The 72,089-nt window shown below is 41.2% G+C and overlaps 2 protein-coding genes across 6 annotated transcripts; one reads left to right on the top strand and one right to left on the bottom strand.

The window, feature by feature from the left end:
• The first annotated feature begins 32,951 nt into the window (after positions 1-32,951).
• On the top strand, positions 32,952-44,683 carry rgma (repulsive guidance molecule BMP co-receptor a). Its single transcript, XM_062461643.1, has 4 exons — positions 32,952-33,531; positions 35,889-36,004; positions 38,841-39,358; positions 41,331-44,683. The coding sequence occupies exons 1-4, from the start codon at positions 33,518-33,520 to the stop codon at positions 42,036-42,038; spliced, it is 1,356 nt and encodes a 451-aa protein (XP_062317627.1). The 5' UTR covers positions 32,952-33,517; the 3' UTR covers positions 42,039-44,683.
• Positions 44,684-45,282: 599 nt separating this feature from the next.
• chd2 (chromodomain helicase DNA binding protein 2) lies at positions 45,283-71,872 on the bottom strand. 5 transcript variants are annotated; one of them, XM_062461648.1, is made up of 39 exons: positions 64,575-64,736; positions 64,210-64,264; positions 63,787-63,895; positions 60,672-60,906; positions 60,356-60,442; positions 58,301-58,362; positions 57,583-57,696; positions 56,776-56,952; positions 56,410-56,549; positions 56,004-56,229; positions 55,812-55,912; positions 55,591-55,632; positions 55,294-55,475; positions 55,027-55,151; positions 54,696-54,912; positions 54,510-54,599; positions 54,182-54,372; positions 53,886-54,074; positions 53,574-53,736; positions 53,203-53,355; positions 52,626-52,697; positions 52,345-52,494; positions 52,090-52,238; positions 51,904-52,000; positions 51,697-51,789; positions 51,414-51,587; positions 50,677-50,888; positions 50,436-50,575; positions 50,193-50,331; positions 49,947-50,097; positions 49,723-49,845; positions 49,474-49,596; positions 49,199-49,339; positions 48,825-48,938; positions 48,440-48,618; positions 48,241-48,340; positions 47,918-48,119; positions 47,567-47,816; positions 45,283-47,251 (listed from the first exon to the last, which is right to left on the bottom strand). In XM_062461648.1, the coding sequence occupies exons 3-39, from the start codon at positions 63,846-63,848 to the stop codon at positions 46,960-46,962; spliced, it is 5,457 nt and encodes a 1,818-aa protein (XP_062317632.1). In that variant the 5' UTR covers positions 63,849-63,895; positions 64,210-64,264; positions 64,575-64,736; the 3' UTR covers positions 45,283-46,959. The 5 variants fall into 5 exon arrangements, 4 of the variants coding, with proteins under 4 accessions (XP_062317632.1, XP_062317631.1, XP_062317633.1 ...); XM_062461647.1 differs by having other exon boundaries at positions 64,210-64,736; XM_062461649.1 differs by lacking the exon at positions 64,210-64,264.
• Between the last annotated feature and the right edge of the window lie 217 nt (positions 71,873-72,089).

Raw genomic sequence — 72,089 nt, 5'->3', positions numbered from 1 at the left:
TTCCCAACCCTGGCCCCATCAATGGAGTGACATTAACACCACTTTAGATATCTTTAGGGCAATCTTTCTTTTTCAGAGGCAATGAGATTACATGTCTCTCCATTGACGTGGTGTTATGGAGTATGTAAGCGATATATTTTAATAGGATTAAGGCATGTTGTATGAGTGCTGGGCTGCCAAGTTCATGAGCTGTTGAGGACCGGCTTGGTTCTCACCATCCAAGTTGGCTCATCCACTCACAAAGTCTAAGAATAGGACCTCCAGGATCATCTCAGCCTCTCTGGAGATGCAGAGAAGGGTGATGCAATCCATTCACAATGTCCAACGAATAAGAGTGTTATAATGAACAACGAATGGAGTGTTGGAAGTATAATGAATAACTTGTGCCATTCAGTACATTTGTAATGTCACGTTTCACAGTCACATTGATAATTAGTGTGTGAAATTGAAATATATGATTATATAAAATGCCTCTGCTTGAAGCACACAGTATTAAGGCTGACAGGGAACAGAAGAGGGGAAAGTCGGTTATCTTGAAAAAGGGAGATTTAGGGAAAAGCGAGTCAGCAAAGCTCCTATCTATTACAGCTGATGTGTGTGAAGTTTTCACACTACACCGCTCCAGCAAACAGACTATAGGATTTGTTAGTCTATTAGGAGGGATATATTTAGCATGTTGTACGTATGCAAATGAGATGTATAGTAGCTGATTGTATCATCTGGGAAGTGAAACCCATGATCTGGTTATGAGAAGCCCTGAAGCTTTGTAACTGTCATTCTAAAATTCAATATAGTATATTCAATGTGAGTTACAGGAGAGAGTGTTGGCCAGGAGACTGACCCTCGGTCAAGTGGCCCAGTCTGATGACTTAATAAGGGTCACTGTCTGAGAGCAGACTGCAAAGGCTCCACCTCATTATCATGTCTGTTCCATTGCTAATATGAAGCATTTGGTGCAAATTCTTAGTATAAATCAAAGTATAAATCATGTACCTGGCATTATAGTGATTATGGTACTGTATCATTCTCATGCATTAGTACTGCCTCATTTGTCACTTGCTAATACAACACTACTGTGTGTTCTGTCCTACACAGCCTCTGTGGGTGGAATTTGTAATTCTATCAAACACACTGCATCTCCTCAAAATTACACAAAAGCCACAGCTGTGTCCATACCTCAATGTGTCATCATAATACAAAGGTACTATGAATGTGTGAATGCAGAAATCAGGCTGCTTGCTTAGTGCACTTGGACAAACTCATCGTTGTAATAGTTTGATATGATACACCCCTTTTGCTCACCACTAATGAAATGTTGACTTCGAGCAACGTAAAGCTTGACGATACAACTCATGTTATTCACATACAGCACGGAAGGCCAGCCGTTGCTGCAGTATCGAAGCTATTGTCCATGAAGAAAACATCCGAGCTTGCTGCAATGTGAGTTCACTGCTCACAAAGAGGTCTCGGCGATTACATGCAGTCACTCTCACTGTCATACGTACTCTCTGTTGCCCTTTTCAGCCTGTGTACTGAGCTCATATACCCTGCACTGGGGGAAAGGTGATAGCTGACAGTGGGAAATAATCTGCTCTATTGATCATGCTGTCAGTGTCTGACTTCAGACAGCAAGAAGGCAGAGAAACAACAGGCATTATGCCATCACATTGGAACAGAGATGGAAACAAGGACTTGTAATGTTGAACACTTGCATTGACTATCGCTCTGTTTGCCGTGCAGTATGAATTGGGGGGTCCCTTGCTGTATGCTGTTACCTGTTTGGAGAGGGGCTGGCCAGGGATCAGTTACTCATACTGGCGTCTCTGGTTCTGGAGATCAGAGGGTGAATCCCGAGGGGAGTGTGATGCAGACTGGTGCTTTGGTTAGGGGGGGAGGGAGAGGGGAGAGAATATCTGTGAGAGACAGAACTCTGTATTCGGTGGCATTGTCAAGCCCCTCTTCCATCAATTTTGGGGAAAGAGAGCTGGTTATTACCCACAAGCCCATGCGTCATTGAATATTTATCATGTATCTGATTTGGGGGTGAGATTCCTGAGCTGTGGCAGTTCCCCTGAGGCAGGGAATCCAACACCATGAAATAGAAAACCTGCAATGTGGCTGTCATCCACTGCCCTCTGGACATGGTTAATTAATTACCTGGTGGCCACCACACTGTACTCGTTTAGAAAGCTGCCTTATATCTTTACACTGACACATCCACTTGCACTCATCCTCAAGCATTTGGATAGTCACGACTGAGTTTTTATCAATCTACTTTTTAAGTAGATTGATAAAAGAAAAACGCATCATAAAAAAGTGTATCTCTATCAAGAGAGGGGCAAGCAGATAGCATTACGTCATCTCCTGTTCTCAAACTGACAGCCTATCCATCTATCACTCTATCCACCCCTGAGGCAAGGACTACCAGTAATGGCTTACTGGACTGCTATAGATGTTTGGTGATGTGTAGGGTGGGATGTACAGCATTTGTGTTCAGTATTACCTTCATCCAGGCCATATGTGAAAAGTACTGAAAAATTAGGGTCTTTATTTGTGCTTGATGCTCCTTAGACTTAGCATTTAAGTCAGAAACGGTTTGGTGTGGAGGAGATCGATTTTCTACAACAGGAACATTAGTGATTCTCGAGCCAAGGGTATTAAACTCAAATCATTGTGTTCTATTGTTTGGCATGTCATATTGATTATCTCCTGGGTTTCACTGGAGAGAGTGAAATATTGTAGCCTCAACAGCCTTGCACACAGAGAATGAGATCCATTCAAAAACAAATAGGTTGTGTAGTTGCTTCAAAATATCAGGCTAGATGAAATCTGTTTTCATGGTTGCTGTAGCATGGGCAGAAATATGTGGGACCAAAAGAGGTAATTTTGTCTTTTCACACACAAATCATCTGAGCAAATAAAAGCTGCATGTGCCAGACAGCCACAGTTGTCCATAAAACCTCTATACTTGACACAGAATGGAGGTGATGTTGCTGAAAATATACACTGGGCACAATGAAAATGAAGTCATCTAATCTGAGTGAAGAGTAGTCATATTACTATTTGGGGAGTGAAAGGGAGCAACAGGGCTTCTGCTTCCCTGCTATGCTTGACTAGCCCAGGGCAGCCTTGTGGTCTTCCTCACACTGTGAGGAGAAGACAGACAGACCAGCAGAACTGTAATATTAATACAATCCTCAAACTTCTGCTGATTGACTTGGAGCTTTGACGGTTGAAACTACTCAATTATTGATCGGATCCCTCAAATCCCTCATTATTTCTTGGTACCTGCTATAGGCAGCCCCTGAGGATACTGATGTGGACTGTTTAGAGATGTGACTGTCTGGCTTTGCTCTCATACTGAGACGCGCCTCACATGATAAAGATAAACCTCTCGCTTAGCTTAAATCTTTATTGTAATTCAGGAGTCACACTTGCTGTTGTCCTGCTTCCCCTGCAGAAGCCACAATTGTTCAAGAAGATGTTACCTTTGAGGTTGTCACAATATTAGTTCGGATACAGTTTAGAAAATGTAAATGACTACTGATGATGGTCTGAACTCTACAAACCATTGACCCACTGCTGTACGCATGAAAAGACTGATATAAAACCAGATGAATCCATTTATTTGGTGTAATTAAATGGATATGGTAATTAAATTGCATGCCCTATAATTATGCAAATGTGACAATAGCAAGCAGGAGTTTTGTCTTTTGTTGTCGCTACATCCCGAATGTAATTGTCTTCATGAATCAGTGCATTCTAATTGCAGACAATATAATTGGAACATAATGTCACAGACCTGTCATACTCTATGAGACTTCTGGGGGCAGCTGATAAGTCTAGCCAGCGTATCTTCTTTGTTTGGGATAATAATGTGGCATGGAGGAGGATTTTCTACATCAGACATCATTTCACACAGCAGTAAACAGATGCCTTTTTGGCAAATATGTGGTGTCTAAAGAATGCACATTGTAATAGCAAAATTCTGCTGAAATCAAGCCATTCCCTTGTGTTTGCAAAATAACAGACAGTATCAGCATCACATTTTGACTCACTATCCACTTGCCGTGGATTAAATGTCATAAGAAAGCACATTCTCAGATTCTCAGGGGGCTAGTGAAAGACAAACAAGCCCTGTGTTGTTCACAATGCACCAGTTAAACAATATATTTTAATGTATTTCAATGCTGCATGAAAAACCTGATGTTGTCTACCAGGTTTCTTCCTCTGCATGACTGAGATCCAGTCCACTCCCCCTGTAGAGCGTCCTAAATGACAGGCCCACTGTGCCCTGCCAACCTCTCTCTCTCAGCTCCACAGGGTCTCTCACAAAGCTAATGGTCACACCAGGCTTGTCAGCACTCTCCAAAGCCCATCCTTTGTACACACCCTGCTCCAGTCTCACCCCTGCTGCCTTGCACCTTACTACAAATGTCAGAGAATATTGATTTGGCCCACAGTGACAAAGACCTGACTGAGACAGCTCCCTTTGTACCTTCATAATGAAAAGACTGACCTTCATACAGACTGTAGTGCCATGAGCTATCAATATTTCATATCTTCCTTTAATACATTTTACACTGAATGCTGTTCATGTGACAAGATTCCTGATAGATTTTTAACTGGCGTTTCTAAAAGTCAACCAATGTCATATGATCATTTTTGCCATGCTCTGGTGAGTAAACATTTTGTTAATTTTATCCTGAGCAAGCAGTTGTTTTTACTTGCTCATAATATTTACTATGTAAGCCTGCTGAGTTTGGTATGAGACCTATGGCAAAGAACAAGTAGTGGTAAAACATGTTGTATGCTAATGCTAATCTTTTTTTTTTAAGTTGCCGGAGGTGTTTTCATGAACCTAACAAGTCTCTTTAATATTCTAAAGGCTATATGATTTACGTACTTATGTGGTTCGTTACAGTTCAGGTTAATAGCTCTGATTGCAACATGATAAAATGATTAAAGGAGCATCACATCAGAGATTGAGCACATACAAATGTACACACACTGAAGTGAATACACAAGAATTCTTTGCTGTTCTTTGTGGACAATAATCCATTTAACTATTGTCATTTTAAAACAATGGGATGTAGACCTGTTTTACCAAATTAAGTATCAATCTGAATAAATGGCAATTGTTGCAAAGAAATGTTGTGGTTAAAATCATTCTTTTTTTTGTTTTGCATGACTGATATCTAATTATTTCCATTTGAGAAAGAGACAAAACTCATTAGGATTCAGTTAAATGGAAATATGGTTCATTGGGAAGCCATGGCTGCAGTTATCTGATGACCTTAACTGTTATTTCTTTAAAAAGGGATGATTGTTTTTTACTCTTCATTTTGAAAGAGCTCATTCCATATGCAGAACTTTTCTTTCATTTTAAAAGAAAAAGAACTGTCAAGAAGCTTTCTTACACCCTGGGGTGAAAGGATAAAGACTCCTATTATTGAATTGACATGCAAAATGGCTACTGTGCCATTGTGTTTAATTCATTTGTTCCTCTGGTAGCTATGATGAAGAAAGTGTTTTGTCCGTCTCTTCATAAACGGAGTGACTAAGTTCAGTTGAGTTCTGGATTTTACTAAGTATTTATCAATCTGCAGATTGGGAGAGAAAACCAGTCTTCTGACCATAAATGACAACACAACCCCAAGCTTAGGTCTCAACCAGGTCTCTCTCCGCTCCGAAAGCCGAAGGACCATCTTTAATAGGGCACAAGAATGTAAACATAGATTGTGACAGTCAGGCAGGAATGACGTTACAACAGTCTCAGAGATAAAGATTCACTGCTCCCAACACATGACAACTCTCACACTAGAGAGTTCATAGTTGGAGCTCTCCTTGTAGTCATGACAAGGACCGTTTAGCCAGTACTTTCTCCTGACCCCGAACATCTATTAACCTGACACATAGACATAATATACTGTTATTAATAGCAAGCTTACATGATAAACGTACTAACTAGTATCCAATGACTAGTTATATTGATTAGTGATTAGTGTAAGCACACAGGAAATCCCAATTTCTTCAACATTGGGTACAAAGAACCAGTCATCTAGATCCTTCAGTTGTGAGGGTTATAGATGCCATGGAGCAGTTTACGTTCAGAATTTTTACTTACAGTATGTCCACCCATAAAAAAGCTGTTTTTTACCCAGTATATTTTAGGTGGGTTTTTCAACCTAGTCAGACCCACCATTCATGCTAAAGATACGTTTATCACACAATAGGCCGCTGCTCTTTGACATTAAAGCATGATTTGGACGCTGTCGAACTACCTGATCCTGCTAATTTCATAATGTGAACTTTTTGACCCGAGAACATAGCTAATGACCATGGGTGGAGCCATTCACTCAAATGTGGAACTAGGAATTTTGGGTGATTTGAAAGGAAAGATGTGATTCTATACTGTGCTAAGGAATATGTTGCTCTGATAACAATGTTTTTCCATGTCTGCTTTGGAGCATAACCCCTAATGGAGGTCCTCTACCTTTGCCTGTGTGTCCTGCTCCCTCTTTCTCAACCCAGGATGCTCTGGGGACCGTTTGTCGGTAATGCTAGATGCATCTGTTGCAACTCAGCCACTTGTAATGTCACCCCTTGAAGACCTTTGCTGAAAACAGAAGATGTTTTGCTGGAGGGAAACAGATAAAAGTTTCAACAGTTTTTGCTCATGTCAGGGTGTCCTGTGTTGCTAATGAATAGGCTGGTACACTTGCTGAGATGAGTTTAAAGTACAACCCAGTTTATGACTTGAACATGAATCAAGACAAAGAAATTAATGCGCTCAAAGCTAATTTTGCTTAAAATTTCTACATGTAAAACTAATTAGAATTAGAATGGCCTGATAACAGATGAGTTTGTGTATGTCAATTCTCACCAGATGTTGACAACCCAAATTCAATTGCGTAGTCAATGTTTGTACCCTTTGGCGCCTGATCAAATTTTCTGCTTTTTGAAAGAATCAGTTTGTCCCCTGAGGGTTGCACAGACTAGATAGTGACAGACAGATTGTAACTGATGTTTGATTATACAGTAGATGCAGGGCTGGGAAATGGTGTCTGTACTGAGGGATGGGAAACCCTATTTTTGAAGGAGTGTTGATTATAGCCAATAAATTATCACCTTCTGAGTGACATTTAATAACCCATAATTTTTCTAATTAACAGAAAATAAATAATGATGGTGTGTCCTACAAAGGTTGCCGAACTACCATGCCTACATTTTCCTCTATCCTATTACAATACCTAACTGGTAGATTTGAGCTAATCCCTTGTTTGATTTATTTAAAGATTTACAGATGGACAGGAAAACGTTGCATGAGTTTATGCAGAGTTCTTCAATAAATGATTAATGCCTATGTGTATCTGTTAAACTGTATATCTTTAAATATGTTAAATAATTGTGTGCTGTGTTGCTTTTTATTCAATGACGGATTCTGGCACAAAATGTCCCAAATGTGTGTTTTAGCTAGTTGGGAAAGAGAAGGAGAGGGGAGATGAACGTTACCATTTTTACAGGTTCCATCCTCACCACATGATACTAAAACCTAGGGGAAACAAATAGAGTTCCTGATGATAAATATATTATTAATTCATGATTTATTTTATATTCATATTAATTGATAATAGTGTGGATTAGGACTCTAATTACTAACACATTAATCTTTGGACTCTTTCAAACTCAAATTAGCCTGAATAATAACTGTACATCTGCCAAATGGTACCGTAAGTATTGACAGCAATAGTGGTTTGCCAAGATATTGTATACAGTATGTGTATAGGAACACTAGCTATTGAGGAATCCCTCTAGTTTTAGAGTGTGGCCTGATGCAGGAGTTAAGTGTCAATCCAACAGCTAATAAATAATTAGCTTTTGTTGTAAAAATCAATTGCACATTAAATAAATGGTGTTGTTAAACATAATGTTGGCCTTAGTTCCAATTTGATGAGAGGCAACCACTGCTGGTGGATCCATTGATCTTTGTAATTGTCCTTGAGAAACAGACTGGAAATAGATATTGTTCACAAGAAACCTTCTATGTTGATGAAGAATATATTACATTTACTAAAAAGCAAAATCTAACTTTTTATTTTGAAGAAGAAGAAGAAGAAGAAGAGGAGGAAGAAACATCTGAAGAAAATTGTATTATTTACAGTAGATGGTACTGGCACAGAATGGTAAACACTCTGCCTTGTCTTAAAACCATGAAACAAAAACACTTTGTCACAGACATGGAAACTCAGAGAAACATCAGCAACGTGACAGAATTGTTTACATTACATTTTACATGAACCCACTGAGACTATATCTCTATATAATATGACCCTATAGAGTTAGAAAGAAAGAGTTATAAAGTAGAACTAATCCAGGTACCATACAATACGAAATGATTCACCCAGCCAAGGCAGTGCATCTGTAGTATATTCAGTTTCTCCCACAACCTGTGTGTTCTGGCTGCCAAATCTGATACTAAGCAAGGCAGACAGTGGTAGGAGTCAGCGAGGAGGTAGAAACATACTCATTACTAATTGTCAGAGTTCATCGGGCCTACCAGTCACTCTGGGCTAGCAGAGCTATGTTGGTAGACAGGTTGTAATGGAGTTGCCTGTCTCACTGTCACTGCAGCCTAACCAACTGAGAGTGTGTTTTGCTCTCCAGTCAAACTGGATTCAGTTCCTGAGAACTAGTTGTTCTGGGGCCAGGGTGGCCTGTCATCTCTCTTCTACCCACTCCACAGCAGCAGCAGTACATCTCCATCAGTCAGGCTCACAGACTGACATCTCAGGGGTGCAACCTCCCTTCCAGTCTGGTGGTCTAGGAAAATTCAATGGAATAGAAAGAAAATGGCATAGGTCATGTAAAAGCTAATAGGAATGTTTAATGAGACGATTAGTGGTTACCTTGTCACCAATATCATGGCATGGTTCTGTAACATGGAAGACCCTTACCAATAGTTAACACAGTTCTAGTGGCAGCAGTTTAGTGTGCATATGTATTCAAGCATGTAGAAATCCAAGCAGATGTCGGAGAGTCAGAGGAGGAGCAGTGGAGTGTGGCTCCGACCTGAGAGAACAGGATGTGTCTTGGTGCTCTGCCCTGGAAGCAGCCTGCAGCCCGAGGTTTTGGACTGCTGTGGTTAGCTTAGTTCTGCTAGGCTCCAGGTCAGAGCACCACTGTGCAGTAATTACCTCTGGCAGGACCTCCGACTACAAGATTAGGTGAATTGTGACCAAGAGGCCTGTATAATTGCCCCTGATTACCAGTTGCCTGCATAGCATAGAGAAAGGTCAACTGGTTGCCAGTTCAGACACCCTTTTGGCCAGAAATCCCCCATCTTCTCTTCCTCCGTTCATACCTCCCCCTGCTACACCCTTCTATTAAGAAGGGTCTGCCTGCATTCATTCTCTTTCTCTCTCTTTCACACTTTTTCAATGGAGAGAATTCTGAAAACATTGGGGGTCAAAGCATTTCCCCCTTGGCATGGTGGTCTGTTTTTTTTTCTCTATTAAGAAAAAGCATGGGACTTTTATCGCCTTTGACTGAAAATAGGTGACCTTGTTTGGTATGACAAAAAAAGATGCATCGCAATAGGTATTGTGAGAAAGTAATTGCCTCCTTCCATTTTCTTATTTTTGCATCTTGTTAAGCTTCGTAAGTGCTTTGAAAAATCCCCCACAGCCCCTTCAGAGGTTCTTTCTCAACACAGGAATGTTCCTCCCTTTTTGCTGCTTTTGTTTGTCTATAAAAAGGAGCTACTTGTGGAGAACTAATTAGTTGCATTATGTCCATATGTACTTACATTCACATTCTCAGGTAAATGTATAAATCTTTTTTGCTATTCCCTAGAGACAAGTCTGCATCATTCTTTTTTTTCTTTCAGTCAGATTAGATTATCAGCACAACATTGCAGTAAAAACTGAATTTGGATTCTGTGAACCATTGTGGATGAGTGCACTGAAAGAATTTGTGAAACTAATTAGAAGGAAGTTGTCAGTATAGGGTTTGGTTGAGTATGTTTAAAACGAACAAACCTAATCAACCTTCCATGAAATGTGAATGTTACTCTCTACTTTGAGCACCCTGCTCAAAGTAGAGAGAAACATGGAGCAGAAAACATTTACTGCAGCAGCAGCAGCAGGCACAGTCTGTATTTGTAAGAAAGAGTGGGGGTGGGGCCATCTGTCTGTTCATCTGTCCGTCTCTTCTTCTGTCTGTCCGTTGTTCTGTCTGTCCATCTGTGTAAGCCTGACCTTTAATGGTGTGCATCTGCATATTCAGTTTTATTAAAACTTCAACTAAAAACTTTTTTTCTCTCACAAAGACAGGAAATTAAGAAGAAATGTCATTTGATATATTCTGCCTTCATGTAATTGTTGCGATTAATCTTTTAATCAGTCTAATCTGGTTCTACTTTGGTTCAGACCATATCTACAAAATAATAAATAAAAAAAGAAAAGAAAGAGTTCATCCGTATTTTCAGTTTTGCTTTGTCTCCAGTAACTATGTTTTCAACTTGCCAAAGCCTGAGTGGTTGTAAAGCTTGATGATTTGTGTGAAAATGTCATTTTAAATGGTGTCAGCAGAGTACTATCACAACATGTGTGTTATTGCCCGGGCATGGCCGCCCCACCTCCTGAGCTCCTTGGCTTTGCAGATAAAGCATAATGGGAGTGACCCTCTGTGACTGTTTGTTCTCCAATTTGTTCTGCAGTTTTTCTGGCTTCTGCAAGGTGCCTTTGGCTAAGAGCAGAGCTGCATCCCATGCCTGCTGAATTGCTTAACTGGGTGAGAAATGAAGATTTATCTTCACATCTGCGAGGCGCTCTTGGTCTTTAGCCTAACCATGTATCTTAACTTCCCCACACACTTAGTGGATAGGAGCCCATATCGTTCTAAAGAAAAAGAAACAACCTTCAGTGTTTTTTTGCACTTTGCTAATTATAGCAGAAACAAATTGATGTACATCTTTTTTCCATTTATCAGTATCAGAGTTTTGAGTTTTGTTTTCAAAACGTATATACTCTACAGTTCATTGATTTGAATAAGTATACATTAATGTGTACAAATATTCATGGCATTTCATTAATGTTCAAATATAAGGCCGCTTACACATATTTACCCAGGCAGTAGTCCCACAATCCAAACTCAAATGGCCACACAACCTTCATTTCCTGCCAGGACCCAGCCAAGCTCTCCCTCAACTGACCTCTCACACAGTGAACCCTATGAATGGACAATTGTGCCCTTCAGTGGGGCCCCATGACCATCGCAAAGCCTGCAGCTGGAGCACATAGCAGGCCTTTCCCGGCCCGAGGGCAGGCTAACAGCTGAGAAAGATCTCTTAGCTGCCTAGGGGATTTGGAAATGCTGGGGGAATCACAGATGTGCAGGCCAGAAAAGACAGCCATGCTGTCCAAGATTCCTCTGGCTTGTACCTGTTTATCAGATGCCCAAGAGAAAGCCTCTCCAACAGGTGCTCGGGGTGGGGGGGGGGGAGGTATGTAGATCACAGGCCATGACTGTCTAAGGAGGATCCCCGAAGTAGCATTGCAGTATTATTCATCAAACACAGGAAGAAGGGGATTAAGGCACTTACTGAGATGTCCACTGGTACTTCTTACATGGTGTCAAATATAATGAGTCATCTAAAAGCCCTGTTGAAAAAAAACTACGGAAACAAGGGTTGCTTTGGAAGAGATTGTGAATCAGCTTTAGGTCAGATTCAAAAAGCCAGAGTCATTTGGTGGTGAAGGTGTTACACAGACATAAATATCTGGTATATGAGTAAAAGCCTCACACCTTGTGAAATTAGTAAACAGAACAGGAGTGTATGTAGGCCAAGGGTTGGGCAACGATATGTTTTCCTTCCTCGTCTAACACTCAACTGTGATAACTGGCAGTCCATAATTCATGATGAAAGGACATGGTGTTGAAAGCTTATATAGAGGGCATAGTGAATGGACAGGACAACAGTCAGAGGAGAGGCTATTCTTTCATGAAGAGGATTAACCCATTAATAGTTGAAAAGTCATGACAAGGTCCCCTCTTCCAATGTCACCAAGATAAAGGTTCTGCGATGAGGGCCGAAGGAGCAATTCCACATCTGTGTACAATGATCACATTACTAATGCTGTGTGTGTGTTTGTGTGTGTTTGTCTGCACCCCAATCTCACAGGCATTATATCCCTATTTAACTGTCCTACAACCCATGATTACATTAATCGCCAATGCTCACATGTTGCATGTCTACATCTCACAAAGGTCAGGTTGCATTCTGCTGAGAAACAAACTTGGGTTGTTGGCTTCAATGGTGAAATACTAATAGAAAAAAATCACCTTGTCATACAAAATGGGGACACATTACCATTCAGAGTAATGTGTTTTGTATGAATGAAATGTCTGTCCGAATACTTTGTACCACACAATGTATTTACTGAGGCCAAGACGGAAAAAGTGCTTCCATTTTTCATCCCTTCCACTCTAAGCAGTGTAAACAGTACGGCTGTGAGCAAACAATGTGTGAACCGGATTGCTGATATCCAACTGATAGCGTCCGTGTGTGATTCCTGATATCGTGGCTGTGAAGTTCTCTTCCATTTCCACTGTGTTTGCCTGCCTTGAGACAATGGAATCACAGCACTGTGCATCGCCAGTATTAGTTATTCCTAACTTATCTCATTGAGAGTCGCCAGTCTTTGTGTACTGGCTAGCACTCCACTGACCATACTCCTTGTGTGTTTTTCCTCTCAGTGAAACTAGCCTTTTGTTTCCTTGTCAGACAACGAGAGTATAGATAGACAGCCTGGGTAAAAAATCTGGGGATTTGTAACTTAAGGAGGGGTTCTCCATGGGTCATTTCCATTGGGTTAGGGAAAGCAGTACATCTATGATAATTAATTGATAGAAGGAACTGATTAGGTGGTCAGGTGGTCATGTACCAAAGAGACATGTAAGGAATGGAAAATGGCCAAGGCAAGAAGACATCCTGAACTAACACAGGTTTGATCAAGGTCAATTGTCTTACCTTACACGTTAGTTTGTGTAATGCTTCTTGGTTGGTCTGAATAGACCTGATTTTCTTTTGTAAAGCACATTTCTTTACACAATGGCGATGGACTGAATGTGAACTTTGGTGGGTTTTGTTTAATGAGATGTTGACATTTACACTGTTGCAACAATAAATCACTGATACAATTCTTTGTGAAAAGCTGTCAGCTTGTCCTTTTCAATGTAAATTACCCCATCAATAAGTAGACATACCTTGATATGTGCTTAATAATAGTCAAATAGATGAGTTACCATGGAAAGCATATGTTGCAGGCCAACTTATTGATGTCACTCATGGATGTTCAGGATCCACTCCTGAGTGAAATCTTTGCTTCTTATCACTCTATCTCCCCCCACCAGGGAGACATGTGATACTGTTCATGTTATGAAGCCAGGGCGACCGCCTAGAAAAGCTCTTCACCTGCTCATGTTTATGCACAAGGAAGTCTGAGTGAGAGTGAATCCATTAAGCCTATCAGTATACTCACTGGGCAAGATAAGCACTATTAAAATGCTGCCATCATTTCTCGGCTTCCCATTCCTTCGAAACTCTTTCAATATCCTGGCCAAGAAGCCATTCCCCCTGTAGAGCAGTCCAAACCCTCCCGACCACACCAACTCTGTCATTCCAAATGAGCTTTCATTTGCATAATAGCATCTGCTGTTGCTTAGCCATTTCTTTTAATCAACCCCAGAGCCACTGGTAATTAGGACCAGGCTGCTAATGGATTCTGATGGACAGTCTGGCATCCAGTGCTTTGGTGCTAATCACTTGATGCCAGTCTTACTGTTGTACCCAGGTAACTTCTAGCATGAAGCCAGTGGGAGCACAGTAGATGTGATATTATAGGACGTGATTGGAGTACAGTAGATGTGTCTCGTTGAGATAAGAATGCTGAACATCTCATTAAGCTTAGTGGCCACAGCGAAATAGCTGTGGCAAAATCAGTTACTTTTAAATGGGATCATCTTGACACAGTACGGCTCACTAATACTTTCAAAGCAGCAGTATTTAGGTGCATTCAAAGCACGTTTAAGTTCAGGATCTGTGATCAACAAGGGCTCTCGAGGTCTCCACTGTCTAATAGATGTTGTCATGGTGTTCTATAAGAGGGCTCTCATAATGGCCCTTGAATATCTAATTGCATCACCTATCTAAGCCTCAATATCACTAAGTCTATACGCAGCACGATAATCTTCATTATAAATGCAGCGCCAAGTTTCAGCACTTGAGCTCCAAGATTTGACATCAAGCTAATCTTCCTCTGGAGCAGACCAACATTAAGAACAGACAAACAGTGTTGTTTAGAGGGAATTTAACCAAATTGGCATTCACTGCTGTTCTCTCATTGCCCATGCCTGCAGGCTTTGTTTTTCCACTCCACATGCAGCGACTGACGTTCAGAGAGATAATAAGAGGAATAATATCAAGCAGGACGGAGAAGCACAAGGGGAGACTCAACGCTTCTGCAGAGAGAAAAAAAAAGGTTGTTAAAATTCATAGGGTGAGAAAAAAAACAATCAACTGCAGAATACATTTCACAGTGTCAACTGTTTCAACGACACTGAAGGTCAGATGGTTTGCATGTACCAATGTTTTGTCACCAGAGCTAGTGAGACAATGTTACTTTGGAAACAGTGTGGACTATAGGCACTTCCATGACAAGCGTAAGGATGTTGTCCTTGTTTGGATCTCTCCTAGACAGCTGTCTGTGTGGGAAATGGTGAGCATCTGTAGCATCTATCTCTGGTGCAGTGAGTTTGATTGGAGCCAATTCATCCACTCTAGTCAGTGACCTAGTTATCCACAGCCTACTCTCAAGATTGCCAAGCATTCAATGCCTCAGTGATCCTCTCCAGGCGCTAGCTCTGACCTTTGATGCACAGAACTTGGTAATCATGTACCCACTGGAGAAGAGAGCTGTCTACAACCTCATGTGTCATTTGACTGTGATTGATAAACCTCATATCTTACAAAAGTCAAGTAAAGATTCAAGGTATTGCTTGTAATCTCAGGTTCGTATTTCATTAGGACAACCAATGGCAGATTCGCAAATAACTGACTTTGTTTAGTTGATTGGGGAAGTAGTTACTGTGACAACCAGAAGGGCACCCATACCCAGGCAAACTAGTTAATTCTCCTATATTCCTAAATTACTCCACAATCCACAGCAAACAAACACGCCCACACACACATATAGGTAACCACAACAAGCATGTGAACACACACACACAGTACTTGAAACCTATCAATTGCTCATTCCATTCTTTATCTTTATTTACTTTCCCTCTCTTTTACCAACCCCCAACTCACAACACACACGTACCCCACCCCCCAACCCTTGCTCTCCAGGGACACACTGTTTCAACATGGGCTGGGTGGCCCAGCGTACACGCCTGTGAGCCCCTCCCTGCAGCTGTGCACCTGGAGCAGCTTCCATTCCTGCATGGCAGTGAACCTCCACACCTGTTCACACCTGAGGCCCGCGCCTCCACACCTCCAGCCTCTCACCCACTTTTGTTGTATCCGTCAACTCGGTAGAGTAGCATAAACCCCGGTGAGCAGGTTGTAAAAAGAATCAACCCTGCGGTTGTGCTGTCACGAGGAATGGACTGTGTCCGTGCTTGTGGTTGCTTGTGTTGGTGTGGTGACAAAAATAGAAGTTGGTGTTCGATGCTGCACACTAATGTTACTGCAAAATACCAATATGACTAAATACTACTATTAATGTATGCAGGAATTTGTATTTTTTCCCCATCAGCATAATCACATTCAGCACGTTTAGCCAGGTTCTGGGTAACATGGCTACATTTATGTTTATTTTGGGGTTTATACAATTAGTTTGATATGATTGAGGTTCCAAGAACAGTTCACAGAGCTACAACTGGCTTGTTGTCTTCTGTCATCATTGATGGCAGTGTGGATCCTCTAATTTAACTTTTCATCATACCTCTGTTGATATTGGAAAGAAGTTCTCAATTGAACAGCCATTCTATAGGTTCTTAAATGTAATCTCAGTTTTCGGGATGAGGTATCTCTTTAATATCAAGACCTTATCGGAAAATCTTCAATGTGGTTTATTTTGAGTTTACCTTCTGAGCACCTGTCACGGACATCACATATGGGTGACGTAACACATGGTAAACATAGAACAAACGGCATTTACTAATGACACGACTCATGTAGATAGCATGGACCTGGGAGGTCTTGGAAGACCCTGGCCCTCCTGCTCTACCCCCCATGGTGGGTCCAGCTACCGCCTGTTGACAGGTATCGCACCATACCATCTGTTGCTCTCTCTCACTGGAGCTCTAACTCCGCTCACACATCTAATTGATTTAACAGGGGATGTCTCTGCATCTGTGGGGGGACGGGGGTGCTGAATTCCACACAAACAGCAAATTCTCTATGTTTTTTTCCCACAAAAATGTTTGCTCCATTATCTTGTTGAGCTCAGCTTGTTATAATTATCTGGGAGAACACCATTGCTCGAGAAACAAATTATAGAGCATTACAGAGCCATAAAGGAATGTTCCAACTAAGATGGATGTCCTCGATTTGAGTGTGTCAGCCATGTGCAGCTACGGGGAATGGTTGTATCTCTCCAATTTGGCATGACTCCTGAAGAGGTAAATCCAGAATAAGGGCCCTCTCTTTTCTGCTCAGCCCCTTGAAATAATAAACTTTCTCACACTGGCCTATTCCTGAGAGCACAATGTGCCGTATTAGCCAGGCCTGTCACTAGGAGAGCCCAATTAGAGGCCTATCCTGGCTGGGCCAGCCCCCAGGGTCTGCATCCTGCGTTGTGTTTGGGTAAGCCCGTTGCCTAGCACTGCCATATTCATTGCAGTTTTTAGAAAGACTTCAGCTTCTAAGACCCTGCTCTTCAATACCTACATTCGTGTTTGTTGTCTTTGTCTTGATATGTTGGTAGTTTGAGATTCAGGGGTGGTTCATGTTATCCTCTTCCTCATTCAGGAGCCTCACAGACAGGTGTTTTGATGTGTAATTGTTTGAAGTCAACTAAAAACCCCAGCTTAAACGTGTGATTTTTACTTCTGAATCTTTTCAGGTCCCTATTTTTTCCCAGTCTGCCTCCTGATGTATACTGGTCTCCTCATGCAGTGTGTGGGTATCAGACATGCACCTGATTGCTACCATGCTTGGCATCTGCCTTAGCAGGGGCCTGTTGTTTTAGAAGGAAATGTATCGGTGCAATAAGAAGTTGGAGGTATTCTGAGTGGTAGGTGGCATGTGGACTCGGTAAACAGTCACAATGAGACTGAAAAGAGAGGGCAGAAGAAAAGCCCTGACCTCTGGCAGTCTACTGAGGATGTGTTAGCCTTCCCCGGGCCCCAGCTAGCCTAGAGTGCGGAGGCTCCCCTGAGTATTTGAAAGCCTTTTGAGAGAAGCATCTTTAAAATGGCGCACGGCACGGCTCATGCTAAAAGGAATGTCACCCAGGAAACCAAATCAATGTTGAATGGTCACTAGGCTGTCGCTAGCCTCACCTTTTTCTCTGGCAGAGTTGGAGTCTCATCTGCAACCAAGTCCAGCCTTCTAGCAAAGATTGTTTTCATACAGTCAGTCAAATGTTGCACAATGATATACCAAAGCAACCAAGTCAAAACAGCTCATGGTACATCCATTCTGATAATGTAGGGCAAATAGATTTTAAATATATATTGTATACAATGACATATTATGTTAAAAACAATTACATACTATAAACACACACACATTGACCAAATGCCATGTGTTCATCCTAGCATAATGTGAAAATCCAATTGTTATTCTTGGCTCTACTCCACCAAGGATAACATTTCTTTATTTCAACATCTGCTTAACAGTCATGTCAGCTGGAAAAGTGAATTATCTCTAATTCCTCCAAATCTGCCAGTGCCCATGCATAATACTGACTTCAAATCAGGGGATATGAGAAAAATGCACAACCAAAGAGCATCGCCAGAATGTAGTTTCATTGCAACTGGCCCATAATTTGTGTCTGGTCTGGAATGAAACAAAGCTAATTCATTTGACCTAATCATGGTCAGGCAGGATGTGTTTATAGTGTGTAGAAAATAAACAGAAATAACAGATGGACACAGAGACAGGGGATCATTTCACCAAACTTAAACAATACATGCAACAGCTACATGGTTTCAAGAATATGTTCTTTTCGGACAATAAAACTGTTAAACAGCAATTGTTTCCAATAAAACTTCATAGATTTGCATTGGAGAGTAGAATTATACAATACAGCAAAGTTTTTTTCAACTGTGTATTGCCAGATTCATAGGCTTGGGAGCTCACTGTTGTGTTTGTGATTCTTATCAGGAGTGACAAGTCTTTGTCATGGCAATCTTTATGCTTCATCATTTCTACATGGTGATCTAACACAGACCAAAAAGAAAGTGATTGAAAATCACCAAAATAAGCAGGAGAGCTGGAGGATATGGGTATAAGTCCTTAGCTGCCGTTATCTGTTGTCAGGACTGCCTCTGAAAAGATACTATCTAGCTACAGCAAGTTTCCCCGGACTCAAGCAGGACTTTTTGTTATTTCATTGCTCCGCTGCAAAGACAGAAGAGGGCTTGTCGTAAACACCCTGCAGGTGAGTTTCACCACCACCTCCTACCAGAATCCACCTCTGTAGAAAGATATATCCTGCACAGTAGCTCCTTTCCTTGGTGAGTTCGGGGGTCACTCTTTTCCCACCAGGAAAGCCTTTTTCAACTCATATACGATGGATGCATTACGGCCTCTCAATGAGACCCTGAATGAGTGAGAAGGCTTTCTCCCTGCATTCCTGTGTGTTTCTGCTCTAACAGAGGCCTGTTGAATAAAAAATCAGCATCTCTATAAAACACTTTTTTTACTCACAATCCACTCACCACTCCATTTTGCCCCCTCAACACCCCCGCCCCCTACCCGGGTCCCTGAATCCTCCTACCCCCATCCCCCCTCAACCTTCTGTGAAGTTGGGAATCCATAGGAGGTTCATTTGAGATGCGAGCACAAGTGTGAGAACACAGGCCTTGGGAATTTTCCTTCCCTCACAGCTGAATAGAAGCACAGAAGGGCTCTGCGTCCCTCTGTCCAAACCGGACGTCTCAAGCCTTTTCTCAAGAACTCCTTCAGCATCTATACAGAGTGTAGTTCTCTGTCAAGCGAACAAAACACAGCTGACATTTGTGCAAAAATCCCAGTTGACTGCTTGATTGTAACAAACTTTATTGTGATGTAGACATTACTTGATTTAATTTGTGTTTTCCAGATCGTTTTGTATTTCCTTGTTTTAATATAATAATTATGATGGTTCTATCTTTGCATAGGAAAAAGGCTTGAAGGCTCAGCAGTGTGTGAGAGAAAAGACCGGATGCTTTTCCCATAGCTGTGGGTCTGCTTAGCTACTGCTTTTCACTAATGAAAGGATGTCATGGACGTCACATAGTTATGCCCAGTCGCTGCATTCAGTCCTGCCCTCATTTACACCCTTTTGGAATAAAACATCAAAGTCGGTCCCTGTCAGAACTGAATCACATAAAAAGAGGGCTTTATGGAAAAAAGTTTCTTTAAACTCATGGACTTGCTTTGAATGAGGACCTATTTTACCGTACATAATATGAATAATGCATTGTGTAATGTGGCTATTGAGATAATTTGTTGTAGTTTTAGAGGTTTAATTATTCATGGTGAAAACCCCATATGTAGATTTGAAGGAACTTTTTGCCTTTACTCATTCACAAAGAAGAACATTCTGTTGTGTATCGTCAAATACTCTTTACGTTTGTTGTGGTAAGAGCTGATCATCAGCCTTACTTTAGTTGATTTAGCATCATTTCAGATTTTCTGCCTCAAGTCTGTTTTTGTGAGAGTAATAGAGTAAAATAGTCTTCGATCAAGACAGAATTGTAGTAGAAATAAGCAGTGACTGAAATGACAATGTTCACAACATAATAAGGTTTTAAGTAGGATTTTGGTGTGAGGACCATTCGTTGTGTTTGAGATAAAGACTCCAGCAGAAGGGTGGCTTTGACTTCACACATTGTTCTACCTCTACCATAGAAGCTCATCATACAGCTTGTCCAGAAGGTTTCAAGCACACTATTCTCTCCCAAATTCTTAGTATTCCTCCTGCCACTGAAAACTTCTCATACCTGAAGCATACACCCAAGTGAGGTGTCTGTTTGTCCAGCTCAGAAAATGGCAAAACAGCTAGCTTCGTATACATGACAACCTGAATGCACTGCCTGGCCATAATGAATTTTATGTGCTTGTGATGTTATAATCCACATCACATTAGTCCTTTCAGCAAAGCATCACCATTTCCTTTAAACAAGTCAACAGTTAGAATGTGCACAGACATGCAGCACAGCTGGTTTGCTGAGGGGAAAAAGTGAGATGGAACATTGTTAAAGACTACTCCTACTTTCTTCGGTTCTTCGGTATTTGATTGAATTGTTTTGACAGTAACCCAGCCAACCCATATGCTTCACATAGAAATGTCAATCTAAAACGTGTTTTTTTGTGAGCAAATTAGTTTTTTTCTTGTGCCATCTTGGTATCCACTAGACATGAAAGATTATTTTGGGTAGCACATGCAAATTATTGTCAATAACAGCTTGTCCTATAATCAATAGCACCATATAATTGTGTTTACCTCCAAATGAGACTCTGCTGCCTGACTTGATTGGATCAATGTGGTGTAACTGATGTTCTCTCATCTCATTGAATATCATAATCATGGTTTTCTGGGAACAAAAGTCTCCAGAGATGTACTTGACACAAATCCAATTTCGCTAGGATGGGTTATTTGTCTTTCACTGTTGTTATGGTTAATTTATTCTTCAGAGGTAATCTTCAACTACTGTAATTCAAGTGCACTGAAGAGACAAATATCAATCAAATATTGTTTTATGAGGATATTTTCCCAATTCATTTGACTTCTGTTTAGATTGCATGGACAGGAATATAATTTTTCCGTTTTCAATTTACATGGCTATCATATATAGCCTACTACAGTTAGAGAATATGGAGTTATACACACTCAACACAAATATCAGGTTTAGCCACAATGAGGTTGGCTGGAACCATACATGGCTGTGTATATTTTGGGCTATCACTTTAATTAATGCTGAGCAGAAATTTGACAGCTGTGATGGCAATACAAAAACCAATCACAGGTGCGGTGTGGGGCAGAGGGGGAGTATTGGGAGTGTTTAACAGAAGAGGCCATGTGTAGAAATGAGCTGACAGGTGGTTGGTCTGATCCAGCGTCGGCCTGCCAAAATGGGTTAGCTTTAGGGATCGTCGAGGAAACACGGCAGCACTAATGAAAACGGCACTGCCTAAATTTACAATGCCCAACAACAGTTGAACCCAGACACTTTCTCAAGCTATCGAAGGCATTCTCATTCTTCCCTTAATGATAATGCATGAAATAATTAGGCTGAAAAAGAGTGAAATTCTTCCCCTGAAGAAAAATCTTTGCATGTTTGTAAAATTCTAAGCATTTTTCAAAATGGTCTTAAAATATGAAGTATAATAAATCACCCAAAAGGAGAGATTTTTGCTTCGTTTGCCTGTCTTGACACCCTGGGCTGTGACTGAGTGATTGCTTCTTTGCTTTTGCATGTTCTTTTCTCAGTGAAAGTCATTTCTTACACATCTTATCTTCCTCTACCCCGCTCTATTAAAAACATTACAGAGCAAGAACATACCGGTTGGTTTCTTGTGTGGATGAGTGTGTCATTGTCCTTTTTGTTTGCATATACTGCCATGTATTCCAGCAATATATTGACTCATAAACTGCTCCTGTGGAACATATGTGGAAATATTTAACCCCTACTTAACATCTTTACAAAAAAAGAAATAACTTGTTCTTCTCTTGTCTATCTCATTAGATGGAGGGTCTCCATGTATTGTTTGTGTCCACTGTCTTCTTTACAGTTTCCAGGTATAGTTTCCTGCAAAAGAATGCCAGACAGCCCCAGGTGCAATAGTGTTAACAGACTGGCTAAGGAAGGCAAACAAAAAAACAACAAAGAATGGCTAACCTTGATGACTGATGATCTCGTCAACAACGAAAAACGTTGTTTTTCCAACCTTATCACCCCTTGTCACACAACATATTATCAGGCACCTACTAAGACATACACATGTGTGCACCAGCACTCTCCAACCACAGTTGCCAACATACAATTTTGGGTTGAAGGATCTGACCCAACCCCTCCATAACAACACCTCTTCTACCTACAGATATGATTGTCTAGATGAAAGAGCAGGTCCACTTTATGGACCTGCGAATACAAATTGTCTCCTATTGTCTATCACATCACACATAGATGATGACATTATCATCATCTTCTGCCACAAGTGGTATATACACGGAATTCTCTTTTTAAAATAGTCATAATATGGCAAAGAAGCAAAGGGTTTTGGTATAGAGATAAGCTTGGGGAAAGTTATATGATCAACAAACTAACGATGGTGAGGAGACATACAGGATGGCTGGCTTTGATGTTTAGCTTTTTGGGGTCCTTTCTAGAATTCCAGTGAGAATGTCTGTCTTTCTCCCTGTCTTGCATTTTTCTCTCTCTCCATCAGTTTTTCTCTTTCTCTCTCTCCATCGTTTTCCCCATTCATCCCCTCAAGGTCTGGTGCCTCTGATGCACTACAAATTTTGCAGGATTGGAGGTCAGAGATCAAACTAGGCTAGCTCACACCTGCAAGGCATCAGCTTCAGTCAGGTCAAACCTGCTTTTCGTTTTTTTGTAGCAATAACATTAAGTCAAATGTCACAATACAAATGGATCCCCAAAAAAGAAAATACAACATAAAAAGTCAGTTTATAGCAAATGTCTTCATGCAGTATGTGACTTTCAGATGGGGATGCCTTGCTATGACATTTACTTGTTGTGCATGTACTTCTATCCCTACTAGTATCACACTACCTGCATGTTGCGGTAGATATCCTCAGTGTAACCTAAGATTCCATACCTGCCACCATGTTGCTGCCATACAAAAAGTTGTGCGTGCTGAGACTTGCTTCTCAGTTCTGCCATTCTGACACACACAAAGGCAGTGCTCATCCAGGCTTTGTGTTCAGGATTAGCACAGCAGAAATGCTGAAGCCACAATGAGTGCCACATTCAAATAGTTGCTTCCGTTTTTCCCACACACTCTCTCACATTTCCAGGCATGGTGTAAGTACTGTGATAATATCTGCAATTGTAACACATGCTTCAGAATGTCAGTCCCAGAACTAAGACAGAATGATTTGAAATGGCCCAGACAAAATGTGAAATGAGAAGACTGTGGTTTGCAGAAAACAATTAACAAATTATATCCACTTGTGGTAAAAATCTGGATTCGGAAGTAAATCATGCAGTGAGCCCTTGTCTAACAACGTCTAGGGGGTTTCTCATTGTAAACTCACAGGGTAGGGCAGAGGACTTCCAGGTGTTTCTCCCTGTTCTCCAACCAAAGAACAGCAAGAGCCGTCAAGTGCAATCAACACTGAACACTTCTGCCACAAGCCAGAGACTGCGAGAGCAGGGCCAGAGGCAGCTGGGGAGGATTAATGACTTGTTCCCTGCAGGTTTTTAAAGGAACAGGTTGATGTCAATTGTAGCTTACAGAGAAGGTTTGAATTTGTTCTAGTTAACTTTCTTGCCAAAGTCCTATTACCAAGCACCGTGTGCAGTTTGTGTTTGCAAAAACTGTATTGTTTAGGGGCTTGATGGAGATGGACCATGTTGAATCATCTTTCTTGATCTTTCATTCAACTTGTGTACTTGATGTGAGCCTGGGACGCCTGAAAAAACAAACTATTCATGAAAACAGATTCAACCTATTGGGTTTAACCACGCCATGAAACCACTGCTGTCGGGATTTAAGAAGACTGTTGTTTCTGCACCACACATGAACGTCATTTTAATGGATTATATTCAGTGCGTAATCCAAGTAAACCTTTCTCAGAAGAGTCTTAGCTTGGCTCTTCATTTTGTTGATGATAGTGGGAGAGAATACAGCTGTAAGGCTGCAGCAACTCTGGATGGTAGAAGCAGGGCCTGCCTGTGCCCATCTTCATATACACTTTGTCTATGTATCCATGTATCCTCTGTCTGTATCCATTTCACTCTTTCCTCACTCACTGCCTCGTTTTATTTGAGCTGTTTGCTTCTGGGGTTCCAATTGGATGCCTTTGAAGAATTTATCTTCTCTTCTCTATTGTGTAAAAACTACACGGCTTGACAGTTGCCTCACTAGAACGAGGGCCTTGGTTCTTTGTTCGTCTGCTGTATTGTGTCAGGGGATTTGCAGGTGCAAAAAGGAGGACTTTGCAAGTGAATAGGAAAAATTGCAAAGGAGGGGTATGCATGCATGTGTGTGTGTGTGTGTGTGCATGTGTGTGTGTGTGTGTGTCCATTTTTTGAATAAACAATCAAAGAGCAGAGATTGAGACTATCCAAGATGAGAGGCATGTCTGTGCAGATAAGACTCTAAATATACAATGCTTAAAGCAGGAGTTGTGGTATTGAATGGAACTATCAGCACCTAATATTTTCTCATCAGAAGTACATTGGTACAACATGATTTATTCGTCATCGGTTAAATATTTGAGAAGCAACTGCATGAACTAAGGTGAGGACATTTTGCTCAAACACCATAGACAACACTGCTGAAAGCCACGAAGGCCCCATTCTTCCACAGTACACTCAGTTTGTTTTCTACTAACTAATTCAATAAAAGCAACCAGAAAGAAACAAGTATGGGCCGATTCCCCAAGTGTATTTAGCGGTAAATTTCTTGGCTCAAAGATCTGACAGGAATCAAGTTTCTTATCTAAAATTGGTGTGTGATTTCAAATTTCCTCTCTGGGCTGGGCTGACTGAAAGTTTCAGATTTATTTTCAGAGCTCAACACTGAGTCATACTGGCAGTAGTGCCAGTAGCAATGTGTCACAAATACAGCTGCATAAACACACACACACACATATACACACACACTCACAAACACACATGCACACCTATGTGCTTTCTGTCTCTCACTTTCCTGCTGGCTTTGTTTTTGTTCATCCAAATATGCCTTGGTCTGCCTTCTGTAAGCCCATACAGCTCTGCTCGTGCTGACTGGGTTAGAGCATTCTTTCTCTGTCAGTGGTGTGTGGGAGGGAGAAAGCCAAGTTTTGCCAAATGGGGTAAAGGTGGGTCTTGGGCAGGAGACGTTGAGTTTAGATCTAGGCCCTCGACTGCTGGAATAATAGAATTCACAGCAAAGATACAGCTGGAATCGCTGGTGCAGATCACCTTACTGTGAAAGAGAGACTGATAGCAGCAGGAAAGCAAATGAACATGTGTCAGCCATCTGGAGAACTCACCCCAAACACGATGCATCCTCTGAACTGAAACAAAGGAGTCCTTTTAGTTTTTGCAAATATTTGTTCCTTTTTGTCTTGTTTCTCAACTGCACCTGCATGCCCAATATGTTTCATGTTGCCATAACTATATCTGAAATCAGTTATTTAATACCATTTATCTTGTTCTTCTAAGCCTTACACTACACATTCATGCTACAGGTTTGGAGAATATCAGTGTTTTAACTGGCACTGTGTTCCGGCTCTACAAATAATGGCAAAACATTTGTTGTTTCTTTAGAGGTGCCACTTCGTGCTGTATGTGGTTTGTCACATTATATACATACTTAATCTCACAGTTTGATTGCCAATTTGGGTAAATATACAGGATACAGTGGAACAAGCAAAGAGTCATACTCTGGTCCTTCCTCCTTTTTTTAGCATACTGTTTCCTCTCACACATTAGATTCATAAAAAGTAGCTTCCATATCACTCAAGGGAAAACCAAAGCATGCACACATCTGCAGATGGTATGTGAGTTGTTGAAATGGGTCCCTTTTGGAGTTAAATAAATGTTTACTTGCTAAATGATTGAGACCGTTAACCCACACCACGTATATCCCAACACTTAATTTGGACAAACTGCATTTGGAAGACAATAAAATAAAATGTCAACCCTTTTCCTTAGCATAAAGAGCAAAAGGTCCATATAGCATGTTGAATTAAAGTTCCTGGTGAGAGTACCAGACTACATGTTGAGACAAAGAAGATAATGGCGCCACAGCCTGCAGGCAACTATGAGTCATTGGTATTATTTTGGCATTGGGAGATGTGTTGGGTTTGAACCTCATTCTGTTTCATTTCTTTTGGCTAAAAGGTTCTGTCTGTCTGTGTCAAGTGCTGCTGCTATGTCACAAAGAGCTGTCAAAAACACCAGTGTTCTCAGCCATCTTCTTTCGATAACACCACTGGCCCCAAATTTCTCCATCCCTCATACTTTTAGACTAGTCTGGGTCAGGCAATGCATCTGCAAGTAAGAGACCCATCCAAAGTGTTCATCTTAATAGTGACTTTACAATTTATCATTCCAGCATGTAACTCATTCTGCATATTATTTGAACTCTTTGCTCTTTCAGGATTTATATAACTAAGTGAATTATATTAGCTACTGACAATAGCTAGGGACAATTGTGTATGGAACCACGTTTAGGTACTTACAAACTACGTTAAAGCAATTACATTATCATCTTACCGAAAACGATCAATAACACTATGATTTAACCCTGAAGAAAGGTCTGTTGTCTGGCTGGGGTGGTGGATATCTCTAAGTCATTTTCCTTTAATCAGCTGTCTGTGGGCTCTTTAATTAATATGGACCCTGAGCGCTGACATTTCCATGCCTCATTAACGAGACACAGACTACTTTATGGAGACAGAGAGGACTACATGGGTGTAGAAGGAAATGAACATGTATCACTAGAGTTCCATCACACTGGACAAGAATAGCAGCAGTTTTCTTAAATGTTCTGATTATCTGATGAAATCTGATGTGTAGTATTTACCTGACAGCATATAATAAAATAGCATGATCAGATTAAAACAATTTGCAACACTATGCCATCAAGCCCCTGCAACATTCTCAGCTGAAACTGAATGAGTATTTTGATAATTACACCATAGTGTGTACACTATACATATTTTTATATGTAAAGATCTACTTACAAAAGTAATATTTTCACTCGATTGGCTGAGGCTAGTGATAGTCTCTAAACTTTGATCAAGCAATTGGAACATAGTGTTGGCTACAAGAACAGTTAATTGATTAGAATTTACAGTCTATATGTGCCAAAAGGTCATATGTGTCACAGTCAATCCCATGGGCTGATAAAATAACATTAGATCATATTTGGATTTTGGGTTAATGACTTGAGTCCAGCCTCTTTATTTAGCAGCCCAGACTATCGCTGTAAAGGTATTTGTCCCTACAGGAGAAAACCAGCAGCATCAGCAAAGAATGTGAGCTATGATGTCATTGGGATGAAACATCAAGAACAGACCGTTCTGTATGATGATTCCAAATCAGTCTCCCGATCACACAAACAGCTTTGAAAAGCCCTGTTCTACACCATCGCCAGAGCATTAAATCTGCAAAATAATTCCTGGCTGACGATTATTGGCTTGCAGCTGAAATAACTCTAGCTCTTGCTGCGGCCATTGTGACAGGATGCCACAAAAGGAAGGGTAAGACTGAGACCCTGCAGCTGTGCACACAGGACGACACTACGGGACGCTAGTAAAGTTCAACAGCCAAGCCGGAGAAACAAAGAAATAAAAGGGCTCCAAAGAATGTCAGACCTATTGCTTATTTTCCAATGCCAAAGTCCCAGATGTTGGTGACGTTCAACTTTATGTGGAAACAAACATATTGTTGGGTTAACAGGCTGTGGATCACACTGAAACTGATCTGCATTCCCCCAGGTGTCTCCTTCCTTGTTGAGAGACATGTTATTGTGTCATCACTCTGTGTTTCCATTAGTCAGTAGTGGATGTGGAAGATGAAATATCAGGGAAACCATGACTGCCTATGAATGAGGCTCTCAACCAATCTCTGGTCTTGTACTTGAACGCTTTAGCAGACAAAAAGTCCCATACAGCAATCAAAGAGATAGATACATTTCTATCAAATGTAATGCATTATTCAACCAACACCAACATGCACTCATACAGCTCTACCTTATTGTGTCAATCACAGCTTCAGCTTTACTTATCTGTCGTTGTATCATAGACAATACTTATAGACTCATAGACACAATTGTCACATACCCGGACACATGGAGTTTTTACAAACACATTCAAATGAATTTATAATGAGAGTACAATCTATCATTTTGTCTTCACAGTTTTCTATTATTCAATATGTATGGTTAGTTTTTAGAATCAGATCTGGAATTGCAAATCCTAGCAGAAGCAGAAGATTATTATTCCCTAGAGTGCGGTTCAGTATATTGCAGCACAGATACCCCTGAGGATTTTTTTTTTCTGTGAAATGCTTCTGTGTCATTTTCTCTGGTGCATAGTCATTTCCTCTTTCACATAATGTGAGAAAGGGTTATTGCCATTGTCTCATTTACCATTACAGGCTACATCCACAATTTACAGCTTGCAATATAGAGTATCTGTGTGATGAATAAATAATTAGAGACAACTTTGACAACCAATGCACATGACAAACATGTGCATTGTACTGTATATGTCGATCATTTTGAGTCCATCTGCCAAGCTAAGATGCGAATGACTTCTGCTCAATGATAACACCAACATAATATCCAAGTCCATTCAAAAATATATATTATTGTTACTTTATATGTGGATTTTAGGAAGTAAGAAATACAAAAAACAGCTGTTATAATAACTGACTCTTGTGCTGTACATCTTCTATTAACAAAACCTTGTGGTCTAATTGAACCAGAGCTTTTTTTTTACAAAACTCCTGTCAAACATCATTCAAAATGGCAATTCTTTTCTGGGGTGGCTACGCATTTACCTCATGGTCGTTCAGTTGGATGTGCAGTGTCATTCATTCTGACCATGCTAGGACTAATTATACTAACAGTATATTCACATCCCTTCTGGTTTAGTGCATGTCTAGAATTAAACAGTGTGAATAATTCTCACAGAATTGATGTCTGGGTTTTTGAAAAAAGACTCACCTTCACCGCCTTGAATGTGAAAGTGTTTTTTATAATGAGGGTTTAGGCATTCTAGCCCATTCCTCTGTGTGTGGAAGGCTCTGCCAATTTGCAGGCTTCCTGCATTGATATTGTTCCTGTCTATATCCGAGTAATTCTGTGCAGTGCCTGAACTCTACACATCACTGGCAAATAGATTTTGGAATTCACTCTCACACCTTATTATCAATGACAGTGATGCTGAGCACACTGTATTCATTTAAGATGTCTGTCATTAACATAAATCCTTTGAGACCAATCTCATTTGGGCTTTGTGGTAGCCATGACAAAGATTCACAGTATCAAGGATGGGAACATGAGATCATTCAGCTGAAAGAGGCTCCAAAACTCCCATCTTAAAACATAGCATTACTTTGTAGACTGCTGTATAACAACAAGCATACTGTAATATGGTTCAAGACTAAATTCACTGCAAAGTCTGTGGAATGAATCAATCAACAATATAGCCTACCTTCCAAAACACTGTGCAGATTCACATGCTCTCAGTCAAAACTTTGACTGCTGTGGGACTTGCTTTACCACCTCTGATCCCTCTCTTGATCCACCATGATGGAAGTGTCTGCTCAGATGGACGTGTTGGCAAGATTTGTTGCCAGTGGGACCAGACTTGGATCCTCCACAGTTAAAAGAATGGATGTCCATACATTGTTAGGCTTTGAAAAAACATGAAACAATCCAATATATCTCTCTACAATTCGTGTAATATTTAGAGAGAAATTTGATTGTTAAGACAAACACTGCCTTTTACAGTACGGTATAATTAAGGAATCTCAAGATTTTAATACACAAGTACCAAAGGGGATAGTCGTTGTTTGTCCTTAGGAACTTGCAATACGAATTGCAAACAAACATAATTACAGTCACCTGTCAACTGTTTAGGATTAAGTTGATGAATTTTTCATGAAGTCCATGTGAGCAGGGATAATCTCATTAAACACTGTGTGGAAGAGAGATAAATGAACATATTTATTTCAGTTGGTACAGAAATCACAGGAGGGGGTGTGCTTCTCAGACAACCTTGACAAATCCATCTGGAATATGTCAGAAAATGTCCTGTCACTTTAGCAAATTTAGACAACTCCCTGATTAATTCTTGCAGCCTAATTGTCACACATGGCCACAGGTAGGGGCAGCAGTGTTTCTACTGCAGCATCATGTCCTTTCCTTAAAATGGCTTTGAAAAGCCTGTATACAACTGTGTTCACGACTCAGCTCACAAAACGTGTCACATTTCCTAATTAGTTCGCAAATCCTGCAAAATAACTTAAATGACACTTAAAACATACCCACAACTTGTAAGGGAGAAATTGTGCAAATCATGGTTGAAATTGATTTTGTTCAACTAACAACAGTGGGTCCAATTTAACAAATAAATTATGTTTCCTGCACTCATTAGTTTTCCCCATGCACACAAATCACAATGTGGAAATCCCCCCAAGCAAAAGAGCCAAGGCTGAGAATGTCAACAAACCTGTATACTTAAAGAGGCCATCATTGCAAGTTTAGATTTATATGAAGTAAATGATCAACAGATGATTTAAATACTGTCTTTTTGAAGACTTTCTTTACATATTTATTTCACATTTGGACTCTCTTGGACAATCTGAACAGCCAGGCAGGCATACAGGAAAGTTCATGTTACATTATTTTCATCCCAACCTTAAGTGTGATTAAATCCAAAACTCCAAACAAAATACACACATACGTGTAGCTGCAATTTACTTTTGCTGCTTCTTCCGTAAATAGAGGTAAATATTTTTCTTGATCGGAAAGATTGCTGTGTAGTGATTAATTACAATGATTGGTTTATCTGTTACCACAGTTGTTTTATCTTTTGTTGTCTCTTGTATGACCCTAGTCCTTTCTACTGGCCCATTGCTCTTTATCAGCTCTTGTCAAGGTGGCACAAATGCTGACCCAACCTTGCCACAACTACAATGACATATAAGGTTGTTTAGAGAAACTCCCATGTTGGACCTCTGTGAAGGCATGGATCTTACAGCCTAGGCGTAATAGGCCAATACAAACACTATCAAAATCCTCCTGCCAATACGGAATGGAAAAGCCAAAATTCAAAGGAAATCACAAGACCCAAGGGTGAGCTTTATTGATCCTCCGTTTAATTTCAGGTGCTAATAGTTACATGGTTGATTGTGTTTGATTTGTTTGAACCAATCTGAAAGTCAATGAGTAGGACATCTCAATAGCTCATCACCCCTCCCCTATTTATTTTTAGAAATAAATCGTTCAACAAATCCCTGCGTCTACCACTGCTTCCAACTGCCTATTTGGGTAAACTGACCACAGGAGCAAGGCAGCCCCTACACCAGCTGTGTTTGAGGCAGGGGCCAGCATCCGGCACTTCAAAAGCCATTCTTTTCACACTGGGGTGGCAACCTTTCATGTGTAAGCTGTTACATCAATGTAAAAATGCTGCTTTTCAATGGCCATCAGTGAAGAGTGGATCTGAGCTGTGACCGATGAAATGACTGCATTGCTATGTCACCAGCAATTTAGGTTCAGACTGTAATTCCTATTGCATGACTGTCAAGAAGCTATGTAAATACTATATTTTTTTCTGAAATGGTCTCCAAGATGTGTTTATGACCACACACATAGCAGTTCTATCATATCTGGATTGTGTATATGGGTTGGTGTTACATTTAATTCCTTTAGCAGACGTTTTTATTCAAAGCGATGCAAAGATCAAGGATCAGAAGTGCATAGTTCTACAGTATTTCAGTGGTTAGTCAAGGGGTCAGGGGGGGTCAGATGGTTGAACGGTTAGGGAATCGGACTATTAATCAGAAGGTTGCCGGTTTGATTCCTGGCTGTGCAACATGACGTTGTGTCCTTGGGCAGGGGGAATGTCCCTGTACTTACTGTAAGTCGCTCTGGATAAGAGTGTCTGCTAAATGACTAAATGTAAATGTAAGGAAGAGTCTGTATTCATTGCCAAATCGCCAAGAAACCATATCTCTGCAACCAGGCATGGTGAAAGAAAAATAATACTACAGTGCAACAAAAACGTCCTGATTACTTAATTACAGTGCAACAATGTGTTTAAGAAACATTGTAAAATACTTCTACCACTCTACAGTTTGTTTCTTGCCACCCACACCTATAACTGACCAACAGAGGAAGGGGTATGCTACTTACAGATCAAAGTGTCCATCCCTGACTTGGGGAGGTACGGTTGTTTGAATGTAATCATTTGTGTAATAGATTTTCCTGATCAGAGGGAGACTGGAGCAGAATGATCCATTCCTCCTCACATTAATGGGGGTGGGGGCTGGCCTTGTACCTCTTGCAGTGGGGGAAGGAAATTTGAGTTTGATCCTAAAACACAGGTGCAGCCATATGTTTTCCCCTTCTGTTGGTGTCCACTTCTGTCTTTGAATGTACCTTTGATTTCTATTGCACCGAACTCTGTTTCTAACAATTTTGTGTATCTGTTTATGCTCTTGTCATCAGTGATGTCCAGCCCCTTTAGCTGGTTGTCCTTCAGTCCAGGGTTGCTCTAAATCTGAGTTGACAAGAGTTTGTTTGATGAACACAAATCACAATATCTCAATGTTGGACCCATACATTGTATGGGAAAGCCTAGGCCTATATGTAGACTACAGTGTAATGTAACAATGTTTTTAACGAAGTCCGTTTGTGGAGGAGGAGCACAAGGCTGTCTGTCAATTGTAATATTAAAATTAGTTTCAGAAGCATGTGTGTGAATACTGTATTGAAACCATTTCCGTCTACGAGTTTCGTTATTGTGTCAAATGGCGTGTGTGATAGGAGAGGGGTTTCAGAGGCGTCATGCTGAGCCGATCATTGTCTCTCACACTTTCTAACTAGCTGTTTCACAACGCTGAGGCGAGGAACGAGCCAGCTATATCAGCAGTACATGCGGATGAAAAGCAGCGGTGCCCCGAGGGCTCTTTCTTTCACCGTCGATAGCTCTTTCTCCAAACCAAGTGCTGGAATACAAACACATGGATGATAAGAGTTGGAGTCAAAGGATTTGTAAAATGTGTAACTGTTTCTCGTTGTCGTGGACTAAATGACCGATTGGCAGATGAACAGTTGAAATGAGTCGACGAGACCAGACTAGCCCATCTCGATTGAGTATTATCAAGTGATACTTTCAAGCCACTACCGTTTACCTGGATCCATCACGAAGGACACTATGCGTGCAAGGGTGCATTTTCCACCGATTTTGACAACGGTCTGTGCCTGTGCTGTTGGAGTAATCTGACTACTTACGCGTAGACTACTTTGGTGAGATTTCTGGGGTCTTCATTCGCCTTTGCCCGTCCTCCCGCAGCCTAAGTCTAGCAGAGTTGGGAGAGCTCCATGCATTCGCGAAGGTTAGTGATGTGCGTTTTGTACATTGCACATGGCATGCATTATATATACGCTTCCAAAAGTAGAGATTTGTGTTGCCAATAATCTAATATAACAGCGTTTCTTAAAGCTTTCAAATTTTCGGCGCGGACAAGTCTACTGTCAGTCTGTCACTCGCTCATCTTCAATGTAGCCTACATCATTGTTGGCCTTCTTAATAAATGTCTTTCATTTCATATTTAAAACAATCAACAGCAAAACATGTGTCAAGCTAATTATCTAGCTGAAATTATCTTTCATATTAGTCACATTATATTATCCTACTTTATTTAACAGAAACAAACCTTATATAGGCTAAACAAGCTTTACGTGAAAACTAAATAATTTGTATTGGAATAATATTTCCATTAGGCCTCCCTTATTGTACTTAAAACACGCATTCAATAGACTTGGCTATTTTCACTCTGGCTACGTATTTCTCAGCGAAAGGCTACGTACATCTATATTACAGGACTAGATATCTATTCCCAAGACGATGGTTAAGCAGCTTTAACATGGACAAACGAAATGGTGTAGCCTAAATGCATCTGGATATTGGCTGAACTGTCGGCCGACTGTCAGTTGCTATATTGTTATTAGATTACAGCGGCAATTTGGCAGGTCACCGTGTCGTGTCCTCCACATTTACAATCAACTGACCCCATGTGCGTTTGTCATGATGTGGGGTTTTATATTCAGAATAATAAGCGCCATCTATTGGAAAATGTGCAATATACTCGCATGTGTGATATTGCAAATACATTTTCATATTTCAGCGCAACCACTGTTATAGCCGATTGAACAGAACCGGGTATAAAGGCCTGTGGATTTCAGTTGACGAGGGCATACAGTAGGATTTACTTCACTGTATGAGACTTGCCCCCCTTGTAGCCAAGACCCAGAATGTCTGAACTGAATTATGAGTTTTGTCGGCCACAGCATTCATATGGATAGTGTGTAGTAGTAGATTAGGATGTAGATTATTGATGCAGTCTTGTCTTTAAATAGTTCCAGACAAATTAGATAAATTGGATTTTTTTCCTGAATAGCACCAACAATTCAAATTACATACTGAACACTTTGTGCCGTTAGATACCTGAACTGCCTGACATGAAACAACAAAGTGATAGATGAGCTTGGTCAGATTTGACAACAAACAGATGGATTTCAATGCACTAAAATACACTACCTCAATGTGATTTACTTTAGTAATGACCCTCAACTCCCCAAGACAATCTATTTAGCAGCATTGTAATGTTTCTTAACCATCTGATGTTACAGGTAGCTGTTGAAAATTGACAGTAAGCCCAACCATGTAATTTTCTCTATCTTCAATTGTAGTTCCAATTCAGAACACCATACTAATAATTTCCCTGTAACTAAATGCTGTAACTCTACATTGTGTTTTGTGTGTACGCTAATGTCATAAAAAGGATATGTGGTCTTATATGAAGCTATAGCCTACAGTAGGCTATAGCTTCATAGTGGGTAGGCTAGTGGGTAGGCTAGTACACCAGTTTGGACATTTAGACCCAGTTTTAAAATGCCAAAACAATGTCTTCCTTAACTGTGTTTGTATTTACTTTTGTAAAATGTATTAGGAATAACCTCCTTGTGTAACGTAATTGACAAATACATTAGGATAAACCATTTCTGCACCTAATGACCAACTATTTGTTGGCTACTTTAATATAATTTGTGGCTATTAGCCTACTGTTATTAGCCTATGTAGTTACGCTATTAAGACCACAGGCTTTTTAATCCTACAATGCAACATTAAAGAACACAGTTTGCATTGTGTGAAATGACTCATCATGATTATATAAATATTACCTAAACACGAAAAAGCATGGATGAGAGGATTAGCCCTAAAGGTTAGGTCTACACGCACTTAATTTCTTACATCTTTAGCAATATTAGACGTAATACCTCTCCTCAGTCGACTATGTATAGGTTAACTTAATACATGCAACAATTCAAAACAGGTTCTTAGTATGACCGTGGGTCAACGTGACTTCAACGCATATGACGAACAAGTCCGCACACTGAAGCGTAACTTGAAACTGAGAAGGGGCTGAGGGCTGCTATAACGCCTTCTCATTGGTCCAGTCAGTCGTACGCTGCACCCTGTTGACACTCCCTAAATGGAAGATCGATTGGCAGCTTTTACTGTGTATTTTACAAGTAAGAATGCATTGAATAGCTTGCAAACTGGAGAGAGTGATTTTAACATTGGATCGTTGTGCCTTCGTCTGTACTCAAAGAATGATATCGACAATTTCTCAACAGTTATGAGACTCCACCTAAAGTTTTTTTCTTCAACTTGATTTGGTTTGGACAGGGATAGGAGAGAAGTGCGACCCCGATCTGGATGGATGGTTATGGGGAAAGGAGCAGGATTCTCGGCGCTTCAAGTCGGCAGGATCCTTGTTTTGTTTCTTTCCCTCTTTCCTTCGGGTAAGTTCTTAAAGTATAAAGTGTTGTAACCACACTTTATGTTTTATTGGCCTATTCAAGTAAGCATCGTTAGTATTTAACCCTCATGAAGCGGTGCTTCCTGGGCTACTGGGCTAATACGTAGTAGCCTAATAGTTGCCTGACACATCGTGTCCTGTTTTCGCAGCAACAAAAAAGAAAAGTGTGTTGCCACAAAACATGCTTTGACAAATAGGCAGGGTGTGTGGTTTCTACTTTAAGCGTGGTTCACATGCCTGGAATGTTATTAACGTTAACATTTAAGTAACACGGGGCAACTTGACTTATTTCAGGGAGGATTCAAGACGAATCCATGTCAAATATGAATGTCTATGTTTTTGTGTTATCTCTAGATTTGAGTAAACTGAATCTTAGTTCATAATATCCTATTCTATAGCGTCTTAGCGTAGTACGTTCAGCTACTAAAACCCCGTGGTAGTGTTTTGTTTGGGGGAGGGGGACACTATAGGATTGCAGATTAATTCCTCATAAAGCTTTTTCTACTTTCACCTTTTGTTTGAGATCTAAGTAGACAGACATAATATTGTGGACGGAGCACATGTATCCAGTTCAGTGTCATTTTCTAATTAGCGGAGTTGGTTAATTTAAATTGTCAACTAATCTCCCTCATAAAGACTTGAAAATGCCTCAACATCTCAAGGGTCGCTTCACTCAACTCAATTTGCACTTTTGGCAACTCTTATCGTCCTCTCTTTCAAGTCACTTAGGCCTACTGTCAAACAAAGAGTGATAATGCCGTGTTGGTTGTTGACGTTTATTTAAGATTAAGATTAGTTTATTGCCATTTATCATATAGATGGTAAATGCCTTTTGTTGCTGTGAGGCGGGAGGGTTGACGGTGTGGGGGTTGGAGGAGTTGTGCGTGTGGTGAAGCCATCAGCAAGCCATTATTCAACTTCATGTGTGACTTCAAGGTGTTGAGACATTAGATCAGTGTTTTTTTCTGTTCAGTGAAGAATGGAACACTTCAACTTTTTTTTTGTGTGTGTTCTAAAGTATACTGTATGTGTCAATCAGTGAAATCCTAGGCCACTAATAAAATATTGGATGATTAGATAAGGTGTAGATGGTTGTGTAGTTACACATGTGCATAGTCAAAGTGAATAAATTCATTTCAGTTTGTTAGAAATCATATAAAAAATCATGTGTAAGTTAAGAAGCATTCATGTGAAAGAACCTTTTTTACACACAAAACAACTGTTATGAATATTGTCATAGTGCAGAGTTGCATTCATTATTTCCTATCCTCCAAACCACTAAGAGTCATGTAATTTAAGTCAGGGAGAATGCTTTTTGGAAATTATGTTACTCTTTGATTACCGTCCTCTAAAATGGACAGGTTGAAATCTTATATATCCAGTTTGACCTGTGGAATGGTGAGACCTCCTTTCTGTTTCACCCTCTGGTCCTGGAGCCAGCTTCTTTCTGGAGATCTTGTTCCTTTTAAGGGAGCATTCAGGGCCTCTAGACTCCCCCCACCCTAACTCCAATGCTGATGAAACTCAACCTAATCCCTTCACACAGGGCTAATTTATGACTCCGCTGGTATCCTTGCAATGGCAAATTACATTGTCTTCATTCACAGACAAAACCCCCTCCTGGTTCACTGATGCAAAGTCACCACCCCCACTCCCCAGCCTCCAGTCATTGGTGTCTCTTAGTATTCTTTATGGTTCTTTAGCCAAGACAAACCTTTTATGTAGTTGTATGCTGTTTATATGTGTATAGAATGGTTGCCCTTATGCATGTTGACAACAACAATCTGCCCCGTAAAAATGTACGTCTTCATTCAAGGGTTCTTATGCACCAGATACCTATACATGCACAAGTGTGTGAACAGTGATCATTTTGTGAAGTTTGTCATTTGAATCTCTAGTTTGGTCAAAACTGAAATATATTTTTTATATAGAGCCTGTGCACATAATGGAGCTGACACTGCAGGCACTTGGAAAACCTTCTTTGGGGAAACTTCTTTATTTTAATATTGAACAGAGTTGTTCAATAGAAATGCATGCTCAGTTGTTTTCAAAACAGGATTTGTCAAGAACAGCTTTTGATTTTCTGAAGGACTCTGAAAGCAAGGCACTTTAGTTGCATACGTCGTCTGCAGTTTTCAAATGTAGACAAGGGATACATATCACCCGTGTCCCATGTCCCACCGCTCAAGACCGCCCGGTCCCAACACAAGCTCTTCTCCTGTCTGGCCCCCCAGTGGTGGAATCAACTCCCCACCTCCATCAGAGACACTGACTGTCTCTCCACCTTCAAGAAAAGGCTCAAGACGCACTTGTTCCGGGAGTACAACGGTACTTAGGAATGGTTCGCTTGACCCGATGTTAGTTTCCTCAAGGATCACAATGACTCTTGCTCAGAGACTTGTTGCTCTTGTGGTTAGTGGTAACTGATTTAAAATTGTTTGTACTCGCTGTGATATATTGTTTTTTTATTATTGTTGCTTGTCTTTTTTTTTCCACAGGTACACTTGCACTTATAGCAGTTCATATTGTTTAATTGTAACTTGTTTAACTACATGCTCTTATGGTTCTTCCCTTTGGGCACTTACTTTGGTTGTTCACAATGTGTGCTTCATGTTTTGGCTACTCGCAATGTTTTGTGGCTATCTCGTTGTTATGATCAGTGACCTATGCACTTTGTAAAGCTCTCTCTTGGAAGTCGCTTTGGATAAAAGCGTCTGCTAAATGAATAAATGTAAATGTAAATATCACCATCTATATTTAATGGACTACGCAGGGTTTCTCCAGAGTTTATTCTAAAGCTGTCCTGTCCTCCCCCATAGTGAGTCTGCAGTGCAAGATCCTCAGGTGTAACTCTGAGTTCTGGGCATCCACATCAAGCTCTGGCCCAGAGGAGGAGTTCTGTACAGCGCTGCGAGCTTACAACAGCTGTGTACGGCGGACAGCACGTACCTGCAGGGGTGACCTGGCCTACCACTCAGCCCAGCATGGCATTGAAGACCTCATGAGCCAGCACAACTGCTCCAAGGAGGGGCCTACCTCACAACCTCGGACCCGCACCCCGCATCCGCCACCCCCACCTCAGCCCGAGCCAGACAGCCAGGAGCGTTCGGATGGGCCGGAGGTATGCCACTACGAGCGTAGCCTTCCCAAACATGCAGCTCCACCCAACTACACCCACTGTGGCTTCTTTGGAGACCCACATCTTCGCACCTTCAGTGACGACTTCCAGACCTGCAAGGTAGAGGGGGCTTGGCCTCTCATCCACAACAAGTACCTGTCTGTCCAGGTGACCAACACCCCTGTCGTGCCTGGCTCCTCTGCTACTGCCACCAGCAAGGTGAGATCTTCTGTACTGTTCTGTTGACACAACTGTCTGTTAACATGAATACAAAGCAAGTACCTATAGTATATACTTAGTATATAGTTATTCATGCAGTTATATTGTAATTGTTGTTGTACAATAATATTATATAAATATGAGAATTTGAGCTATTTTACGATGCTAATTTTTTGGAGTTGGGCTTAGGCATACATCATTTTTAAATGGAAGGCTTTCTGTTACTTTTTGAAAAAGTTAGAGCTGTAGACACAGTCGTGGGACTCTTAATAACATGGACTCTGGTTAGTGTTGGACTGTATCCACAGCCGAAGAACAGGCAATGCGCCGAACAATTGCCGAGATCTTGATAAGCTTTACTAATGATATGCCACTTTTGTAAAAGTAGGAAAACATCAAGTGCTTTCTCCTTTTGCTTTTACTTTAGACAACTAAGACTAATGTGAGGCCAGCTTTGTCTGTAGCAGTCTAATCCCTATCATTGTGTGTATGTGAGTTTCTTAACTAAGTGCTCAAACCATGCAGGAAACTGCAGTATTTTCTCCACATTAGTTGGCCCTCGTACCTCATAAATTATCATTGTTTTGTTTCACGGTACATTGGGCAGCCTGGAGGGCTGCCCCTGAAATGGCTGTCTGTAGAACATAAGGTGAAAACAAAGAGCTAGCAGCATTTGTAGTCTGCAAATTCACTTATATGCTATCCACAGTGGGTCCAGTTTTGGCAGTCCCTTGCAGAGTATCCTGACTGGAGGCTGTACGGCGAGACATAAGAGGACTTTGTTCGTAATCATGTAGAGCACAGACCAATTTTCTATAATCAAGATCTCCTAATGATGCTCTATTTAGCATTCAAGACTTTTTTGTGCACTTGAAGTAATGATATTTTTACATAGCTGCACTCTGTACTCGGAAGCAAAGGAGACAGGTTTTTAAGTTCTTCAGTCTGGATAAAGGGAAAACAAGGCAGCCCCATGCCACCTGTACAAACAAGAGGCATTAGTTCTGTGTTGTGCAGACCCCTACTGCAGAGGGAACCGTCTGGAGCAACACTACTTTCACTCAGAAGATGTGTCTGAAACCAAATGTGTCTCATTAACCAATATATTAGTTCAGTTCGAAATTATTGCTAGAATCAAGAATTAAGTGTAAAAAAAGAAAAGAAAAAACTTTTAATTATGATTAATAAAAGTTGAACTCTAAAGATAAAAGAGAGCAAGTGAACAAACAAATGCAGACAACCGTGTGGTGAGGGATTGGGGTAGTGGAGGTCTTGACTAGGTAATAACAGGGCATTTATGGTGCTCTATTTACCCCTTCCCCCATCCCTTCCCCTCCATCCCCAGTGCTGCCAGATCAGAGCCCCCTGGCTGTCCTGGGGTCACTTCTGTGACAACGGCTCACTGGCGTCCTAATGAAACCATGCAAGCCGAGTAGTGTCCAGCCTTACTTAATTAGCCGCAGAGCACGCTCTTCCCTCCTGGCTCGCTGCCACTCCCCGAAGCACAGTTCTGGGGTTCAGAGGCAGGTTCCTCAGCACTATGAATGGCTCGTCTTTGTGTCTGCAAACTGAGGCCTGATTTAACATGGCCTAGACTCATGTTTTTCTGAGGGCGTTTACTTTGGCCTCCCCTATGTTGAGCTGTAGCTGAAATGTGACACTTAAGTGAGGTGGTGGGCTAGATGGGCTAGTGATGTTCTTAATGCAGAAGCACAAAGACACCCCTGAGCTATTTGTGGAGCACAACTACCAACTCATGTCTGCATAAACGCGATGATTTGTGCTTTGGAATATATACCATACATGTCATTTAGAATTCACACAATGACCTAAAATACAATTAATCAAATTTCAGATGTCAAAGTCTGATTCTATGGATGTTTGCTATATTTATTCCCCAAAAGAAGACGTATACCCATCCTTTCCATTCTGTCAGTAAAAAATATAACTTTGGTTTTCTCCTTACATTCAGTTGACTATCATCTTCAAGAACTTCCAGGAATGTGTGGATCAGAAGATGTATCACGCAGAGACGGACGAGCTGCCTGCGGCATTCGCCGACGGCTCCAAGAACGGCGGTGAGCGCCACGGTGCCAACACCCTGCGCGTGGTGGAGAAAGTTCCGGGGCAGCACGTTGAGATCCAGGCACGCTACATCGGTACCACCATCGTGGTCCGGCAGGTGGGCCGCTACCTGACCTTCGCCGTGCGGATGCCGGAGGAAGTTGTGAACTCCGTGGAAGATCGGGACAACCAGGACCTGTACCTCTGCCTCCACGGCTGCCCTGCCAACCAACGAATCGACTTCAGGAGTTTCCGAGCCCGTGCCGCTGAGACCCATGGTCCAGGCAGGGTTAGGACTGGCCCCCCCCCCCATGGCTTCACCTACCAGTCAGCCATGACCAAGTGTAAAGAGCGCCTCCCGGTGGAGGATCTGTATTTCCAGTCCTGTGTGTTTGACCTGCTTTCCTCTGGTGACATCAATTTCACCATGGCGGCCTACTACGCCTTCGAGGACGTGAAAATGCTCCACTCTAACAAGGACAAATACCACCTTTATGAGAGGGATGCATTTCTGGGCAACTCTGCACCAAGGAAGCCATATTGTTCCCTTCCATTCACCCTACTCAACATCCTGGCTGTCTTGTTGTGGATTCAGTGTTGCTGCGTTGATCCATAGACCTCCACTAACTCCATCTTCATGTTTTACCTGTCAGTGAGTGGATGTGAAACCATGCTTTCACCGTGTTGTTCGTCAGCTCACTCTACCGCTCCAGCTGTCCTGAGTGACTGCTGGCCAGAGTAGTCCTACCAGCAGGGCCGACCACACCTCTCATGTGCATTCGAAGCCATCTCAGCCATCGTCTCATTGTTTTTGTTGTTGTGCGTTGAATTCCAGTGCAGGTTCTAGTGGTAGTGGCAGGAGCGATCCCTCCTCGCTCCCAGCTACAGTACGATAGCATGGTATTCAGTTGGTTTAAGGACTAGTTCTTTGATGAAAAGCAGTGGTGAGAGAACCCAACTCCCCAGACCTCTAGACATTCAGCTGGGATTAAATCCCACATTCCCACCGGGGGCTGCATGCCTATGGGAAGCGGGATGAGATGATCTTCTGCAGAAAGAAGAGTTTGCTGATCTCCTCCCTCTCATTGGTGCCAAGCCAGAGGAGCTCTCTGTGGCTAATGAGAGGGGGCTACAGGACATGACAGGGGCTTTTGTTAACCTCTGTCCAGAAGCCGCTCCCTGTTTGATACAGGGTTTTTTTTGTGTGTGTGTGTGGGGGGGGGGGGCACAGCACTCAGCCAAACGGATGTCAGAGCAGAGAGTCTTGTTGTCTACTGTGGAGATTAATAGGTCATATTGTCAGGTCTTTTGTAACATTTTGTCTGTGCGTGTGTATGTATTTGCATGTATCTATGTCATTACATACAGTGTGTTTGTGTGTGTGTGCGTGCGTGTGTGGTGTGCGCCTCAAAAGTGCAAGAAACTTTCTTTAGGAGACATAAATCCTACTGTCTTAATATTGCACCCAAGGTTCCCATATAGACCCGACATGGTGGTCTTGGGTCAGTTAAAACTGGTTCTGTTGGCCAAGTAGTTACTTCTAAGTGAACAAGCGATAGTAAAAAGAAAAAAAGATGATGTTGCAAAGATCGTCATTACACTCCGAATATTGCTGTTCAAACACCGTGTTTATAGTGATACAGTCTTCCTGCTTAAGGATGTAATTAAGAATGTAAATTCTAGCACCATTAAGAATATAGCCCTGACCAATCTTGGATAGGGGGACAGAGATGCACAAACTCAGTAATGTTTACAGAGTAGAAACTCATCTCTGTGTTCATTGATCAACCAACCAACACTCTTATACAATGGCTGACAGAGTGGCAAATCCTTTGAAGTGAATGTTTTTCTTCAATCTTGACCGTCAACACTTACCAGCATAGGCGGAGGAAGATGCCTGCCTTTCCTTTAGCTGAGTGAGGTATGGTCACACTGGGCACTCAGTCAAGAACCAGAGTTGGGCCTGTTTGTGAAAAAGGGTGTTGACATGGCTATGCTGTAGGGAACGTATGACTTGCATCTGTCTGTAGACCTGTGAATTTATGGCGTAAATCTTTGCCAAACAGCTAGCCCTTGTGCCAACTGTTTCCCATAAGCTGATTTTTTCTTCCATCTCTTTTTCTTTCTCTCTCTTTCTCTAGTCATTTACTGTTTGCTTGGTGTTAGAACTTTTCAAGGTACTAACATAGTGGAAAGGCATCTTCAAATCACAATAGGAGGCAGTCCTTGCTTTGGAACTTTGTCATTGCTCAGACGACTCTGTGGTATTGATCCACCATATCATCGATCTTACTACTAAAAGTCATTTCATTAATTACTTGGAAGACTACATTTTCTCCCCAGACATCAATAGTCACTTTGGATGGATTCATTTTGCACTGTTCAATTTCTGCAGAAAACACACCCTGAGTTCTTGTTTTTTTCACAATATGATACTCATTCTGTAAAATACACAGTATTTCTGAGACAAAGCTAAAGGGTAATAATTCCCAACACTGAAGTATTTGGCAGGTCTAACTACTGCTATGGGAACATGGACAGGTGCAGATTGTCATTAGTCTGGGAAAATATCAACAAAATGATCAAAGAAACAAAACTGATTGTAACATTGAATCTATGTTGGTAGATGTAATTTGCATTGTGAGTTTTACGTATGGTTCTACATGTGTAATGTGAGATTGTATATGTTTGTGAGCTGTTCTTCAGTTGGAATATTGTGTTTATTCGTTGTGTAGAATTTATGACTACAGTTTTGTATTTGAGAAAGGGTTTGGTGAATGTAAACTTTCTCAACAAAAAAAAAGGAATTTGTAAAGACATGAACACCACAATATGTTACAAGTCGCAGGGATCATACCTCAGACCTAACGTTTGTCAGTACAATCTCTGTGTAGTGTTGATAACCTCCCGGTTAGGTTTACAACACTCCACTTGCTTGAGATGAAACCAAACATCTTGGATTGCATTCACGCTGATAACTAAAAAGGGAATAGAAGAAAGTATTTTGTGGTGTTCATGTGTTTGATTTTGAAGCACTTTATGTTTTCTTTTTACTCAGCTCTTACTAGGTTTGAACTTGATTGTGAATAATAGAGGTTGTAAAAGTTGTAATGTTAAAACTACGAGAGAAAAAAAACATGTTCAGAATGGGAGACGCCTGAGAGATCAAACTGTGTTTGTATGTAGGAAAAAAGTGGTGCAACCCACCATCTGTTTATATTGTAAATTATTTATTGAATAAAAGATAATGTGTCTTGTTAATTCTGTTGGAGTTGTTTTTCTCTTGTTCTACTTTTCTCAGCCAATCCGAAAGCATTTTTCAAATAAAAATTATTTCACTATTAGCTTTGACTGCCACCTGGTGTACCATTGAGTACATGCTTAAAATGAACTATTAATACCAAGACCACACTGTCAAAACATACGTTTGTTGCATGAAGAATGGAGACCTTGCGAAACAGCTGGATTTGCAAGACAACAACCATGTAAGACTCCATCTTTCCTGTTATTTGTTTGTGCCCAAACCAATCAGCATCCTATGAGCAACTATTGACAGCTGTGAGTGTGGTCCAAGTTAGCCTGTGATGGACAGATGGTTCATCCAATCACCTGCCAAGTATTCTTTTTTCTAAGTGCCTGTCCTTTTCCTAAATGTTTTCAAACATTACTTCCCAGATGATTGTGTAACAAGCTAGTCACGTTATGAAGCGTGTACTCCATTAAAAAAAGATATAAGATTTTACCTGTTATTTTCAATAACCTGTCTACACTAACACATTTGATCTAAAATGGTTGTGTTCGATTCAATGTACTCTTCTGGATAAAGAAACAAATTATCAAAGCAATAAGCTTTGGACAAGTTTCATAATGTAGGAAAGTTTATTACATTTATGCCTTATAAACATATTTACAGTCACATGAGTGGCTATGTCACAAATATAAATAATTCAGGCATGTTTTCAAGAACATACAATCTAGGAGCTGTAGAACAACATGGAAAAGGGTGGTGTTGGCTTGTTACTGTAACAGAGTTCTCCATTTCTCAAGAAAGGCCATTATACACAGATTCCTGTGTAATCATGTTTGCCATTCCCCCAAAATTCTCAAAGGGATGCAGCAAAAGCCCATGACAAACTCAATCATTTTGTTCCCAACACCAGCACCCAATCCAAAAAGCATCACTCAACTGTTGAAAAAAAAATCTCAATAGAAGGGAGTGCGGAATACTGCAATCATTTATGTGTGTATGTGACGACAGTGATGTCCAAAAACCCATTTACAGAAGCAATATATACACGGAAATAAGGCACAGATGGAGAAGCACACAGAAAAACAAAGAAGATCACGGACTGGAGCTAGGGCCAGTCTTTGGTTTGGCACTGGAACGAAAAGACCATTGATAGCCAATTACCAGGCATGCGCGTCCACTCCATTCTTCCTCGAACAATCTACTGATTTCTAATATTACTATCCCTGTTCATCAAAATGTATTCAACCCAAAAAGAATGTGTGAATGAGACTATCAGACATTTTAAATACTTTATAGGTGGAGCCAACCAGTAGTGCAGTGCTGAGAATAACATGAAGCTGAAGTACCATTCATACAGACATACAGATTCAAGAAAGGTGACAGAAATGGCTTTCCTCTCACACCTACAAAATAAAGCTTGAATGGACATTGTTGACAAAATTATAGTGTTATAGACCTTTGCACATGAAATTCAATATCCCCAATACTGGTGATTTTCCCATTAGGTTCGTAACCTATCAGCAAATACTTTGGTCACTGTTGACTAAGTGTTAAGATTGCAATGATGTATACATTGAGAAATACAAAATGTCCTAAAACAATTTGAATAGTACTTGACGACTAAATAGCCGTGATTACCTATTATTCCTTGATGATTTTTAAAAGAGGATGCAACACCATTTCGATACCATGGAAAAGTATATATTGAAATATGATAGTTCTAAACAACCTGGACAAGATGAAGATGAATTAACAGGTGATGGTGTGATTCACATAATCCAATTCAGAATATCTTCCAATCACACCTGTTTAAAAGTCATATAGTTAAACAAAAAGGCGTTGTTCCTTTGAGAATAATCCCATCTATACCATTCAAAAGGCCAAATACTTGAGGCACTTTTTAAGAGTTTCAAGATCAGTCATCATTCATTTTTCAGGCATCAAAACATTTTCATAATTAACAGTCCATGGGACCAATCCTTAAGCATTACCCGGACCATCCAATACAGAACAAAAACAACCAAACAATGTCATAAAGCGTATCTTTCACATATTCGTTTCCTCACTTGTGGGGGCACAAGCATAGTATATCATCACAATCACACATTGGGGAAGGAGGGGGGGGGTTTGCTGGTTTTCAGAGTTGGTGTCATCTCCCTTCCGAACAGTGAGGGCACAATCGATCCCGTCAGGCCTGTCCATCAGCAGCATGCGTTTTCGCCCCCTTCTTCGTTCTTTCCCGATACGAGCCCCTCAAGTCCAGCCCCTCCGTTTGCGGCAAGGGGCTTCACAACTTCCTGTTGTTCCAGGTCCCATCTGGCCCGTCCCCCTTCTGCTCCGCAGGCCGCTCGAGTGGCGAGTGGGAGTCCTGGGGGGACTTGTGGGCCTGTGGGGAGCGTGGGTCCAACAACGGAGGGGGTTTGTCTGGGTGTAAGGGCCGGTAGTGCTCGGTCCCCGCTGGGGCCTGGCCGGGCCTGTGCTCGGGCATCCTCCTGAATTCCTGGGCATGACCTCCTCCGCTCCCCTGGTGGTAGTTAGGACGGAACTCGTCCGAGCGTCTCCTTTTGGGGTCCGGGTGCCTGTAATGACAATCGAGATGAAAAACCTACCTTTACAGATCCAACTTTTTATTTAATTTACAATATATTTATATTATTTTAGACAGAGATAGTGGCTTTGGAGAGGACAGGAAATGTGGGAAGAGAGAGAGGGGATGACATGCAATAAAGGGCCTGGGCTGGAGTCTAACCCAGGCCACCGCGGCCTCAACCTACACAATGTGTGTTGGTGTCAAAAACGACTTTTAACAAACGTACCAGCTTTCGATTCACACAAATTCCATCCAGCGAAATTAACATGGATGTGATTCTAAGCGAAAACGGTGAGTAACTCGCCTGTCGTAATAGGTGCGATGACCTCTGTGATCTCGGTCATTGTCATACTGGTCGTACGGCCTCTTCCGGGGGGAGCTGCTGCTACGGTAACCGCCAGAGCTGCGATAGGAGTCTCCATGGGGACGACGGTCGCCATAGTGATGGTCCTTGTATCGTGGCTGGTCATACGGGTGATGCCGATCCCCTTGCCAGGACTGGTTGCTGTTTCCAGGATAACTGTATTTACGTTCTCTCTGCCAGTCTCCTCTATCTGTAACGAATGGACCAAAGCATGCATGTTTTTAGAATGAAAACAGCGCAGCTTCATGAGACATTTGACAAAAAAAATTAAAAAGGTTGTCTTTATCTCACCGTCATTTCCAAAGTGTCTCTTGCTGGCCTGGCTGTATGGTTCTCTGTGATGTCCGTGCGGGCCTGGCCCAGAAGAGTGAGCCATGCTTGGGTGAGACTTGGAGGACGGCTGGGTGCCCGTAGATTCTCGACTGGAGCCAGAGGTCTCGGACCTGATGGGCTTCTTCCTACCCGAGGGGTCATCCTTCTTCCTCTGGTCCTTCTAGAAAGGTCCCAGGGCATGTGAAGATCAGTCAGTACGACTCTCATGTTTAAGTCTTAAACATCTAACTGCTTTATTATTGAGGTAATATGAATACTAGCAGGGACAAACAGCTACTCACGTCTTCCTCGTGTGAACGCTTCTTCAAAGCCATTTTGTAAAGTTTGTGAAGTTTCCTCGCACCAAACTCCGTGAACTTGGACACAAAGATCCAGAGGTTCCTGGAGAGGACACAAGAACACACGGTGGGGTTTCAAAACAGACATCGACCTCCCCTGAAAAATGACTAGTGCGTGTAGCTAGTTTCGTCCACGGCTTACCGACGCCAGGTTTTGACGTCCTCCGGGTCGCTGTAGGACTTGAGGCACTCGGTGATGCGGTCTCCTATCTTCAGCAGGCACGTTCCTGTGTGCTGGAGCTGCTCCTGGACAGACAGGCCCTCGTCAGGCTTATCAAGCTGCTTTAGGGCCTTCTTCACTGGCCTCATGCGCTCCTTACACTGGGGAAAAACAGTTTAACATGAAAATCTGTTCAACATCCTCCATTACCACATACATGAGTGAGGATGTCTGGGGTGACTCAAATGATGTTTTGTAGATAATATTATGGTAGCTGTTATTATGTTATTATTATATAATTTGTCTTGGACTTGTGGTTTCCATAGTGGATGTGTTTGAGCAGCAGAAGAGAGTGTAAATAACTGACTATGCTGAAGGTCTCCTGGTCCAGCTCCTCGTCCTCCTCTCCGATAGGAATGGGGTCGTTCCCAGCAGTGATGTGCACTGGCCCCTGGGGTTTCTTCCCTTTGGCTCCTTTAGCCTGAGAGGGAAAAAACACCAAAAAAACAACCTCAGAACACTGCATGCAAACACCTCGAATACAATGACGCCCTGTTCAAACCCTTGTGATCCAGAAAAAATCTACGATTATCTTTACATTCATCTGCCAACAATGTCCAAAGACAAACACCAGAAACCAAAAACTGTTCCTCACAATTGCTCCGAAACAGGAAAGGTTAGTAAGTGTGAAATGGTATACGTGCACGACAACGATATGTGGCGCTCGCAACAGAAAAATACCTTATCTTTTTTGCCCTTGGGACGCTTTTTGTCTTTGTCCCCTTCTTTCTCTTTTTTAGAAGTTCCCTGTTTTTCTTTGTTCTCTTTGTTATCCTTCTTCTTCTGTCTCTTCTTTGATGGAGATTTCTCTGCTCCGTCATCCTTTTAGACAAGGAAATTAACAAATAAATAAGCTGGAACCAGTCGCCGACCTTTAAATACAATTGGAATCGTGTTGCTGACGGGCTCTACACCAGTGTACTAGTATGGAATTGCACCATCCCAAACAGACTGACCTTCACCTCCCCTTCCTCTGAGGGGTTGTCTGACAGACAGGGGGAAGATATGTCATTGCCCTGCTCATCTTTAGGAGCCTTGTTCTCCTTCTTCACTCTGGGCTTTCTTTTCTTCGCTTTGGTCTAGTTGTGTGTGTGTGGGGGGGGGGGGAGAGAGAGATTAAACAGGTAAGTTAGCTTCCTTGCAAGCTGTGATTCTCTCATCCTCCATACTCCGGGTTCACGACAAGAGGTCGTGTTTCTACTCACCTCCTCTCCTGATTTAGACTGATCCTTAGTGTCCGCCTCCTTCTTCAGCAGCTTGAGGAGGTAGTCTGCCCTGGCCTGGAGCTGCTTCCCCTGGGGCTTCTTGTTCGGGTCATCAGGGAGGATCTAGGAAAACAACCCAGATGTTAAACAAACACCCACTTCAACTCTCACGTTCACATATCCAGTGATGCCGTGAAAATTAACCTGTCTGTTCGTGCGTGTACCTTGTCGGCAAGTTTTATGTCAGGGTCGGTCTTGATCAGGTCCCAGTTGCCGTAGCCGTGTTCGTAGATGCCCAGCAGGAGCTGCGTGTCGTCTTGTACCTCCCAGTCCACGTCGAAATGAGCCACTTTCACTCTGCAGGTTAACTGGAACCTGTGTCGAAGAAGATGGTCAAACTTATTTTCTGCTGACATTTATGTGATTTATGTGTTGCCCTATGTTATAATCCACGCTGGTGGCCGGCTTACTTGCTCCTCTCGGCGGGATTGGCCGGTATAGCTTTGTGCAGTGGCTCAAACTCCTCCTCGTGCTGGATGATAGACTTGGCGTTGACCTGCACTCCCGAGATCTTGATGTTGATCCCTCGGCGCTTCCCAGGGCCTTTGGCTGAAGGAGCAGACACAGACGTTTCAATAAAAATAAACAAAAACGACGGGCGCACAAACCCGAAGAGGTCAACGTTTGCACCAAGGAAAGAAGCGGACACGCACCTTCGCTGGGGTTCTCTTTGAGGTGCTCCTCGTGTTCTTGCACTGCAGCCACACAGCTGCTGTGGATAAGCTCACCCAGTCTCTTCAGGTCCGCTATGGACTTGTCCACAAGCTCAGAGTCCCTGGCAACGCCCTCTAGTCTGTGAACGAAAGGCACTGTTACGGTATAAACAATGGACCAACAGGGCTAGCTTGCTGACCCGACTTAACAGTGTATCGGTGGTAGCAGAGCGGCGCAGACCTTTCTAGAGGAGATCCGAACTTCTTGTACGCCTTGATGAAGCGTCGGATCTCGGCGTCTGTGAAACCTTCCACGTTGTTCTTGCGGGCTCTGGGCCGGCCCCTCTTCTTGGGCTTCTTGTCGTCCTCGCTGTCGTCAGTCTCGCTCTCGGAGCCCGACGAGCGGTGTTTCAGCTTGGAGCCCACGTCGCTGTCGCTGTCGTTGGCCTGCGCCTGGGAACAAGCACACGAACGCGGTCATCAGACTACGTCTTTACTTTGAACGGAGACCCATTCCGGCCATACAGGAACACGCGAAATCTTCTGAGTTATTATGCAGGTATGAATATTCGTTCATGCGCCACAAGGGATTCGGCGGAGTCCCAGAAGCTAATGATTCGTTAAGGAGACCTCTTGGGCGGTACATTAGGCACACCTACATTACGCGCACAGTAGCACCACAAGGGGGAATTCACCCCGAGGAAGTACTCATTAAAATCCCATCAGACATCATACATGCAGATAGCAGGAGAGGATGAGAGTGCATAGCTCATCACCCCCACCCCCAAGGGAACGTTCCAGAGAGGTACCAGCACTGAAGTGTGCGTAAGAGAGAGAGAAGCAGAGAGAGGAAGAGAGAAACAGAGAGAGCAAGAAAATGAAAATTACAGACAGAAACAGAGAGTGCGAGAAAAAGAAAGAAAGAGTGCGCAAGAGAGAAACAGAGAGAGAGGAGGAACCTGCACGAACGTCCCTCACCCTCTTGTTGGAGCTCCTGCTGCGGGGCAGCATGTAGATGTCCTCCATCTCCCTCTGCTTCTCCTCCTCCTCCAGCCGACGCCTCTGGTCCTCGGGGATGATGTCGTCCCAGTCCTTCACGGCCCTCCCCTCTATCTCGGGGGCGCTCTCCTCCATGTTGGAGAAGTTGGCCACCTGTAGGGAGGAGAAGAGGGCAGTGTAGTCAAGTGCAGGGTCGTGGAGCTACAGGTGTTTTCAAACCGAAGGCCTCACTGGAGATTGTACGAGCAAGCTGGTAGCGTACCTTGAACTGAGAGAGGAGCTCATCTGTGGCACTCGATCCCTGGTCACTTTCTCTTGTTTCAGCCAATCGCAAGATCTCATCAATATCCATCTCCTGGGAGGGCAAAAACGTTGTGGTCAAATAATTTGCTTCTGGAAGGATATCGTTTTCAAGCATCTTGGGTGACCCTTTTGTAAATCTATGCAAAACCCTACTTTCTGGGTATACCTGTGGTTCAGACTCCTCTCCTTCTGCCTCTTTAAAAAGATCTCCTGCTCCAAACTTCAGGATGGCAGTCAGTTCCTCTTTGTTGAATGGGTTGGAACTGTAAAGCAGGCATCAACAATAAGTGCCTGATAGACTGTTTACCAAAGGCTCTTTTCAAAAGACAGAGTATTCAGTTGGTTTACTCACTTTGAATTTCCAGAGTTGTTCTCTAGAACGGTTCGACCAGTGGTGTCCATTCTTTGGATGACAAGATGATCCAAAACCATCTTCTTCTTGGCTCGCTCAATAATGTCCTCCTCCACTGTTCCCTTGGTGACCAATCGATAGATGTTCACCTGAGAAGCAAGAGGGACATTTTCAAAATTCTAAACATGGAAAAGAATATCAAGAATCACGTGTCCCACATAGTAATTGCGAATCCAGATTTTAGTCGTGCCCTACCTGTTTTTTCTGGCCAATCCTGTGAGCTCTGGCCTGAGCCTGCAGGTCATTCTGGGGGTTCCAGTCAGAGTCAAAGATCACCACTGTGTCCGCAGATGCCAAGTTAATCCCCAAACCTCCAGCTCTAGTAGAAAGCAGGAAACAGAAGTCCTGGAAAGTAGAGGAGAAAAAAAATCATCACCACCAACCATATTGAATCAACAACTCCCAATAATGCACATTTTCCATGCTCAGAGCTACCGTGTACAACATCACATTCGATGAAATACTGTCTGGCATACCTCAGATCCTTCAGCATTAAAGTGGTCAAGGGCTTGTTTTCGGATTTCTCCCTTTATGGATCCGTCCAAGCGCTGGGGGAGGAGGGGGAGAGGAAGACAAAACGTTACGCCTTGGGAGAGTTTTCCAAATTCCAAGCCTACACTCTTAAGGTTTCTTGTCGCAACACTGCGTTAACATGGTGTTGCGGAATCCATGACCTCGATTACTGTCAAAGAGCATTGCAACGGTTCACCCATGCTTAGACGCAAGTCTGTATACTAGCTGCCCCGTTTCTCTGGGTTCCTTCCAGTTCGCATCAAAAAATAACTCTCGGACAAAAATAACCAGATTTGTTACGAGTCTGCTTGGTTATGTGTGCTGCAACCTGATCCTGTAAGGTGGCACCTAAGCCAAGCTTGCCACAGCCCTGTGAGCACCCTTATTATGAACGCAGTCACTACTCACAGACAGGATATAATAAATGTCATGAGGACCTAAGAACAAGTGAAATATGGGAATGAGGCCATACAGGAGTGTTCAGAATACCGTTTAGACTCCTCTGGGCTGGGGGGGGGGGGGGGGGGGGGACACACTCACCTGGAATGGGTAGCGCTTCTGGGCCAGGTACTCTGCCAGAATATCCAACATGCGCACCATCTGGGAGAAGATGAGGACACGGTTCCCTCGCTCGCGGAGCCTGGTCAACAGCTTGTCCAGCAGCACCAGCTTCCCACTGCCCCTCACCAGGTTCTGCGGCACACATAGTAAGAGAGGTCGAAACAGACAACCAGCCAAACACAGGGAACCAAACACAGGGAACCAGAGTCGATACACAAAAAAAAAAACATCCTCAGGCGGTAGCCTATGCTGTCTGTTTCGCTCAAAGCTCGTCATCCGTTATCGCTCGCCGCTGCCACAAGGCCTAGAGGCGTGCACCTCAAGCCGTTGAGAGAGACAGTCAGTCATACCTGCAGGTGTTCCTTCTGCGTCTCGTTCTCCCCCTCCTCTGGCTGCTTGATCAGGAAACCGTGGTTGCAGCACTTCTTTAGCTCCATGATGATGTTCAGGAACCCGGAGGAGCTGCCTCGAGTGCCTTTGGAAAGCGCTCTGTAGTTCCTGGTGAGGATCCACCTGTCAGACGCAGCGGGAGCGAGACGACAAGGAGGAAGAGAGACGGAGAGGAAGCGTGCTTTAGATAGGACACCAATCGTCAGCAGAGAAAGGCTGTCAGACGGAGAGCGAGATGGAGGGGGTGATCTGGACAGGGTTCGGGCACGTACTTGTAGAACTGTTTCTGCTGGGCTGACATGTCCACGCGGAGGATCTGCTCCACCTTGGCAGGAAGGGACTTCTCCACATCCTTCTTGACGCGCCTCAGGAGGAAGGGCTCGAGGACCTTGTGGAGACTCTGGTAGCCGTTGTCGCTCCCTTTCCCATGCTCATCGTCAAAGTCATCCCAACTTTCAAACCTGCAAACGAGAGCGGGAGAACGCATGCGGTGTCGCTGTGACTTGAGGTGGCAAGCAAACGGAGATTGGGGGGAGTTGTCGGTTGAAGGGAAACGAGAGAGCCCTACTTGTCAGGCATCAGGAAGTGCAGTAGGGACCACAGCTCTTTGAGAGAGTTCTGAAGAGGAGTGCCAGTGATGAGCAGCCTGTGGTTCGACCTGAAGTCCATGAGGGACTTATATAACAGCGAGTCATCGTTCTTCAGTCTATGGGCTTCGTCCACACCCAGAAAGGCCCAGTTGATGTTCCCCAAAACCCCCTGCAAGATAAGTCAGTCAAGTCAGTCAAGTCGTTACAGATAAGACAAACTGAAGAAAGGGCGTAACAACGTAATATTTGAGCAATCACTTACTATAAAGTTATTGAAAAAGAACCCAGAATGTTCTGATGCCTTACCTTGTCTTTCAGTAAAATTTCATACGTGGTCAAAAGTGCATTGAACTTGATTCTTTTTGTCTGGTGGTTTACCCACTCGTAGTCGCGGATCTGGTAAAGACAGAAAAATATTGAAGATGAAAATTTCAGAGCCATCTTGGGAGCTGTCACAAAAACTGCATGTTTGGAACGAGCGATACTGCTTACTGATTTCCTACTCATAACATCCCCCAAGTAGACCACCACGTTCATGTCAGGGGCCCAGGTTTCAAACTCCCTCTGCCAGGAGGTGAGTGTTGACAAGGGCACCACCACCAGGAAAGGCCCATACAGCTGGTGCTGATGGAACAGGTAGGACAGGAAGGAGATGGTCTGGATGGTCTTTCCAAGACCCATCTCATCGGCAAGGATAACACTGTTGCACCTGAGGAACACAATAACATATTGGTCATACTGCATATGTATATGTATGTATATATATTGTTTTGTAATCTATAATACAGCACAGTTAAAGATTAGCTGATTCTCAGGTTGTTACCTGCACCAGGAATGGGCCAGCCAGTTGAGTCCATCTAACTGGTAATCTCTCAACACCAGGTTCTCATTTCCAATGTAAGATGGTTGCTTTTTCAGTGCAACAAATCTAGGCCGTTGTTTCAACACCTGAGATCGACAATAGAGAACAACGTTGCACCACGATTAGGACACAGCACTGCATGTTGCTCTGCATCTTATGAAGGGCATTGGTCAGGTGGCGCTCTGTTTTCAGAGCTCTGTCAGCATTTCCTGCTGACCATGTATTCACCTTGCACTCTTTGGAAGGGATTGTTTTGCTGGAGTCCCTGTTGCTGAAGTTATCTATGCAGTGCTGGAACTTCTTCTGAACCAGAGCTCCATCTTCCCAGCTGCACTCGGCGTAGGGAAGGCCCATCCACTTACACAAGTACTCAGGTTCATCAGACGACGACGCCGTCTTGTGACTGTGCGCTATTCAGGATAGAAAAAGAAAGTGTGGAGAGTGAACATGATTTAATGTGGGGATCATACAGTACACATAGCAGTAGTAAGCGCACTTCCAACTTTATGGATTAGACCAACTTACAGGGAAAATCAATGGACCCTGGCATCTTCCCTGTTTTAGTTGCTGTTCAGAAGAAAAAACAAAATGACAATTTTGCACACAAATATTTTTATAGCAAATAATAAATATCAACTATAGTGATATTTATACACTGTTACAAAATTCTTATTTCCTGTTAAAACTATTTAGACACTTCTGGCAATTGAAAATACGCTTTTACAAACTTTTTACAGTGTTCTTACCAATGATTCGCTCCACAATTTGGAACTGCTTATTCAAGTCTGTGGTCAGTTCCATCTGGCAGTTGTAATATTCAATATCCTCAGGAGATGCTTTTCTAAACCTAAAGAACATAACATGTGTCACTGGGTTTCAAACTGAGTACCAAAAGAATACAACAAAACGACTTATCGGCACCGGTCTCAGTTCCTCACCATGCCTTCAACTCGTCATTCTTCCTCTTGAAGTTCTCCAGTTTTTTGGATCCCTTGACCTTCTGCTGAGTAAGAGAGTCGATGCTCTCCCAGGTGTTGTGAATGTAGGACCAGCCTTTCCATTTGATGAGGTAGTGGGTCTCACCCTCTTCTTTCTCTGGGTCAAAGTCTGCCCCAGGGTCCCCGTTGGCCTCCACAGCATACTGAGTAGTGGAAGCACCAGTGACTAACAGAAAAACAAACAGAAAATGGTCAAAACATATGCAAAAGGGAGGTGAGGGCATTTCTTATACATGCCATAAGCTCTCTGTTTAGTAGACTTGTGATCTTAGTCTCAACAAAATAAATACAACCGCTCTTTATTTCTAGGTGAGTAGTGATAAGATGCCATGTAGAGATTCAGTACCTCCTTTCTTGCCGATCCTGATGTCCATGACCTTTTCTATGGTCTCACTGTCGTCATCTTGCTGCTCCTCAGCTACGTCCCCTACCATCTCTATCAGGTCATCAGAGTCCGTCTCAAAATCATTTTGGTCCTCCTTATAACTGCAACACAAAACCATGCATATGACAAGGGACAATTCGCGAGAGATGAGGGCGCCTCAGTACGAAAAGTTTGAAGCAGTTTACAAAAGCAATTTGGTTCCTTGTGAAACCAAAAACCTGTGTTATTATCAATGCAAAATGTGACAGTGAGAAATAAAATTATTTCCCTCAAACAGTTAACTACAATATGGGTCTTTGAAGCACCAGCATGTGTCACACGTCACACCTGACTTTTGCTGCCACTCTGCGACGGGTTTGTCTCTTTGGGGTGTCATCTTCATCGTCGTCGTCGTCATCGTCGTCGTCGTCATCGTCATCTTCCTCAACGGATGACTCCTGTTTCCTGGTTTTCCTTCCTTTTTGAAGCTGCTGCTTCTTCACAGGGGTTGATTTAGTCTGAGGCCTGTAAAATATCAAAACACAAGCCCTTTCTATTAGGCAGGCTTCTTCATTGTGTTTTTAAATCCAATCTTAAAACACACTGATATGCACTAGTGTTTGCCACTACCTCTTGAGTTGTAATGTTACTTATTTTACTGTTATTGACTGTTTGTATTTAGTTTTTACTATGTATTTTATGGTGTCTTCTTTTTGCTTTTGTTCGGCACCTCGGTCAGCCTTGCTGTGTTAAGAGTGTGCTTTATAAATAAAATGTACTTACTTACAAGCCGGCCACCATCAGACACTTTAAAAACAACTGGAAAAGTTTCGTGCAATTGGAAATGTTTCCCATCATTTAACTGAATTTCAGTGCTTTGGTTGTGGTACTGATATTGCTGAGGATCCCCAAAGTAATCTAATACTCACTAAATTCTTCTCACTTTTTACTCAAATGTAAGAAATACTCTACATTTGGCAACGTCTCATTATGGAAACATTTCAGTATGGTTGAGAATCCTAAACAGGTTATTCGCATTCGCTCCCCGAAGCCAAAACACAGTGAAATTAAGACGACTGATCACACAATGAGAATGAAGTGAGTTGAGACAGACTAGACGAGCCATCTGATGGCCAGCCTTCGCTATACTCTTACCTTCTAGCAGGAAGACGTCTGGATCTAACTTTTTTTTCTTCTTGCTCACTGTCTGCACTGCTGGCATCCTCATCCTCCTCTTCATCATTTGAGTCATCATCTTTCCAGGTATTTCTTAACACAGAAATACCAACAGTTCACCCTCAAGGCCAATCATTGGACTAAAGTATAAAATTGGAGTCCATCTATTATGCCGTATTTGATAACAGGCTCACAAATCACACTACCAAGTGTCACCACTAAAGTTGTCCGAGCTGCCTCAGTCTAGCTGGCTGAAACTCCCACAAATTTCAATTTGGAGTACAGACACCCAAATTTGAATGAACACAATGATAGGGAGTGCATACAAACACAGCACTACACAGAACAATTAATTGTGGAACATGAGTGAACGATGGGATCTGAATGGTCAAGACTGTATTACGGAAAAGCACTCAGATCCAGAGGGCACTATAATATTTTGTGAGCAAGGAACTGTGTTCAAAGTCATACAACTAAAATATCATATAAAACCTCTAATTTCAAATATATGCTGTTTTGTTTGAAGGAGTGCCAATACAGCAGCAAAGATGTTGCCAGACAAGAAGTCCACAGCAATGTCAAATTTTATCAAGATGGATTTAAGTGCTTGTAATACTCCCAAAGGAACGACAAAAATGAAACTGAATAACCATGCAGAAGATGTTGTCTTTCACATTGCTGCAGTCTCAATACTTACTCTTTCTTCTTCGACCGTGGTCCTTTTCGTTTGGGACTTCCACCTTCAGAATCACTGCTGCCCTAAAATGTGTATATATTTGATTAAATCTCAACTAAATGGTTATTGGAAAATAGTTTCTCTATATTGTAGGGAAATATACACCGATCAGCCATAACATTATAAGCACTGACAGGTGAAGTGAATACCCCATATTGTCTTGCTATCATGGCACCTGTCAGTGGGTGGGATATAATAGGCATGAAAGTTAACATTTTGTACTCAAAGTTAATGGGCAAGGGAAAATGGGCAAGCGCAAGGATTTGAGCAACTTTGACAAGGGCCAAATTGTGACGGCAAGACTAGGTCAGAGAAGCTCCAAAACTGCAGCTTTTGTGGGGTGTTCCCCGTCTGCAGTGGTCGATACCTATCAAAAGCAATCCAAGGAAGGAAAAGTGGTGAACTAGCAACAGGGTCATGGGCAAGACACACTGATGTGCGTGGGAAGCAAAGGCTGGCCCATGTGGTACGATCCAACAAACAAGCTATTGTAGCTCAAAATAGTTTTAAAAAGTGAAGACTGGTTATGATAGAAAGGTGTCAGAACACAGTGCATCACAGTTTGTTGCATATGGGGTGTCCATGCTGACCCGTCCACTGCCGAAAGCGCCTACAATGGGCATGTGAGCATCGGAACTGTACCACAGAGCAATGGAAGGAGGTGGCCTCGTCTGATGAATCAAATTCTTTCCCCTTTTACATCACGCAATGGGCCGGATGCATGTGCGTCGCTTACCTGGGGAACACATGGCACCAGGATGCACTATGGGAAGAAGGCAAGCTGGTGGAGGTAGTGTGAAGCTTTGGGCTATGTTCTGCTGGGAAACCCTGGGTCCTGCCATTCATGTGGATGTTACTTTTAAGCACGTACCACCTACCTAAGCATTGTTGCAGACCATGTAGACCCTTTCATGGAAACGGTATTCCCTGATGGCAGTATCATCTTTCAGCAGGATAATGTGCCCAGCCACAAAGCAAATATGGTTCAGGAATGGATTGAGAAACGAGTTAAAGGTGTTGACTTGGCCTCCAAATTCCCCAGATCACAATCCAATCGAGCGTCTGTGGGATGTGCTGGACAAAGAAGTCCGATCCATGGAGGCCCCACCTCGCAACTTACAGGATTTAACCCTTGTGTTGCCTTCGGGTCACATGACCCAAAGGTTCATAACGAGCCATCGTTGTGTTTACCCAATTTTACCCAATACAAAAACAAATGAAAATAATTTAATTTTAACCTTTGCTATGTGGGGGGTCTAAGACAGCCCAACGGTTAAAAGAAAATGCTTCACTTTGTTTTTGTATGCGGTAAAGTTGTCGCAATACGACGGTGGGTCACAATGACTGATGGGTCAGAATGACCCGAAGATAACACAAGGGTTAAAGGATCTGCTGCTAATATCTAGGTGCCAGATACCGTAGCACACTTTCAGAGGTCTAGTGGAGTCCATGCCTCAACAGGTCAAGGCTATTTTGGTGGCAAAAGGGGGACCTACACAATATTAGGCAGGTGGTCATAATGTTATGGCTGATCGGTGTACTATGACACTATTTCCTGCACATTTCCATTTTCTCCATGTCTCTTTGGTTTACAAATGTTTTGCATCTTCTTTAACAAGAGGGTCAGGGTTAAGCAGGTAACACCCATGCATTGACTTATCCTGACATAGTAAAAGGGGATTTAAGATTCTGGAATGTATGGTGCCAAATGGTTATGAAAAACTGATTGTTACAATCGTTGCTTACACATCAAAACCACTAGATGGTGCCACTCTATAATTGATCAATGTTTGAAACTGCAGTCTTTGCTGCACCACCAGATTCTCTTATTATGTCAGTCCAGGAACGATTATTATATATTACTGTGGCTCCAATTTTGGTACATTGTGTAGCTTGTGTTGTGAGTATGCCGATATGTAATCTTGGGAATTCTGACATGGTAAATTTGGATATCAACTCTATGATCGGTGTTAAGGTCTGTGGATTTCCATAGAAGTCCCATCATGGACCTCTTACCCCAGCTCCGATATTGAGACGGGCAGGTTCTTGTCTGCTGCGACTTGAGCGCCTGACTCCGTAGACATCGGGATGTTCTTCCCACATCTGTAATAAGAACGTAACGTCACCAAACGGAACCACACTTCATAACTACTAATATTCTATGTACACAGAAATTATGTAAAACTATCACAACACTGTTACATAACTGGCCATGTGATTTAGACTATAAGTGCCTAGATGGCCTGCAACCTATGGAAATATGATTAATTCCAGGAAAGCAGTGGCCCATATCTTAATTAACTGGATGATAAGCCAGAAGTGACTTCTTCACCTTCTTTACATCTGCTAGACTGTCCTTCTTTCTAACTGGCTTGTCCTTCACATCAGTGGAATGTTGCTGGGACTTGGACCCTGTAGATTCACTTTCGGACTCAGAGTGGCTCTCAGATTCTGAGGAGCTGTTGGAAGCAGAGTGGTGCGACGTTCTCCTCACGCTGCCATGCTCACTCTCCGAGTGACTGCCTGATTCCGACCCTGAATGGTTGGATTCTTCTGAAGCCGAGTTGCTACAGTATCAAAAAAAGGGCAGTAATTCAGATTTTCCCCTTTGATAGAGCTGGATAATGTTGATTATGCATTTCCAATAAAAACAATAAAGAACAAAGCAAGGATCTTAATTTTATATTCTGGAACATTCAATGGACAATTAAGGGAACAATTAATGTATTCCTAAAGTGTACAGATTTGTGATATTTGCTGTAAATTTGACAGCAAGATTGAATTATTCTTATGTTAATGACAACTCTTTATGACAGCCCCACACATATTGAGGGGCTACAGACAGGAAAAACATTATTATGAGGGGTAAAGAATCAACCAAAGAGAATCAACAGACTGAACAACAAAAACATGAAGGATTGTGTCATTGTAGTTTAGGAATAATTCGCCCCATTGAATGTGAGAAAATAATTGGCAGTCGAGTAGTTGACTGATACGATCTGGCTGTGAACAAATACAGTACCCATAACAGACACTGGAGGGTGCACACCACCTGGCGTTTCAAAATAGATCCCACAAGGGACTGCCATATTGGTTAAAATTGACACACACTACTTCCTATAGCATCTCATTAGCTATTTAAGCAATTTCAATGCATCTGTCATGATAGGTGTATCTTTTAATTACGTTGTTTACACTCTCTAGCATAAATAAGACGAGTGAATCTTTTAAAGGAGACTACGGATAATTTGAAATTAAACAACAATAGTTGTACATGATACAAGCCTAAATATTATTTAACAGTGATATCAGCACCAGTTTGAAACCAAAATAAATACATGTGTTTGCCATCTAGGTTATACAGCCAGACTGTGCCTGTCGGAGATTGAGAATTCAGCTCCTGCTGACCAAGCACGAAACCATCTCCTTGATGAGTGAGGTCACAAATGGGAGGGACAAAAACCTAAACTCAATTACTATAGGCTTGTGGGTTGCTAGGTGGAACGTTAGCCTATCCCAGCTCAAAGTACAAGCTTCCGACCTTTGAACCAACTTCCTGTAGTTCTGAGCACTTTCTAGCAGAAGTCATACTAGCTATGCAGCACAATGCAAGGGCCATTTTGTGTTTTTGTAAGTGACTTTCAGTACAATCTGTAAAATAGTAGCCTACATTGTTGAACCACTGCCTCTCATACTATTCAACTACTATGTGACTCTAAAGTGATCACAATCAAAAGACAAACAGTGATAGAGGACCTAATTTAGTGGTGCAGGACTTTCAGAATTGTGATAGGTTACTAAAATGGCTGCCATCTGCCCAGTCAAAGCACCCAGTCACAGCACCAATTCAGCACAAATGACCTTTCAACATGCACTACATATGGAAATCAAGACTGAGGGCAGAGTGAAAATGTGACAATGCTGGTATGGGTTTTGTGGCTTGTAACTCTGTAATCAGCTGCCGTGAACAGTTAGGAACAAAATTGTAGACTTGAATGCCTAAATTGTCATTTTACACATTAACCATTTGCACTTACCATTTTTCAATTTACAGTCTGTTGATAATTGTCTGACTGTGCTGAAGAACAATGGCTCTTGGGTCACAATGTATTGTACTTTCTCTTAATGTGGCACCCAAATAATCTGATCACATGAGTATGAGGTCATAATAATTATTTAATCTTTATTGATAAAAAATACATTTGTTATTTCTGTTTTCACATTGAAAAAGTAGTTAATATTCTAAGTTTTAAGTAAAAACTTATATATATATATATGCCAGCCACTGCCAGGCACTTGTAGGAATGCTATGAAAACTGATAAAATATTGCCCCATCACAATTCACACTATGTGAGATAGTGGGGAAAGGAGAATCAAAAGATTGTGAGACAATGTTTTAAAACTCCATAGTAACAATTGCTGACTTAACCCCAAACAAAGTATATTTAACTGAAAGGAGTAGGCAAGACATGTTTTATAAGTAGCCTAATGAGGCAAATATGCTGTCTATATCAACATACACAATGTTACTGTTAAACGTTGACAGTTTGCCACTTTCCCTCTTGGCAAGTAAATCCCAATGTAATTTTGGGGTTTTTAATGAATTATGTCATTTCAGTCTCAAAGCAAAAAAGTCAATGTAATGGTAGTAAATATATATAGCCTAGTTATAATTAAACCTACAGGTTTTGAACAGATTAAAAGTCTCAAAACACATTGTGAAATACTTCACCCCCTATCCTAATCAAAGAAAATTCTACCTAGGTAACAAATCAGGAAATTTGACTTACATAGTTAATATGAATAAGGATTGGAGGTTATGTCACCAAAATGCATCTGTAAACCTTTCTTCACTCTAAATTGAGGTATAAATGCCTTTTCCTAACTGTCATTAGAATTGAATAATGTTTTACAAATGAAAATCTTTATCTTAACAGTTAAATAAGGATGAATTATGAAGCATGTTTAAAGCCCATGTATCAATTGGAAATGCCCTCATAACACATTGATAATCAATAGTATTTTTTTTGTATGACACCACATGTTTCTGATGATGAATGAAAATGAAAGTGGTATATCAAATGTTCCACAATAAAGTCAACATACTATGGTAAAATGGTGCAATGCAGCTGACTAATAAGACAAGGTCATATAGTACATTGTAGCAAAAAAACAAAACAATTGTAATTGTGCATTTGAACAAGGCAGGCCATGAAGATCAACTTTTGTCATAACGATTGACAATGTGCATTACATGGGCCTGAGAGATCAGTGTTAACTGTCAGAAATGCAGGGAAAATAAGGGTGTGGCTATTAAACACAACCAAGGTCATTGATATGAAACTGGTAAAAATAATGTCATGTGTGTGTCCACAGGTGATCAACCAAGCTTGAAAATGTAAACAATCAAAACAATGTCAAAAAGGTTAAATATATATAATCATACCTTGATGCATTGCTTTTAGTCGAACCTTCATCCTCTTGCTTTTTATTCTTGTTCTTCATCATTATTTATCTTGAAACTTTGAATAGGTGACCTTATGTCCTGGTATTTACTGTAAAAAGTTAGAACAGGGATGAAGTCCCAAAAGCTTGTTTCTTTTCAGAGTGTAGTAAAAGCATTGACGTTGCGACATAGGGATTGGTAGATGCATTGTCTCCAAAGTATACTTTTCAAATAAAAATAATGATAAACAAATGGCATGTCATGATTTGATTCGGTTAAAATCCAGTGATCCAGTGTTTCAATGATACCCACGTAACAAGCCACATGCATTAATTCTAACTGCGTCATCAGACAAAGAACTATGAAAACGTGATATAAAATTATAAATCACTCGAAAGGAGCAGTAGTAAAATGTAAACATACCTATTCCATGTACAGTAAGGTATGATGCGATATTAGATTCACCTCCGCTATATTACTTATGTAATAATTGTGAAAACATATCAAAATAAGGTTGAGCAAAAACGAAAAACTACTTTAAACAAATAGGAAAAAATATGTATTTGTTTTTTAAAAAGACAGTTAATTCTACTACAGTGCGAGAGAGACGGTCAGGCTTGGGCTCCTCACGGAGCACACTATAAATGGAGGCGCGCCATGGCTGCCAACCCAGGGTAGAGAAAACAACGACTCGAGCATACGCTGAGCAAAGACGTCCTTACACGACACAATAAAGCAATAAATGGCGTAGAAATATGCTCTAACTGATTATAACATGAATCGTTAACCTTTTTCGAATATTAATGTCGAAATAGCCCCCCTCCTGAGGGATTTCAGTAAAGAGAAAAAGCTTGACAAAAGCCCAATGAACAGCTCCACTTCCCAAGGCTCATCCGCCATCTAGAGCTCCTTCCTAGCTCTGAAAAGCTTTGCCTTTGATTGACGTTATTTCCATTTACCCCACACTCAGGTGATGCTGTATAGTCCCTCCCCCATATATTTTGTATTAAAAAGGCTCTCTTAAATCATGATGAATTAAAATGTATTTGTTTACTTTTTAGCTAATGAACATGACTGTACATGAAGTTATATCCACTCATGTTAAAAAGTCTTAGAATTGTATAATTGTACACATTACTTTAGATCTAGACATCATTTCCTGTTCAGACAGGAACTAGTTCTATAGAAGCCATTTTGAAGTGCCTTTGGCCCACTACAGACACAGCAATAAAAATATTGTGTCATCATTAAATACCCATTACAAAATATAGTAGAAAAAAAGTTGATTAATTAACATCTGCAACTGAACCAGTGCTTAACTTCCACACAGATGTTTTTATTTATTTTTATTTTTAAGTTATCCAGTTAAAAGCATTATTATGTATAGGAAGCTTTCGGATATCGGCACTTTGGGCACCCGACCGTAAGGGTACGCCAACGGAAATACACATCTTGGAGGTCCTACAATGGAGGTTACTGCTAAACAACACCAATCACAAGTAGTTGATCCTTAAACTGAGAAACATATCCAACAAAACCTCTTTTAGCTAGCTTACTGGCTACCATCCCATTTTAGGCATCAAAGAATCATTGTTTTAGGGAAGCACCTAAACTCATGGTATCAGCACCAAAAGTTTTCTGATGTGGTTTGATTAGCCCTCTAGGGGGTGGCAGAAAAAGTCCTCACATAAGATAGGAAGGTTACATGAAATACATTCTTAAATAGAAAAATTTAATTAAGTGTAAAAAATCCTTCGTCAAGACAAAATTGCTGGATAAACTTCATGAGTAAAAAAAGTTTTTTGTTTAACGCCGATAAAATGTCGAGTTCCTGCATACGAAAATATGAACAAAATCAGAAAAGTTAAATGTATGCGCATTTTATTCAACATTCTAATTGAAAATGTACAGAGAATTGAAATTGTATTTACAATTTTGATGCATTCAAGAAACGAGGAACATAGGTGTCAAAAATATTTTTCTAATGACCACAAGAGTCCAACAAAGGGGTAAGTTTCCCCCAAGTGAAAAGCCACTGATCCTGATATAAAAAAAGCTTTAAAAAAAAGGGAACTCCGTATTCCCAAAATACGGTAAAACTGAAAATCTTAGCCGCCATCTTGATCTCAACGTGTGTAGCCTCTGCGTCCATTGTGTCCATTTCAATGGTGTCTTAATGGAATCAAAAACAAAGGAAATTCAGTTGAATACCTAAGTTATATTCAGTTAATACAGTCTTTGAAATTCCATAAATTCAAAATTGCATGCATACAATTTAATATCTAAATAACTATGCTTATATACTGAGTAGCATAATGACAAGTTAGTCAATAAATACAATTTCCGATGGCTTTAACATCATAATACATAATAAACCATTAAAAACATTTACATTGTCTGCTAAATGACTAAATGTAAAACATTTCTTCTGTTGACCGTGCATGCTTAAGCACTGAATGCGTTCAGCATTGTTTATTCAAATAATTCACCATTAGATCAACTGGGCAACATTTAAACTTTTAAAGTATATTTGAAATATAGATATGTTTTATGAAACACAATGAATCACTAAGTCTTTAAATGGCAGATGGTATGAATTTATAGTATTAAGTATTTGTCCAACTTTATTTTCAAGCTACTCAATAATACCTTAACTGCCCACAAGGGGGCTCACTGAAACCAAGGTTTATGCTAGCAAGAGCCAAACCAAGGGTAACAAAAACATACCCCTTCGTGCATTTCTTAAGTAACGCAGCTTGATTTTTGCTGATAGAGGCACAAATATTTATAACACCATTTATAACACCAAAACTATCTTTATAAAGCATGATGGAAAACTGCATGAACTTGTATCGGCAAATACAGCAAACAAGGTTCCCATAGAGAAAGTATACAGACTAAACTATAACATGCAATAATACTTGGCCATCCTTTCACTTTCTCAGAAAAAACAGGAATTGACCAAGAAAAGTCAACTAATTACAAATTGTTTACATTTCTGTTGAAAATGGATATGATACCCTTGATTGAATTCAACTGGAGTCCGTAGAACATCCAATCCTTGCAGAGTTTCTTTGAGCCAAAGAAAGATGATTTGAATTTGTTTTTGTGACCCTCAACTTTTACCAAGTGGTTAAGTAAAGGTTAGGTAAAATCTAAAAATAATTGGCTCCAGTAGAAGCAGGAGCAGATTGGTTTTCAAATGGACCGTTGGTAAGGTATGGGAAGGTATTTAATTACCTTCTCAAGACACTCATATCAAGAAAACACTGCACATTACAGGTCCTGCTTAGGCTTTAATATGTTCAGTATTTGAGGTAGGCCAAATGCACATGTTGGTTGATTTCTATGATACTCCACACGTCAGTTTGTCACTACCACCCTGTCCTAGAATGCTTGGTAATAAGCATTACTATCTAACAAACACTGTCAAAAATACCAACTAATGCAACAACATTTTATGAAATATTCTATAATCTAAGCAGATAATAATTACTGAGACTTACAGAGACGTCTTCTAGTTTCAATCGAGATGACAACAAGAAGTAAGTCCTCATGATTCTGTGTGGGATAAGATGAAAATTATTAAAAAGGGAAAAGGTTTGAGTGTTTCTGAAGCACTTTGTAGATTTTTTTTATATCAAATTAAGAAATTACCTTTTTGGATACATATGTTTAAGATATGGAAACAAAACATGTTACCATTCTGGACATCTGTTGTGTAATATCAGATTAACCTTTAGATGCGTGATATCTAAATATATTTCTAAATAAATTTCCAACGGCCCCCACAGCGCAAGTTATTTTTCTGAAAAGGCAACTAGATAGTTTTAGTTAGCTTCTGGGCTAAGTTAACTAGCATAATACTCGTAGCAATGCTACTACATGTGTGATGTTACTCCTTAACGGGTTAATAAGGTGAGGTAGCATCACCAGACAAATTCACTAATGTGAATGAGTGTGGAAGCCCTCAGTTCATTTTTTCGCTTTCCATGGGGCATTACCAATGGGCGCAGAGCAAAATGCCTCAGTTGCAGTTGGATATATAACCAATTAGGGCAACAAAATGTTAGCTTGGTTGTTTGGGAATGCAGCGCTACTCTGTACAGTCATCTTATTGAACCCACCCCTTATCAGATAAACAGTTGTGATTGTCCCAACCAGATTCTGGTTGAAGGGGAAATCTGTTTGAATGGAGGGTGGCCAGACTAATCTGCCAGAGTAAATAAAACATGACCCAGGGCTTGAAAATGCTCTTGAACTGGTCGCATATGCTCCCAAAATTGTATCTGTGCAACAAAAAAAATATATCTTTTAGCATTTGTTCAAGTGCAAATAATCATTATGGTGCGACCTGTTTTAATTTGTTTACCAAACGCTCGCTAATTAGCCTACTGCACAGTATGTGACTGCTCTGAGCTAGCTACAGTGACTAACGTTCTATCCAACATTACATAACTTGTTGAACTTTACGTTAACTTTAATGCAGATTTTAGATGGGTACAAATTTGCCATCAATCACTCCTTGTCACCACGCTCCGTTGTCACGTGACTGGGAGCCAATTCACGCTCAAAATTTGAAGAGCGGAAAAGACTATATGAAAATCTTCAGTGGGGGCTCCTTACTTGTTGGCAGCACCAGTGCTACCAAGTAAAAACATTTTAATAAGCCCTGTGACCTGGCAGATTTGTCTGATCCCAAGGATAAATGGGAGGCACTAACATTGCGACATCAGAAAGACATTTTATCTCCTGTAGAAAAGTCTTACATTGGCAAAATTAGCTACCTTTTAGGGGTGTTAAGGGTACTGTAAATGGTTTGGATTGTACCAACATTTTAAGGACTTGTGTACAATGCAGTGACTATTAGCATTCAATATAGGAGTTGCATTTTAAATTAACTTGTTGAATATAATATTCCAGGTCTGTATCTTGTTTTAAAAACAGACAAAGACATTATATATTTCGTTGAAAAGGCAGATTTTATTACAACCCATACACAATTCCAATTCACTTCATAAGTATTGCACATCGAATGGTTAGGATAAAAACGTAGACCATTTCAAAAAATTTTGGGGAAGTAATTTCAAATCAACTCAAATCAAAATGTAACACGGTGGAAACTGAGAAAATCAACATTAAGGGGGAGGAGACTAATGGGGTGGACACTTTGAGGGGGTGGAGACTAAAGCAAATCCTCTATTGTTTGGATCCTGGCCCTAAAAAGCTAAGCTGACTGACAAGATTTTAGAAAAAGGTTTGATGTATTTCCATAAACTAAAAAGTCCAAAACATCGGACGGCTTTCTAAAAGGCTTGATACCGCCATTCCTTTGTCAGCATTCATGTAGCACTCTGCATGAGAATGCTTATTTAGGGTTACAATAACAGCGACCACGCAATCCACTATTGTAGTTGACTCCATTTTGAGGAACTGAAGAAACCTTCAATACCAGACTACAATATTTGAATTCCAACCTTTGAAATTGATATGTACCAATAACCTCTACCACAGATGTTTTATTTACAGTTAATTTGATTTAAACCATGCACTAAGTGCTTGCAGCAACAATTACGGATTTAGTTAAGTTTAGAAAGTGAAATTAACTACAAAAAATAAAGGAACAGTACCAGGGTCAAACACCAGTTGAAGTAAGATTTTGTTTCAACTAGATCTACAAATCTATAAATAGTATGAATTAATAACTGGGTTCAATACCATTGAACCCATTGTCCAGTGATCGGGATATTTTTCTCTCTCAAATATAGATATGAGGGACGATGTAAATACTTAGTTTAAATTTAGGTTAACGTGAAGATTTATACTTACAAGTCTTGGTCACAGCAAGTCTTCAATCTGGCCAACGGTAGAACTGACAAACCTTCAAAAGTTAGGGAGAAAACACACCAAAAAATAAGAGGGGAGAACAGCACAACCTACTGGTGCACCTTGTATAGCGGTAAATACAAACGTAAAATGCAAATTTAGTTATCACAACTTGTTTACACATGGACTTACCATTCCACAGTCTGATCATTCTTATTCTTTTACGTGTTTCTTCAACCAGTAGCGGTTCCTAAAACAAAAATTAATATGGTTATTATGTTGTCTGACTGTAGCAAAATCCTTACCAACCAATGAAAATTACCTTATCAGCCTGAGTTGCAGTCATTTTTAATTATTTAAGTAACCCATTTCAGTATCATGCTACATCATTATTGTTTTTTGAAATTATTTTTAATATAAATTACAGGGTGTACTCTTAAATGTTAATATCAACATTCCTGCATCTAGACTTATCTGAAACAGTTTTAAAACAGTTAACTCCTACACTAAACTACTTTTGAATACATATTTCATGTAGGGATATTTCAATAAGCTGTTGACTGTGACCTTGGCATTAGAAAATCACATGTATTTCTAGATAAATTACTTCACTTTCACAATAACATTTGCTATCTAAGTAAAAATTTTACATGATAGACTCCTAAACTGAAAGAATAAGCCAAATAAATTTAATTATTTAAGTGACTATTTCCATCAGTACCACAAAGAGTTAACAGCCAACACCCTGTTTTACATTCTAAATATATTTATACTCCAGAAATTAATTTTAATCTTGATTATCGATATAATGTGTATAAACTTTACATGGTCCAAATGCTAAATCTACTTATATATTTTTTTATTTATTACCTCGATTAATATATATTTATATCTATATATCATTGTATTAAAATCTCAAAACTGGTTTACCTGCATTTGACCAGGGCATGGCTTTTAAGTTTTTCAACTTCGGTTTACAACTATTTTGGTTTATGTATTAAGCAGATTGATTTAAATAAAAACAATTTAAGATAAGAAAAAAAAATCTGAATTCGTAGTAAACTTAAATTATTCGACATCTTACCACAGCCACATCACATTCTAATCAGTATTACACTTTAGAATGCACGTCTTTCAAGTGATTTCTATATATTTTATACTTCAGACCTCTCAGATCCAGACAAGGGCGTTTGCCCTTTCAAGGACAAAGCAAATTTTAACTGCGTAGGTTCGAAAACTCGTAAGTATTCCCACAAATGTGTGTCCTTTGAATGTAAACATAACTCACTTTAAACACAACGATGTCCTCGAAGCATATTGTGAATTACAAATGCAAGATCATATACCGTGAATATAAAAAATGTTTTATAATTCTTGGCTGAGGAACCATCATGGCCATTTTGACTACAGGGCTGTGAATCGTCGTTCTTTCCACCATATTGGCTTATCCTTTCAACTCGTCTCCAAGCATTTAAAGTAAGTTATCAATTTAATTCTTACCCATTTCCAGGGAAGGTGTTACCCCTTCTCATCGACACGGTCGGGTGCCGTATTTCTGGACATTTCTGGTTGTTTTTGTAGAATCTTCTCCCTGACAGCTGTGTACCCCATCTCGGTCCCCTCTCAGTGCTGTCCTCTTCTGTCTGTCTTTCCCTCTAGCTTTGCGCTGTAATACTCAGCTTTGCCCCCTCCTCTCTCTCTCCCTCTCAACGTATCCGTACTCAGAAACAAATGAAACGCACTTGCACCCTAGGCAACACAGCCATTTGTTTATTCCCTTTAACGCATGGTATTTATTTGATTATTTCCTTTTCACCAAATACAAGCCAAACGTTTACTGCTCATCAATGAACGATGGAAAACAACTAATCTTAACACAATAATGAACTACAGTGTTGCTTTATCAGTCAACAAGTTGACATGACCGACATAATTAAACATCTTTTTACACAAACAATGTTTGTTGTGCCAGGCCTATGCTATTTAATCTAAATAATAGCCCTGATACAAAAGCGTAGGCCGGCAGCTGGAATCGAATTAGTTGCACACGTCCATAATAACACAATATCCTAGTCGCTGACGTGTTCTCCAGACACAGTAACAAGATGAGGACCTCCATTTTGAAAATATAACTGCTACTCCACCCCCATCATAAACCAATGAAATGCAAGCTGGAACCGCTCTTGCCTTACGACAGTGGAAGATTTCTTTAAAAAGACTCCCTGTCTGGCAACAAACCTGTAATGCCGAAATGAAACATCGGCAAAAATACGGATTCCCTCGAGATTACTATGATCACTGAGGAAATCGTATTGGATAGGCCTAAGCGAAATCATCATGGTTGTGCCTTACGTTAATTATCACTTCGAATTGAGTTGGCCTTGTGTCCAAGGTAGGCCTAAGCCTATATCCAAAATAGGAAAAATAACCAAACACCAACAGTGCGAGGAAGATTTGTTGTGACAGTTAAGACAGAA

Source organism: Osmerus eperlanus, chromosome 5 (assembly GCF_963692335.1).
Source record: "Osmerus eperlanus chromosome 5, fOsmEpe2.1, whole genome shotgun sequence".
NCBI classification, from domain to species: Eukaryota; Metazoa; Chordata; class Actinopteri; order Osmeriformes; family Osmeridae; genus Osmerus; species Osmerus eperlanus.
Note: the sequence above shows the minus strand (reverse complement) of the source record. Positions and strands in the feature narration are given on the sequence as shown.

Excerpts from the sequence above, each read along its gene's own strand:
- chd2 (XM_062461647.1), bottom strand. The coding sequence starts at position 63,848 with ATGATGAAGAACAAGAATAAAAAGCAAGAGGATGAAGGTTCGACTAAA. Across the intron at positions 60,907-63,786 it reads ACTAAAAGCAATGCATCAAG|CAACTCGGCTTCAGAAGAAT; the intron begins GTATGATTATAT and ends TTGATACTGTAG. Across the intron at positions 57,697-58,300 it reads CCACGGTCGAAGAAGAAAGA|AAATACCTGGAAAGATGATG; the intron begins GTAAGTATTGAG and ends TTCTGTGTTAAG.
- rgma (XM_062461643.1), top strand. Across the intron at positions 36,005-38,840 it reads TCTTTCCCTCTTTCCTTCGG|TGAGTCTGCAGTGCAAGATC; the intron begins GTAAGTTCTTAA and ends CCTCCCCCATAG. Across the intron at positions 39,359-41,330 it reads CTGCTACTGCCACCAGCAAG|TTGACTATCATCTTCAAGAA; the intron begins GTGAGATCTTCT and ends CCTTACATTCAG.